Below are 61,123 nucleotides of genomic sequence, written 5' to 3'. Positions count from 1 at the left end.
ATCCTCCTCACTGCTTGTTGCCAATGAGCCCTGTTTATACCAGGTGCCAACATGTGTTCCATGTCCTGATCTTGTCCACATTTTGATATACATTTTGTATACAGGGAAATCTGGTGACAATGCGGACACATTTTAATACCACGTGTAGATGCAGCGGCTAATATGTGGACGCAATCAGAATGTGGACAAGATCAGGACAAAGGACGTAAATTCATTCAGCTAACCAGGCACAAACTGGGCTATGAAAGCACCCCGATAAGCCTAGCCTGTTAGATCAAGTCAGGTGTCTGAGATATTGAGATGTCTGTTGTGTGATTCTAGCATTATGTTATCAATGCAACATACCCGATATCTTCGCTTTACAAGATTCCTACAGGTCACCTACACAATTCTGTCACAAAGGCAAAAAAAAAAATCCTGTTGGACTATTTAGTAAAGGTGGTCTCATGCTCAAATGGGAGCAATCCCTTCATACTCATAACAAAATACAGAGGATAATGTCAGAGTGTACAACTCCACAGAAGGAAACCTGAAAGATACCTGTGAACAACTAAATGACTATCAAAATGCACAACCAGCTACCATGCTTGTCCTAGTAAGTATATTTGGCTCAAAGTGACTTGATCGGCTTTGATGACATCTAGAGGATGATAACTGTTATTGCAGCCAGGCGTTTCTCCTGCTCACAGAGATACAATATAATGTGTGTTATTTGAAAAAATAAGCCATGGAAAGGTTCAGCTATTACAAGCATTAGCGCACACGGTAGAATATAACGGAATGTAACGACAGTCAGCGAGTGACAGGAAGAGCAGAGACACAGCAAGCGCCTCTCTTCCTTCTTTATTACGTAATTCATTCAATCATTCCTCACCGCAGCCTCAACAGTCAACAACACATCACTCTTTCGTCATGTATCCCAGAACGTCACGGATTGAGACAGGTCGAAGACAACCTCCCATCCATACTCTACATGAACGTCAGTCTGTAGTTTGCTTGGTTTTCCTTGGTTGGTCTGTGTTATATTAACAAATATATATATATATATTCCGGGACAGAGAATCATAATGACAATAATGAATCATTATTTCAATTATAACAATCATTTTAATAAATACTCTGAGCGTTCTTAACCACACAAGGAGAATAAGGATGAGTTTTGCTCACCCCTCTACCTATGGGATTGACATCATCCCATACAAATAATAACACTAAAATACACACGCACACACACACACTCCCATATACACATAGCCAAGTAAATACTTGTATGTAGCCTTGACTAGCTGTGCCATTAAAAAGTGGTATTCATCTTCTTTCAGCAACCAGACAGTACAGGTGCACTCATGGGCCTGCGAGAGAATCCAGAGGTCTCTCGATTCGCCATCCACATCCCAAGCACCTTGTGTCAAGTCCTTCACAGTCTGTACTCTTGTGACACGGACATGTCAATGTCAATATCATGGCTCTTTAACCAAAGATTGGGCCCTTTTTTCCCTTCAATGATGCTGTATCACTATCCAGTAGGTGAGGAAAAGGAAGTCAGGGGTACGGAATGTGGGAATTCGTTTTTTTGTTGTTGTAGAAAACAGGTAGTATTCATTAACCATGTATTGCAAGTGGGTTAACCCTCATTTTCCATGGTCCTCCTCTGCTCTCAGAGGACTTTTGTTAAAAATGAACTGTCCATATAACCGAGCGTATAAGGGGCTCTTTACAGAGCAGTGATGAAGGTGAGAGAGAGGACGTTTGCTGAGAAACTCCAGCTTATGAGTTTCACACTTTCCCTAAATTCCCTGGTTTTCCAGAAATAGTGGTTCAACAATTCCCGTATTTCCTGCTTCTTCCAGGAATCTTTCAACCAGGATTTCTGGTAAACCAGGGGATTTTGGGGAAAAAATATTGGACATTTTGCATCCCTATGTGGACGTAAGGTAAAGAATGAGGGAGAAAAGCGTCCTGTTTCGGCTCCCTCACAACAGATTTGCTAGTTCTACAGTACATCCTTCACACAAAATAACATGCGGTACCAAAACACAAGCACACATGGGTGCGCACATGCGCACCCACACAGACACACAGTGTACACCCACACAGACACACAATTCGCCAAACCAATAGAAAATGCTGTGCTAAACAGGTTATGGCTGGAATGGTTCAAGCATTGAGAAAAATAAAATGAATTTGCTGTACAGAGCTGAGGAAATAAAGTCCTGTCAATTGTGCTGTGGGGCTTAAAATGGCTTCCCTGTTCCTGTTGCAGTCTTTGGGAGAGGGGGAGGACAGAGACCATCCCTATACAGGAAGATGCTATGTGGAGGTGAGGGAGGTGGAAATGAGTTCTATAGAAGGTGATGCACAATAAGAGGGCAACTTACGCACTGATTTGGAAGTCCCTCAGGATTTGAGAGTCTACCTACCATGACTACATGTAAATATGAAGGAGGGGCAGCAGGGCCCACATGATGGGACACCCAGAGGTGCTCTCATAACAAATCAGGGCACCCTCACAAAACAACTATTAACATGGACACTTCAAGGGCACTCCCAAGAGAATAATTCCAACCCTGTTGAGATGTGAATGTGTCTACGGCTGGCAAAGCTTCAGCCCAAGTCTTTGGGGAAGGAGCGAGCAGAGACAGACACGACACCTGTGTAGAGAGAGGCAGAGAGTCAACGGGGTGGTTTAGCAGAACGAGTCCTACTGCAGCACATGTAAATCGGGATGAGCACTTGGAAGTGTCTGTCTGGAAGTGGAATGGCTTACACTTTCCTTCCTTTTAGAGGACAGGTAATATGCGGAAGGTTAGCAGGGCACACTGGTCACTAGGGCACTAAAGGTTTGGACTCTAGGGGTTGCGGAGTGGTCACTTAGAGGAATGTTGTCCAACACTGGGCGGCTTTGGAAGGGACACTAAGACGTGTGCTGTCCCGGATGCTGGGCACTATGAGACTAGGGGGCACAAGGCTTAGGAGTGACCACCAGGAGAGAGGTACAGCCCGCACAAGTGGGCTTCAGAGTGGACACTAGTAGAAGTACTGTTCGCAAAGGGATTGGGTACCAGGAATAAAGTGAGCACACTAGGAGTCTTTGAAGTGTGCACTAGGAGCCGTGTTGCCCATATACAGTAATGTGTGACTTAGCCGTAGTTCTGTCCACAGAGCTGTGCAGCCTGGTGCTGTTCACACAGGGGCACGGTGCCGTCCAGATCCTGTCCATCCACGTCCATGTCCATGAGGTTGGGCCTGGCAGCGCCGGTGCTGGCACTGCTGTCCCCAGAGCCCAGGGGACTGTCACAGCTGCTGCCCGGGGACGAGCTCAGGGTTCTGGACAGGGAACCCAGCTTCCATGGGTCCGGTCGCACCCTGGCTGGTGTGGGCCGAGGCCGGGGGGCGAACTCCAAGGTCTTGGGCCTCTCCAAGGGACTGATGATGGTCAGGGGCTCCAGGACCGGGACAGGGACAGGCGGAGCAGGGGCCTTGCGGCGGAGGACCCTTGGGAAGAGGCTGGAAGGGTCAGGGAGACGGGGGATATCTAGGGTCTCCTTGTAACCTGAGAGAAGAGAGAGAAATACAGTGACCAGAGGGAGAGAATAGATGGATGGGAGAACAACATGAACACTTTGTTGACATGGATGGGCCATGCCAGAGCCATGTGTTTTTTAAAGTTCAGGTGTAACTGAAATATACGCTGAGTGTACAACCCACCCCAGTTGTGTCAAGTTGGCTGGATGTCCTTTGGGAGGGTGGACCATTCTTGATACACACAGGAAACTGTTGAGTGTGAAAACCCCCGCAGCGTTGCAGTTCTTGACACACTCAAACCAGTGCATCTGGCACCTACTACCATACCCTGTTCAAAGGCACTTAAATCTTTTGTCTTGCCCATCTGAATGGCACACATACACAATCCATGTCTCAATTGTCTCAAGGCTTTAAAATCCTTCTTTAACCTGTCTCCTTCCCTTCATCTACACCAATTTGAAGGGGATTTAAATAGTTACATCAATAAGGGATCGTAGCATTCACCTGGATTCACCTGGATTCACCTGGATTCACCTGGATTCTGGGCTCCCGGATTAGCTGCATTGACTACGGCACCCATTTTTACGCTGACGTTACTCCCTGTTTATTATCTATGCATAGTCACTTTACTCTACCTACAGTTGAAGTCAGAAGTTTACATACACTTAGGTTGGAGTCATTAAATCTCGTTTTTCAACCAATCCACAAATTTCTTGTTAACAAACTAGAGTTTTGGCAAGTCGGTTAGGACATCTACTTTGTGCATGACACAAGTCATTTTTCCAACAATTATTTACAGACAGATTATTTCACTTATAATTCACTGTATCACAATTCTAGTGGGTCAGAAGTTTACATACACTAAGTTGACTGTGCCTTTAAACAGCTTGGAAAATTCCAGAAAATGATGTCATGGCTTTAGAAGCTTCTGATAGGCTAATTAACATCATTTGAGTCAATTGGAGGTGTACCTGTGGATGTATTTCAAGGCCTACTTTCAAACTCAGTGCCTCTTTGCTTGACATCATAGGGAAGAAAAAAAAATCAAGCAAGACCTCCACAAGTCTGGTTCATCCTTGGGAGCAATTTCCAAACGCCTGAAGGTACCACGTTCATCTGTACAACAATAGTATGCAAGTATAAACACCATGGGACCACACAGCCGTCATACCGCTCAGGAAGGAGACGCGTTCTGTCTCCTAGAGATGAACGTACTTTGGTGCAAAAAGTGCAAATCAATCCCAGAACAACAGCAAAGGACCTTTTGAAAATGCTAGAGGAAACAGGTACGAAAGTATCTATATCCACAGTAAAACTAGTCCTATATCAACATAACCTGAAAAGCCGCTCAGCAAGGAAGAAGCCACTGCTCAAAAACCGCCATAAAATAAGCCAGACTACGGTTTGCAACTGCACATGGGGACTAAGATCGTACTCTTTGGAGATTTTAGTAAATACTTTCTTAACACTTCTTTTTCTGAACTCAATAGTTGGTTAAGGGCTTTTCACTGTAAGGTCTACACCTGTTGTATTCGGCACATGTGACAAATGCAATTTGATTTGATTTGATTCACCCGGTCAGTCTATGTCATGGAAAGAGCAGATGTCCTTAATGTTTTGTACACATTTCATTGCTTCCTGTTCTTCAATCAAAAGCTCATAGTGACATCATGCTTTCCCAACATACTCACCTGCATGTAGGGGGAGGATGCGGGGCCCTGGTGGGGGCGGCATGGGCATGCTGCCGTCCGAGGGGGTCCTGCGGTGCCCTAGGGTTTGGGCGCGGGGGCGTATCGCCCCATCAGAGGGGGTGCGTCTGTGCCCCCTGTTCATGGTTGCAGACACATGGGTGGGCGTGAGGGACTGGTTGGGCTCCCTCTTGAAGCTCTCTGCCCTCAGATCCAGGAGGGGGTTAAGGGCAGGGACAGGGGTCGCCATGGTGAGGGAGGCGCCCACTCCGGGGGTCAACGCCAAGTCCTCAAGGTCCGAGGGAAGGAGGGATTTGGTGGAGTTGCAGTCTGAGAGGGAGGAGAGGGAGAGGAGGGTGACGGAGGGAGAGGGGTCCGTGCAGGGGAGAGTAGAGTCGCGGCGGCGGGACAGCGAGAGGGACAGGGCGCGGCTCGGGGGAGAGGTGCTGCGGCGGAAACGACCCGTTCGCTGGAAAATGCTGTCCTTTTTCTTGCGCTGCTCCTCTCTAAGGTCCTGCTCGTCCTGTTGGACCTAGACACACACACACATGGAAACTGGTCAGTTCTTCTACTGTACAATCTACGGTTGTATAATGTCAACTGACACGCATACCAGACCTTGTCAACTCCCAGGTGTAGAGTATAAACCATTATTCCATGTATTAAGAGAGTCTCTACAGCAGGTGGCGGGATTGACTTGTTTTTTTGCCATGGTTTGGGTCATTTTGTCCCTCAATTACCTGTAGTTTCCCCAGCTGTAGCAGGTCCAGCCCCAGACCTACAGAGGCCAGTATTGAGGCACAGCCCAGTAGCAGCAGGTCGCTCTTCTTCCTCTGGCTGCAGCGCCGCAGAGAGTCCTGGTAGCCCATCCCGCTCCCTAGCCCAGCAGGCCCCAGCCCGGGCCCCAGCCCGCCACATGGGGGGCCTCCCTCCTCCACAGACCCGTTACTGCTGGTCTCTGGGGGCATCAGAGACCCGGGCGACTCCTCCAACTCACAGTGCTCCTCTGTCAGAGAGAGAGCGAGGGAGAAAGAGAGAGAAAGAGAGAGATAAGAAAGTGTGAGAGGGAGAACAAGGCGTTTCAATCAATCAAGAGTCTAACTGATTTTGTATCCATAGTATGTTTTACAATCTCTTTTCTGTTGCAGAAATAGTGATAAACACAGAGACTCACCCATTTCATTGAGGCTGGAGAAGCCGGCGGTCATGGGGGCGTGTTTTGGAGACTTGCCCAGATTCGGGGCACTAGAGGACCACACCTTGCATCCGTCGCCTAGCGATTTCAACCTGCAAGACGAAAGAAGATTGGGTCAATTCTGTTTACTGATACCATACACCAAACACTTGCCAGAATAATGTTCAGAGATTATTCGAATACGCAAATGCAAAAATCATAAAGGTTAGCAGGCAAGTAGGAGAATGGGGCTAACAAGGGGCTGTTTTTGGACCATGACTGTTACCTGTCCTCTCCGCCCAGTCTCTCTCTCTGGAGGGTGGAGCTGGGGCCCCAGGTGCGTCCCTTCTTTTTGCTAGCTGCCAGGTCCTCCTTCTTACACACGGCACTGCGGCCCCATGTCTTATTGCCATCGCTGGGCGTCACTGAGGGCCACAGTGACACAGGTGTTGTCGTTATAACACAGCAAATCAAATTCCTGATGTGCAGTGAGCGTAACAAAATGTAGTCACTTGCACACAAGATCCAGGGAGGGAATCCCCAATTTGGGATTATGTTGACACAATACCGTCCCTCACAATTGAATAACTGGTATTAACTTTTGGTGTGTCCTCTGTCCTCCAGTCCCCCTCAACCCCTGTCCCTGTCTCCCCCCCCCCCACAGATCAACTCACGTCGTATGGCCCTGAGGCGGGGTATGACCCTGGGCTGGCTGGAGGTGTGGTGCTCTCACTGCCCTGGGGCTTCCTCTTATCCACGCTCGGAGACGCCTGCACGGTGATCTTATGCTCGAAACCTGTGTGCGTCCAAAACAGGGAGGAATTAGAGTCAAAGTTCCAAAAATGCTTTGGTTTTAACAGAAATCCTGGTTGGAAGATTCCCGGAATCAGGAGGGAATAAGCTAAAAAAAAAAGCTGGGAATCCTCCAACTGGTATTTCTTGAAAACCTGTGGATTTTGGAAAAGTTACCAGAATTTTGCTATCCTAATAAGGATAGAAAGAAAAAATGATGATGCCCTATTCAAATAATAGGATAAATGTTTGGGTGCAATATCTGCCACCACCCACCAGAGGGCAGACTGATGCTGTTGCTGTCTCGGCCCAGTTTGAGTAGTCTGCTCTTTTTGAAGTGGCCCTTGCGCTTCTTGACCCTGGGCTTCTCCTGGTACATCTGGTGGATGATGATGTTGAGTTCACGCTCCACGATATCGATCTCTCTCTCAGCCAGCTCCTGCTCCCTCCTCTTCAGCTGCTCCTCCTGCTCCCTCTGCTCCTCGGCCGCACGAGCCAACGCCTCCTCCCAGGAACGCAACTCCTACAGGAGAGAAGAGGGGCATGTCAAGGAAAATGGGAGCATTTGGAACAAAAATGTAGATGTAATGTTACAGCAACATTAACACCCTGTCGAAGATCATCACATTGCCAAGGCAACAGCACTTTGCAACCTGCACTTTTGAGGGTGATAGTGACAACATGCCCACGTGACCGTGTGGGCTCCTCTCACCTTCTCCTTGGCCCTGAGCTCATCAAACATCTGCTGGATCTCCAGCCTCCAGTCCTCCTGCAGAGAGTGGAAGGACTCCAGGGGCATCTGAAACATGGCCGACTGTTCGATGGCCAGCAGTCGCATCAGGATATTAGTGAAGGACGGGCGACTGTGGGGGTTAGGGCTCCAGGACTCTGAGGATGTGGAGAGGAGGTTGAGTAAAAATTACTTTCATGTAAATTCCCAAACAACAAAGTACAGCGGTTGTCTTTTAGTTGTGCACGTCTCCCCTCCACCTCCACCACTGAACAGACCCCAGTGCTCTGTAGCACCACTTGCTATCAGATCCCAGATAGACAGACAGATAATATTTCAAGTCGTTGGAATGGGCAGAGGAAAAAGAAAGGAGAGAGGAGAGACAGGAGTAAACAGAGAGCGGACACAGTAGAGAGGGGTGACAAAGGAGAGATTAAAGGATGAACAGGGATAAGACGGAGGAGAGGGAGAGAGGGATGAAGAGAGAAAGAGCATTAGGGATGCATGGAAATAGTGGAGAACGAAGTGGAGCAAGAGACTATAAAATCACCAGTTTGCTGACTGGGAGGTGAACCTACTCTCACTCTGACCTCCAACAATAATAGACGTGAAACTGGGCTGACAGGAAGCCATCTTGGCTCTCATCAATAAGTGAAACTGGGCTGACAGGCGACCATCTTGGTTCTAATCAATAAGTGAAACTGGGTTGACAGGCAATCATCTTTGCACGCGAACCTGGCCTGACAGGCAGCCATTTTGGTTCCTACCTGCCAGCAGGAGTGCGAAGGGCTCGGGACAGGTGGACGGTACAGGCAGGGTCAGTTTGTTCATGGCCACTCCGTACGCCACGGCCAGAGCATCTATCTCACGGTACGGAACCTCTCCTGTCAGCAGTTCCCATAGCAACACCCCGAAACTGAGGAGAGAGAGACAGGGGGGGGGGGCACTTGTCACAGGCACTTGTCATGATTGTACAGGCTATTCATATATTAACTTAACACACCCTTTATGCTACCTACTATACATGGCGGATGTAAATTGCCTCTGAGGGTATGAATAGTGGAAGTATTGAAAGAACAAGGACACTAGCTACTGACTGTGGGTGTTGCATCTGCACCATGCTGTGTGTACTACATGTCCCACAGTAACAAACAAAAAACAGTACAGTTTACATGACAGAGTGTTGTACCTCCAGACATCGCTGCTCTTGGAGAACAGGGAGAGTTTGATGACCTCGGGGGCCATCCAGGCATAGGTGCCCGCTGCGCTCATCTTGGTGGTCTGGTGCCACTCCCGTGCCAGGCCAAAATCTGTGATCTTCAGGGTCCTGCCACCCAGATCCTCCCTCTCAATGGGCTCCAGGATCAGGACTGAGGAGAAAGGGGGAAGGAGAGGGGGTGGGGGAGGGGGGGAAGAGCGAAGAGCGACGGACAGAAGGGGGGGGGGGGGATAGGTGGAGAGAGGGGAGAGATAGTTTGAGTTTGTCATGCATACCACTAACTCTACTACTCTCCATCCTCCAACAGAGGCCCTTATCCAAAGCATAGCACACAGCGCACAGCACACAGCACACAGCACACAGCACACACCCCACCATCACATACATCGATAGTAGGTGTGGTTATTGACAAAAGCAATTCAGGTTAAGTGTGTGATTCAGGGGCAGTGCAACCTGGGGATTATCAGCCAGTATATGACCCTAGTCATCTGGCCATATTGCTCTAATAGGCTATAGGCCACATCTGTCATCAACCTGTATTTTCCTCGGGTCTACACTCAACATGTAGCCCCATTGCCAAAAGGTTTGGTCAGAGCAGTGTTCAGGTCTCTGCCTCACCGACATTATGCACTGTGCCCAGCACGTCCGTTCTGAGAATTTCCATACGATGTTGCAACCGTTTCAAAGTCTCTGGGTGACATAGGTGAGTTGGCTTTTCCTGTTGAACTCCCAGCATTGGCCTTTCTGCTCTCTCCTGTCCTCTCCTCTCCATGCACTTCCTCCTTCATTTCCGCATGAGGGCTGGCTATGGAAATATTTGGTGTACACAGTCCACAGTGCTGGGAGAGAGGAGGGGATTGTACTTGCTTATCTACAGGCGTATGCAAAGGGAGGCGGGGAGAGGCACAGCACACAGCTGAGTCTTTGTTTAAGCACACGCACACTCTCACACACACACACAGACCTGGCTCACGTGAAACAGGTGTGCCTCTGAGACTCATTATATGCCGACAGGCAGCTAATGTCCAAGCACACGCAATCAAAAGGTAATGTCAAGCACACGCAATCAAAAGGTAATGTCAAGCACACGCAATCAAAAGGTCATGTCAAGCACACGCAATCAAAAGGTCATGTCAAGCACAGTACATGTAGTATATGTTGAGTCTTGAATTGATGAAGATTTCACCATATCATGGGCTTTTCTTAATCTCCCGATGCCGACCACTGTTCATCAAACAGCATTCGGACATTTCCTTTGAGGTCAATCAACAACGTGCTGGGTTCAATGGCATGATAACATACTGTATACTTTATACATACTGTACTTTATTTCTCACCCAAATACACACAATATCCCATAATGGCAAAGTAAAAACATGTTTTTATAGACATTTTTGCACATTTATTGAAAATGAAATATAGAAATATCTCTTTTACATAAGTATTCACACCCTTGAGTCAACACTTTGCAGAAGCATCTTGGCAGCGATTACAGCTGTGAGTCTTTCTGGGTAAGTCTCAAAGAGCTTTCCACACGTGGAGTACGTAACATTGGCCCATGTTCTTTTCAAAAACCTTCAAGCTCTGTCAAATTGGTTGCTGCTCATTGCTAGACAACCATTTTTAGGTCTTGCCATAGATTTTCGAGTAGATTTAAGTCAAAACTGTAACCCGGGAACATTCACTGTCTTCTTGGTAGCAACTCCAGTGTAGATTTGGCCTTGTGTTTTAAGTTATTGTCCTGCTGAAAGGTGAATTAATCTCCTAGTGAAAATCAGACTGAAGTTTTCCTCTATAATTTTTGCCTGTGCTTAGCTCCATTCTGTTTATTTTTTATCCTGAAAAAGTCCTTAACGATTACAAGCATACCCATAACATGACGCAGCCAACACCATGCTTTAAAGATATGGAGAGTGGTACTCAGCAATGTGTTGTTTTGGATTTGCCCTAAACATTGTATTCAGGACAAAAAGTTTATTGATTTGCTACATTTTTTGCAGCATTACTTTAGTGCCTTGTTGCAAACAGGATGCATGTTTTGGAATATTTTTTTAATTATGCACAGGCTTCCTTCTTTTCACTGTTAATTAGGTTAGTATTGTGGATAGTTTTCTCCTATCACAGCTATTAAACTCTGTAACTGTTTTAAAGTCACCATTGGCCTCATGGTGAAATCCCTGAGCGGTTTCCTTCCTCTCCGGCAACACTGAGTTAGTAAGGACGCCTGTATCTTTGTGGTGACTGGGTGTATTGATACACCATCCAAAGTGTATTTAATAACTTAAACAATATTATTGCGCACAGAGTGAGCACATGCAACTTATTATGTGACTTGTTAAGCACATTTTTAATCCTGAACTTATATAAACTTGCCAAAACAAAGACGTTGAATACTTATTGACTTAAGAAATATCGGCTTTTCATTTTTCATTAACTAGAATAAACTTCTAAAATCATAATTCCACTTTGACCCTTATGGGGTATGTGTGTATAGGCCAGGGACAAAAAAATATATATATTACAATTCAGACTGTAACACAACAAAATGTGGAAAGGTCAAAGGGTGTGAATACTTTCGGAAGGCACTGTACAGTATGTCAAAAAAGGACTTGGGCAATAGTTGGCGGCTCATTTGGGAGAGCATTGCACTTGTAACGCCAGGGTTGTGGGTTTGATTCCCACAGGGGACCAGTAGGGGAAAATGTACGAACTCACTACTTTTAAGTTGCAAGAGATAAGAGAGTCTTCTAAAATGGTAAATATCGCCTGTCTATTCGTCAACATGCACATTTGTGTTTGTGTGTGCATGTGTCTGTATGTTTCACATGTGTGTGTGTGTGTGTATAGCTTCCACCCAAGTCTAATCTGAGGGACAGGGAATAAGGGACGGCTGATGACAATGATAATAAGCCATTGTCGTCCCCCAGCTCTCTTTTTCTATTTCAATACCACTGTCTCTCTCTCTGTGAGGGACAGCTGTCTCCCCAGGGCTGGCTGGGCTCTCTCTGTGTGTGTGTGTGTGTGTGTGTGTGTGTGTGTGTGTGTGTGTGTGTGTGTGTGTGTGTGTGTGTGTGTGTGTGTGTGTGCGTGTGCGCGTGCGCGTCGGTGAGTGCCTGTGAAAGATGGAGAGAGAAAAAGAGGCAGAGAGAGAGGGAGGCAGAGAGAGGCAGCGAGTGTGAGAGAGGCGTGAATGTTGTGCGTCTGTTTGCATGTGAAACTGAGGGTGTCTGTGTCCGTCAGAGTCCATGTGTGTGTTTGAGTTGACACTACTTTGATTTTGGTGTTCGACTACAGTATGTGCGCTCCACATAGCAGTGTGTGAATATGTGAGCGAGAGAGGGAGAATGTGTCCAGATATCTGTGATCAAAGCAGAGCCACCTGCTCTCCACTAGCTCTCATGTTGTCACCATGTTTTCAGCTCCAGCGCAGCATTTCACAGTGTAACCACACTAATAACTTATACAAAATATTGAAATATTTACACATCTACTGTTGCTAAGCTTGAAAAACAACACATACATATTATTCACAAAGAGGTCAAGTATTCCCGTGCTGCATGGCATTAATGTTGACGTCAGTTACTGGCACTCAAAAAAACACGAAGTGCCATCAACATCAACGAAGTGCCATCGAGTTTCCATTACCTTCCTCCGCCACAACCCAGACATAACCTCCCCCTCGTTCTTTCCTTCGATCCCTCCATCCCCAGCCACTGGACCCTGACCCTCAAAGGAGAGCAGAGGAATGTTGTGAGTCACTCTTTACACAGAGGACAGATAAAGACTAACCGTGGAGACTTAACCTCAGGGACTAGTCGTTAAAGAGGCAATCTGCAATTTCTACATCCATTTTGCAATTTGCCACATCCATAATTTTGATTATTTTTATCCATAGCTCGGCCTATGATTTTGAGAGCGGTTACATTTCTCCAGCCCCATCCCTCAAATGTTTACCAAAACGGGGTGTCCGCTTTGTTAAGGCTAGTCAACAGGTTATGTTAAGTACAGGTGGCCGGTTCCCCTTTGGGATGGTGGAGGGGAGGGAGACAAGACTAAAACGCTTATTACGGTATATAATGCAGCGATCATATACATTTATATATGAGTAACTATTACTATTAAATGGGAAGTACCTTGGTGTCCACATCACCAACAAACTATCATGGTCCAAACACACCAACACAGTCGTGAAGAGGGCGCAACAACACCTATTCTCCCGCAAGGAGACTGAAAAGATTTGGCATGGGTCATCAGATCCTCAGAAAGTTCTACAGCTGCACCATCTAGAGCATCCTGACTGGTTGCATCACCGCCTGGTATGGCAACTGCTCGGCCTCCGAGTGCAAGACGCTAACGAGGGTAGTGCGTACGGCCCAGTACATTACTGGGGCCAAGCTTCCTACCATCCAGGACTTCTATACCAGGCGGTGTCAGAGCCCTAAAAATTGCCCAAGACTCCAGCCACCCGAGTAATAGACTGTTGTCTCTGCTACAGCACAAAAAGCGATACCGGAGCGCCAAGTCTAGGTCCAAAAGGTTTCTTAACAGCTTCTTACCCCCAAGCCATAAGACTGCTGAACAGCGAATCAAATGGCTACCCGGACTATTAGCATTGATCTGCTACACAGCTTAACCAGTTAGTCTACTTTACTTTGGTGTGGGGTGACTTTAATGTGCAGGGTCATCAACCTCAGTTGTTATGGTAACCAGGACAGAGGTCGTGCTCTGTCAGACAGGAAGCTAAGGAGCTGAGACTGAGATGGAGAGATAAGCCTGGGAGAACTAGGTAGATTTGACAACACAATTAGTAAACAGTAGCCTCACTGACCTGGACCTCCCTATGCTCCTCTTCCCCCACCTACTCTGTCCTCATCCCTCCATTCCTCTCTCTCTATCTTTCCCTCCCCTCACTTTCTTTTCCTCCAACCTCTCTTTCACTTCTAACTTCCTCCCCATCCCTTCCTGTCCTTAATACTAAGAAGCACATGGCTGAGCTCTTTAATCACACCTTCATTAAGCCAAGATTCCTTGCCCGTCCAACACCTCCCAGCCCTTCTAATGCAACTAGCCCTGATGCTCCTCCCTCTTTTTCCCCTGCCCCGCTACAAAGTTTCTCCCTGCAGACGGTCACTGAGTCTGAGATGCTAAAGGAGCTCCTTAGACTTGACCCCCCAAAAAATATCTCTGTCAGATGGTTTAGATCCTTTCTTCTTTAAGGTTGCAGCCCCTATCATCTCCGAGCCTATCTCTCACCTTTGTAACCCATGGCTCCTCTCTGGGGAGGTTCCCAGTGCTTGGAAGGCATCCATGGTGCATCCTTTATTTAAAGGGTGAGCTCAAGCTGTTCCTAACTGTTATAGGCCAATTTATATCTTGCCCTGTTTATCAAAAGTGTTGGAAAAATCAACTGACTGGCTTTCTTGATGTTTATAGTATTCTCTCTGGTATGCAATTTGGTTTCCACTCAGGTTATTGTCACAATCTGTTTTTCAGGTCAACCAGCGTTTTGTTCTCAGCTCCTGCTTTTCCCAGTCTCTCTTTTTCTTGCCCTCCTGGTTTTGACCCTTGCCTGTCCTGACTCTGAGCCCACCTGCCTGACCACTCTGCCTGAGCCTGCCTGACGACCTGTACCTTTGCCCCACCTCTGGATTGTTGACCTCTGCCTACCCTGACCCTGACTGCCATCCGGTACAGTTGCCCCACCTCTGGTTTACTGACCCCTGCCTGCCTTGACCTGTCTATTGCCTGCCCCTGTTGGAATATTAAACCATTGTCAATTCGACGTGTCTGCATCTGGGTCTTATCTTGATTCCTGATAGTTATGGATGTGTCACTGCAACCTTAAATGTCCTAAATAATGTCACTATTGCCATTGATTCGAAGCAATATTGTGCTGCTATTTTTATTGACTTGGCCAAAGCTATTGACTTGGCCAAGACCATTCCATTCTTGTGGGTCGGCTAAGGAGTATTGGTATCTCTGAGGGTCTTTGGCCTGGTTTGCTAACTACCTCTCCCAAAGAGTGCAGTGTGTCAAGTCAGAACATCTGCTGTCTCAGCCACTGCCTGTCACCAAGGGAGTACGCCATGCTCTTCTCAATTTACATCAACAACATACACTAGATTACCAAAAATATGTGGAGACCTGCTCGTCGAACATCTCATTCCAAAATCATGGGAATTAGTATGGAGTTGGTTCCCCCTTGCTGCTTTAACAGCCTGCACTCTTCTGGGAAGGCTTTCCAAGAGATGTTGTAACATTGCTGCGGGGACTTGCTTCCATTTAGCCACAAGAGCAATAATGAGGTCGGGCACTGAGGTTGGGCGATTAGGCCTGGCTTGCAGTCGGCGTTCCAATTCATCCCAAGTTATTCTGATCTCGACAAACCATTTCTGTATGGACCTTGCTTTGTGCAAAGTTGGAAGCACATAATCTTCTAGACTGTCGTTGTATGCTGTAGGGTTAAGATTTCCCTTCACTGGAACTAAGGGGCCTAGCCCGAACCATGAAAAACAGACCCAGACCATTATTCCTCCTCCACCAAACTTTACAGCTGGCACTATGCATTTGGGCAGAGAGCGTTCTCCTGGCATCCGCCAAACCCAGATTTGTCGATCGGACTGCCAGATGGAGAAGCGTGACTCGTCACTCCAGAGAACGCAACTTAGACTTGTGTGCGGCTGCTCGGCCATGGACATTCGATTTTTACTCACTACGCTCTTCAGCACTCGGTGGTCCCGTTCTGTGAGCTTGTGTGGCCTACCACTACGCGGCTGAGCCGTTGTTGCTCCTAGATGTTTCCAATGCACAATAACAGAACTTAGAGTTGACCGGGGCAGCTCTAGCACGGTAGAAAATGGACAAACTGACTTGTTGGAAAGTTAGCATCCTGTGACGGTGCAGCATTGAAAGTCACTGAGCTCTGCTGTAAGGCCGTACTACTGCCAATGTTCGTCTATGGAGCTTGTATGGCTGTGTGCTCGATTTTTATACACCTGTCAGCAGCCGGTCTGGCTGGAATAGCCAAATCCACTAATTTGAAGGGGTGTCCACATACTTTTGTGTAGTATAGTGTAGTTCAGGAAGGACTCAACATTAGGACCCCCACCCCCACTCCCCCACCCCGACTGGTGTGATTAATACCTTGGAGGGTTTATAGCTTCAGGTAGTCACATCAAAGAAGTACTTGGGAGTATGGCTAGATGGTACACTGTCTTTCTCTCAGCACATATCCAAGCTGCAAGCTAAGGTGAAATCTAGACTTGGTTTCCTCTATCGTAATCTCTCCTCTTTCACCCCAGCTGCCACACTAACCCTGATTCAGATGACCATCCTACCCATGCTAGATTACGGAGACGTAATTTAGAGAGAAGGCAAGTAAGGGTGCTCTCAAGCGGCTAGATGTCCTTTACCATTCGGCCATCAGATTTGCCACCAATGCTCCTCATAGGACACACTGCACTCTATACTCCTCTGTAAACTGTCTATCTCTGTATACCTGACAATAGACCCACTGGTTGTTGCTTATTTACAAAACCCTCTTAGGCATCACTCCCCCCTATCTGAGATATCTACTGCAGCCCTCCTCCTCCACATACAACCCTCATCCTCCCGTTCTGCCAGTCACATTCTGTTAAAGGTCCCCAAAGCCCACACTTCCCTGGGTCGCTCCTCTTTTCAGTTCACTGCAGCTCGCGACTGGAACGAGCTGCAAAAAACACTCGAACTGGACACTTTTATCTCCATCTCTACATTCGAGGACTCAATCATGGACACTCTTACTGACACTTGTGACTGTTTAGCGTGATGTATTGTTGTCTCTACCTTTTTGCCCTTTGTGCTGTTGTCTGTGCCTAACAATGTTTGTACCATGTTGTGCCTCTGCCATGTTGTGTTGCTACTGTGTTGTTGTCATGTTGTGTTGCTACCATGCTGTGTTGTCATGTGCTGCTGCCACGTTGTGTTGTCGTCTTAGGTCTCTCTTTACGTAGTGTTGTGGTGTCTCTCTTGTCGTGATGTGTGTTTTGTCCTACATTTTTATTTGAATCCCAGCCCCTGTCCCCGCAGGATGCCTTTTGCCTCTTGGTAGGCCTTCATTGTAACTAAGAATTTGTTCCTTGTGGACTTTCCTAGTTAAATAACGGTTTAACAAAAACAAAACAAATTAAAGTATTTCTCTTAGTTAATCTCTCCCGCTCCCTCTTTCCTTCCTCTCAGTCTCCCACCTCTCTCCCTCCACCCCCCTCTCTCTCTCTCTCTCTCTCTCTACGCCTCTCACTCTCCCCTTCTCATCTCCCTCTCTCTGTTTCTGTCCACAGAGGAACAGGTGTAGCCTGCAGGGTGGAACAGCTGTTGCCTCCAACGAATCAACCCCCCCCGCTACACAAAGACCCCTGCACCCCGGCATCCCTCCCAGCCCTCCACACACACAGACACCACTCTGAAACCTGCTGGGTCTACTAGTCTAACAGGGCAGAGCACCATCCACCGCCGTCCTGCAGATTAGCTCATGCCACGCTGCAGCTCAGGCAGCGTGGCATGTTTAGACTGTCCTCCTCCTCCTCACTAGGGACATGACCTTATGACTGGAGTGTGTTCTGCCTGCAATTGCCCACCTCAGTTGAATTTCCAGACCGAAAAACATTCTTCAAGAAATAGGTTGCAAGATTTTCTCTACATGGTGGCAAGAGGGATTTCTGAGAAGAGGGTTTTGGGCTGGCTAAACGTTTAGGTGACAGACGTGGCCGTGAGCCAACCAGGTAGAATGATTGGCATGGCTGTGAGCCAATGTGAGAGTGCAAAGGGCTCTATTATCCTTCTACTCCAATAGAGGTCTTTGATACAGTCACTACCCCCGCCCCTCAGGGCCAGTCTGTGGGACTCCGTTTCCACTTCACTACAGATCACAGCCCTGCCGACAAAGCCACCCCCCATATACCCACCAAGCCATCCCCTACTCACCCCCTTATCTCCATCCCTCGCTCCCCCGTGCCCCCTCCCATGTCTGTCTGCCATTCCAGCTGTCGCCTGCCTAGGATCAACTCAGACTACCCACACTGGGGAGGTGAGATGGAAAGAAAGAAAGAAAGAAAGAGAGAGAGAGAGCAAGAGAGGGAGAGAAAGAGAGAGAGAGGGTATGGGTATGGGTATGGGTATAGGGGGGAGAGTAAAGGTGACCACATGCTTACCTTCTGAAACAGTTTGTGCATACAGTACCAGTCAAAAGTTTGGACACACCTACTCATTCAATGTTTTTATTTATTTGGACTATTTTCTACATTGTAGAATAATAGTGAAGACATCAAAACTATGAAATAACACATGTGGAATCACGTAGTAACCAAAAAAGGTGTTAAACAAATCAAACTATATTTTATATTTCAGATTCTTCAAAGTAGCCACCCTTTGCCTTGACGACAGCATTGCACACTCTTTGCATTCTCTCAACCATTGAAGAATCCCTACTGTTGACTAATCCCTGACGAAGGGGCGTAGACTTCGGCGACTAAACTTCGGCTTGAAAAAAAACACGGGAAAAAAACCTTGCCGGAAACCAAAACGGACAAAAATGTCCCAAAACGGTGTCATAAAACATGCACAAACGGTTTCGGGTGGGACGTAAGCAGATGCCTTTAAGGGAGAGGGACAGAAGGAAGGGACAGAGAGTCTGAGGAGAAATGGGGGAGGGGATGGAGATAAGAAGGAAGGGACAGAGAGTCTGAGGAGAAATGGGGGAGGGGGTGGAGATAAGAAGGAAGGGACAGAGAGTCTGAGGAGAAATGGGGGGGTGGAGATAAGAAGGAAGGGACAGAGAGTCTGAGGAGAAATGGGGAGGGGATGGAGATAAGAAGGAAGGGACAGAGAGTCTGAGGAGAAATGGGGGGGTGGAGATAAGAAGGAAGGGACAGAGAGTCTGAGGAGAAATGGGGGGTGGAGATAAGAAGGAAGGGACAGAGAGTCTGAGGAGAAATGGGGGGGTGGAGATAAGAAGGAAGGGACAGAGAGTCTGAGGAGAAATGGGGGGGGATAAGAAGGAAGGGACAGAGAGTCTGAGGAGAAATGGGGGGTGGAGATAAGAAGGAAGGGACAGAGAGTCTGAGGAGAAATGGGGGGTGGAGATAAGAAGGAAGGGACAGAGAGTCTGAGGAGAAATGGGGGGGTGGAGATAAGAAGGAAGGGACAGAGAGTCTGAGGAGAAATGGGGGGGTGGAGATAAGAAGGAAGGGACAGAGAGTCTGAGGAGAAATGGGGGGAGATAAGAAGGAAGGGACAGAGAGTCTGAGGAGAAATGGGAGGGGGGGATAAGAAGGAAGGGAGGAGACAAGGAAGAGAGAAAAATGACAAGAGAGAGACAGGAATGAGGGCAAGGGCAGAGGGATGAGGATAAACTGGCAGACAAGGTGGCGGAGAAAGGAGGGCAAGGGCAAGATGGAGAGGAAAATGGAGCGAGATTGGTAGAGGATTAGTGGCATGACAAATAGAGAAGTGGAGTCGATGAAAAAATGAAGGGTGAAGGAGTGAAAGAGATGACTACTTTTTTTTCCATCGTGCTGGTAGGATATCTGGTAGGATATTCTTCATGTCTTGATGTCCATCTAGGTCTTTCTTTCTTTCGCACGTTCCTGTTCTGACACTCACCAAAGAGAAACCATACACCAGTCAAGAACACTAACCCATCTCACAAAACACTACACAGGGATACAAGTACAGTATACAACACTGCTCTTAATTGTGCATGGCACCGTAGCCGGCGCGTCCATGAAGCTAAGGGCAGCTTTCCCTAAAGTAAATTGAAATATTATATAGCCTTATATAGCCTAAATCCCGTCTATACAGAAATCAATTAAATCATTCAAATAGGCTACTGAAGCATGATTTGGCCTCAGAGGATCATTAGCTTCTGTTGTGGATTGTTTTACATCTCATTGCCTACAGTCGGAAGGAAAGATAGCGTGCACAATTTGGGCAGCGTGCGAGAAAAATACAAAATCTATGATTGTTGAATTGCGACTGTCAGTGAAAAGTAGAGAGGCCCAGCCAAGCATATCGCAATGTTTCCAAATACAATGGCGGGAAACTATAGTTTGGAAAGGAAATGGCTGTTGCTGTAAAGAAGACAATGCAAAATACTCGAATCTGTGTTATAGTTGATCAAAATTCAACAGTATATTATGTTATTGGTACCAGCGGAGAGCATCGGCCTTATCCCGGGTGAGTACACTGCGCATATTCATTCTTTATCATTGTTGGGTCGGTGTCAGGTTTGTTTTTGGACAATACTTTTTCTCCGGGCAGGAGACAATACTTGTCTCCCATTCTCATAGGCCTATTATATTGATCTGTTTGTCAGTGTCAACAGAGTAGCGTGGGCTACCATGTCATTTATCGTATTTAAGAAAAGGTTCTGCTAATGGCTCCAGTTTTATAACGTGAAATGTGTTTATAAAATAACATTTAAAAAAAAGTCCTGTGCAAAGAAAGAAGAAACATATCTCATATAGCATATAGCCTTAGCCTACTCTATGCAATACTCTCTCAGGCATACACCGACTGGTCTTTTTTTTGCGAACAGTGAGAGTTATATTATTAGCCTTGAATGATGATTATCGAATCTACTCATTACATTGCGAATAGTAGGCTATCTTACGTAAGTGTTTAAATGCGATGACGCGTGGAATGCTTCATTGTAAAGGTGCATTTCTATGGTGAACATTTGCTTCCCCAAACTGGAAACACAAACGCCGGCCTATGTTTGATACTTTACAGGAAGCCAATAAATAACATCAGCATAATGGATGCTGCACCCACAGTATCGCAGCCAGCATTGCTGCACTTTGCCTGCTTGGATATGGAGGTTGTACTGAATCTGCTCGCATGTCATCGATACCCCTGGTTGGCTCCATTCGTATTAACCAGAGGCCATTTGGGCTCTAATCCTGAGCCGTGCAGTTGCACAGTTTCACCCTGGAGGCATTCACTTTGTCTCCACACAAATGCAGCTGCCAAATTCATGTGACCAGGCAGCCTGGTTCTCATAAAGGGTTGAGGTATTAAGTGAGACTGCTTTCCCCCCAGTATGTGGAGCAGGACTGCAGGTTCACTATCGAGATTTGTAAAACTGGGTATTTGAATTCGAGACATATTTCACTCCCCACCTCAAACATTTGGGAGTGAAATTGACATGGTTTTACCGACGAAAAGACATCTCTTAGCATTTGGCCGATCCATTTGACCCTTTTTGTTCTGTCTATTTGAGACACAAACCATCGACACCAGGGAATCCATCTAAATATTGCTGGACTGGGAGGCTAGTCTTAGATCCACCAGGCTCTGTAAAGCGAGCAGGTTCAACACACAAACACAGTCCAATGTTCATTTCACACAGTGACATTAGCCTTGATTTCTATAACAGCCCGTCTTTTTTTATACCTATTGTAGGTCGGCACGTAGTTCTAGTTGTAGTTCTTTATCGTACCGTAGTTTATCCCTGTGAAGCCGTGTATAACTGCATCATGGAGTCAGTGCAGCAGTCGTACCCTGCTTATGACCCCATGACCTTTCCGCAAACATGCACACGGACACATTTCCGGGCCGCTAATACTATGTGATGTCCAGGGAAATCATAACACCTAGGATGTTAGCATTCTCCCTTGTTTTCAAAGAGCACGCCACAGTATAGCTCTCAGTGTCTCCTCTACTCTTCTGTGGTTGGTCAAGGAACCTGGCTCAGGGGGACACCCTGTGTGTCGCGCTGGTATAAAGGATTTGGAGACAGGCGCAGGAGTACACAATCGTGTTTTATTTATTTAAATACAGCCAAAAACAAACACGTATACAAAAACCCTGGGCCGTACCCAAACAAAAGAGCGAGGGTAAACCTCGCTGAACGCCACGGGGGCGATATATAAAGCCCGCAGCATAACAGCTGCACCAACGCGTAGGTGCTCACACCACCAACGGACATGGGAACGATAACCGACAAAAGACCGAGGGAACAGAGGGCACCTATATAACATACTAATCAGGAGAAATGGGAACCAGGAGTGTGCAATCAGACAAGAGAGTCCGGGGTTGATGATAATGAATCCCGTTCAGGGAAGCCTAGAAAGTCGGTGACGTAGACCTCCAGGAACTGGTGAACAGAATGAGCAGCAGTACCGGGGGGGGATCCGTGACACAGTGCAAGGCCCCCTGTGTTGGGCCTCCCTTCTCTCAGTCTCCCCCAGTCCCCTGGAGCCCTAGGCCCAGTGCAAGCCTGGCCAGCAACAATGCCCTTCTAACAGCAGTCGCCACACACAGCCTGGCCAATGTGCCTTGTGCCAGCTTCGTCTGTATGTGTGTGCATGCACGCGTCTGTGTGCAGCGTGTGCTCTCTGTGGCTGTTGTCACGTGAGGCTGGCAGAGGTAGGCTGGGTGCCAATGTTGCCCTGTTAACTGGGTTCTGTACAGTATGTACAGTATGTCACCATTCTGGGAATGTCAGGAATGCAGGGAAATTAGTCACTAGGATGAACCGGAATACATGTCAAATTCCTCAAATCAGTGAATAAGTGGAAACTAGAGAAGTTCATGGGGTTGGGATACTGTGTAGTGTGACCTGTGTCCTCATTAGTTTACTGGTAGCCATTGGCCTCATCTCTTATCTGTTCATTGACTTGTGTAGACAGTACCAGTGTGTGTGTGTGTGTGTGTGTGTGTGTGTGTGTGTGTGTGTGTGTGTGTGTGTGTGTGTGTGTGTGTGTGTGTGTGTGTGTGTGTGTGTGCGCGTGCGTTTCTGCAATCTGACTGACCATTGATCGGTGTCATTTCAGACACACTGAGCTATTCTGCTTTCCCCTGCTATCCCTCTCCCCCTCTCTATCTCTCTCCCTCTTTCTATCCTCTCTCCCTCTTTCTATCCCCCTCTCCCTCTATATCCCTCTTTATCCTCTCCCCCTCTCTATGCCTCTATCCCTCTCTCTATTATCCCTCTTTCCCCCTCTACCTCTCTATCCCTCTCTTCCCCTCCATCCCTCTCCCCCTTTCTCACTGTGGGCACTTTCATCATGTTTATCAACTCAGGGGGTCTAACTGAGCTTAACAGACAGGGAATACAAACATCTGTTTGCAGTGTGCCCCTGTTCTCACGGTGCCTCTGCTGAGTCCAAGGCCTTTCTGAGAGCCAAACACAGAAGTAAGACAGACAATACTGACACTACTACTCACAGGATTGGCCTCATTTGACCTGATTGGAGACAATTCGTTTGTTCTCTTTGCGACCAATTACTATGTTAAACGAATTAGTCCACCACCATTGGTTGATTGGTGAGGTGTTTTGGTTGGGAACATACAGATGTGTGGAGTAGGAAGAGCGGCACAAGAGGAACTGTATGATGTTGAGTCCTCTTAGTCTGTGGAACACTCTGACCGTGTCTCCAACTGAGCCCATCCCCACCACTTTCCCCATCCCTCTACCGCTCCCTCCCTCCACCACCCCCTCCTCCAACCTAGCCCGCAGGGCCCACTCTGCAGCAAACGCATTCCTTCTCCTTTTCTCTACCCATCCATCCCTCCGTTCTGTCATTCAAGGTCTACAGTCGACCTCACTCCCTCCGTCTCTCTGTGTCGTCCGTCCTCTCCGCGCCCCCTCCCCCCGCGGTGACTCCTGTCATTGTGAGCCCAGCTCTGTCTTGGCTTGTTGTGTGAGAATGGGGTCATTGTTGCTGCACTACCAGTGAGTATTTCCTGCCCTAGCTAGCTAGCACCACCGTGTCCCTCTGTCCCACATCCATACACACACATATATAGCGCATTCGGGAAACTATTCAGAATCCTTGACTTTTTCCACATTTTATTACGTGACAGCCTTATTCTAAAATGGATTAAATATTTAAATGCCCAATAATGAAAACAGGTTTTTAGACATTTTGGGGAAATTAAAAAAAAAAGAAAAGCAAAACAGATACCTTATTTATATAAGCATTCAGAACCTTTGCTATGAGACTCAAAATTTAGCTCAGGTGCATCCTGTTTCCATTGATCATCCTTGAAATGTTTCTACAAACTGATTAGAGTCCACCTGTGGTAAATTCTATTGATTGAACATGATTTGGAAAGGCACACACAGTTGACGGTGCATGTCGAGGCACAGATCTGGGGAAGGGTACCCAAACAATCATGCAGCATTGAAGGTCCCCAAGAACACAGAGGCCTCCATCATTGTTAAATGGAAGAAGTTTGAAACAACCAAGACTCTTCCAAGAGCTGGCCGCCCAGCCAAACTGAACAATCGGGGGGAAAGGGCCTTAGTCAGGGAAGTGACCAAGAACCCAATGGTCACTCTGACAGAGCTCCAGAGTTCCTCTTTGGAGATGGTAGAGCCTTCCAGAAGGACAACCATCTCTGCAACACTCCACCAATCAGGCCTTTATGGTAGAGTGGCCAGACGGAAGACACTCCTCAGCAAAAGGCACATGACAGCCCGCTTGGAGTTTGCCAAAAGCCACCTAAAGAACTCTCAGATCATGAGAAACAAGATTGTCTGGTCTGATGAAAACAAGATTGAACTCTTTAGCCTGAACGCAAAACATCACGCCTGGAGGAAACCAGGCATCGCTCATCACCCGGCCAATACCATCCCTGTGGGGATGTTTTTCAGTGGCAGGGACTGGGAGACTAGTCAGGATCGAGGGAAAGATGAAAGAAGGAAAGTACAGAGAGATCCTTGATGAAAACCTTCTTCAGAGCGCTCAGGACCTCAGACTGGGGCAAAGGTTCACCTTCCAACAGGACATCGACCCTAAGCACACAGCCAAGACAACGCAAGAGTGGCTTTGGGACACGTCTCTGAATGTCCTTGAGTGGCCCAGCCAGAGCCCGGACTTGAACCCGATTGAACATCTCTGGAAAGACCTGAAAATAGCTATGCAGCGACGCTCCCCATCCAACCTGACAGAGCTTGAGAGAATTTGCACAGAAGAATGAGAGAAACTCCCCAAATACAAGTGTGCCAAGCTTGTAGCGTCATACCCAATAAGACTCAAGGCTGTAATCGCTGCCAAAGGTGCTTCAACAAAGTACAGAGTAAAGGGTCTGAATGCTTATGTAATGTGATATTTCCATTTTTGCTTTGTCATTACGGGATATTGTGTGTAGATTGATGAGGATGTAAAAAAAAAACTCAATTTTAGAAGAAGGCTGTAACAATAACAAAATGTAACAATAACAAACAACAATAACAAAATGTGGGAAAAGTGAACGGGTCTGAGTAATTCCCGAATGCACTGCACATGCAATTGCGTACACACACGCACGCATGTAACACATACAAAGACGTGCATGCACTAACACACTACTCTCAGTGATAAATTCAAGGAGGGGAGGATGCATTGCCGAAAGCATTCAAACAGGGCCCTTGATTGATTAATTCATTGATTGAATCAGGTGCCGTAGTGCTGGCCAGTATTTTCCTACTGCTGCCACGAAGAGGAATCAAGTCGTTCTGTGACGGCTCTTCTAGCAGCAACATCCCTCTTTCGGAGTGTGGGAAAGAAGCCAGACAGACAGGCTACTCCGAGCGCTAATCCTTTTCTAAACAGACACACATTTCAACTCTTTTCAATGGCATGCTATGCACTAATCCGATAAATAGCAATTATGGAACGTGTATTCATATCATAATTGAAGGATACCTATATGTAAGATGAGGATGCTCAATATTTCAGTCCAACTCACACCATCTAACCGAATAATATCCAAGTTACTAGTTCCTGTAATTAATGCTGAATTATCCCGTGGTTGGAAAAAGAATATTACAGACTGGACAGGACAGCTTGCAGACACAAGGCCCCACTATTCAGATGAATGTTAACTTGCTTTCCATTTGAAGTGACGGCCCTCAAAAGAGCAGCAGGTAACGTCAACACCCCCCCCCGCCCCCATCTTTTTGAAGCCTATATGCAGCATAATAGCCTATTGTTCAGTATCTTGATGCTCAAACAGCTGTCACAGAAACTCCCAACCAAGGCTACAAATGTGGTTTTTAATGGTATTTTCTTGGTTCCTTTCCTTCATATCGACTCGTCCATAAAAGGACTTGATGGGTGAATCCTCGGAGATGGATATCAAATCCAGTCCTTTTACCTATCAGTGGTCATCTAGGAAACGGGGTCATGGGACAGTAAGACCATTGGGACACAGTCATGTAGGTTATATAACATATTTTTTTAAATTTATTTTATTTTACCTTTATTTTACTAGGCAAGTCAGTTAAGAACAAATTCTTATTTTCAATGACAGCCTAGGAACAGTGGGTTAACTGCCTGTTCAAGGGCAGAACGACAGATTTTGTACCTTGTCAGCTCGGGGATTTGAACTTGCAACCTTTCGGTTTACTAGTCCAATGTTCTAATCACTAGGCTACCCTGCCGCCCCATATATATACCTCTACAGTATATAGAGGGGTCGATCTGACTCATGGGTGTCCATAGAACTAGAATCTATAAAAAGGACTTGGAACCTCTAACTCTAAGTTTACATACACCTTAGCCAAATACATTTAAACTCAACTTTTCACAATTCCTGACTTTTATTCCAAGTTAAAATTCCCTGTCTTAGGCCAGTTAGAATCACCACGTTATTTTAAGAATGTGAAATGTCAAAATAATAGTAGAGAGAATGATTTATTTCAGCTTTTATTTATTTCATCACATTCCCAGTGGGTCAGAAGTTTACATACACTCAATTAGCATTTATTAGCATTGCCTTTAAATTGTTTAACATGGGTCAAACGTTTCAGGTAGCCTTCTGCAAGCTTCCCACAATAAATTGGGTGAATTGTGGTCCATTCCTCCTGACAGAGCTGGTGTAACTGAGTCAGGTTTGTAGGCCTTCTTGCTCGCACACGCTTTTTCAGTTATTTTCTATTGGATTGAGGTTAGGGTTTTGTGATGTCCACTCCAATACCTTGACTTTGTTGTCCTTAAGCCATTTTGTCACAACTTTGGAAGTATGCTTGGCGTCATTGTCCATTTGGAAGACCCATTCGCGACCAAGCTTTAACTTCCTGATTGATGTCTCGAGATGTTGCTTCAATTTATCCAAATAATATTCCTGTCTCATGATGCCATCTATTTTGTGAAGTGCACCAGTCCCTCCTGCAGCAAAGCACCCCCACAACATGATGCTGCCACTACCTTGCTTCACCGTTGGAATGGTGTTCTTCGGCTTGCAAGCCTCCTCCTTTTTCCTCCAAACATATCGATGGTCATTATGGCCAAACAGTTCTATTTTTGTTTCATCAGACCAGAGGACATTTCTCCAAAAAGTATGATCTTTGTCCCCATGTGCAGTTGCAAACCGTAGTCTAACTTTTTTTATGGCGGTTTTTGAGCAGTGGCTTCTTCCTTGCAGAGCGGCCTTTCAGGTTATGTCAATATAGGACTAGTTTTACTGTGGATATAGATAATTTTCTACCTGTTTCCTCCAGCATCTTCACAAGGTCCTTTGCTGTTGTTCTGGGATTGATTTGCACTTTTCACAACAAAGTACATTCATCTCTAGGAGACAGAACGCGTCTCCTTCCTAAGCGGTATGACGGCTGCGTGGTCCCATGGTGTTTATACTCGCGTACTATTGTTTGTACAGATGAACCAGACATGTGGAGGTCTACAATTGTTTTTCTGAGGTCTTGGCTGATTTCTTTTGATTTTCCCATGATGTCAAACAAAGAGGCCCTGAGTTTAAAGGTAGGCCTTAAAATACATCCACAGGTACACCTCCAATTGACTCAAATTATGTTAATTAGTCTATCAGAAGCTTCTAAAGCCATGACATATTTTCTGGAATTTTCCAAGCTGTTTTAAGGCACAGTCAACTTAGTGTATGTAAACTTCTGACCCACTGGAATTGTGATACAGTGACTTATAAGTGAAATAATCTGTCTGTAAACAATTGTTGGAAAAATGACTTGTGTCATGCACAAAGTAGATGTCCTAACCGACTTGCCAAAACTATAGTTTGTTAACAAGAAATGTGTGGAGTGGTTGAAAATGGAGTTTTAATGACTCCAACCTAAGTCTATGTGAACTTCCGACTTCAACAGTAGATTCTGTTTCTATGTGTGATACAGTAGACAGGTGATCAGTGGAAAAGTATTTTGGTACCTTATGCTGAGTCATGTCCATATAATGTACAACTCTGCAGACACGTTAGCCATCACGGGGTAGAGTTTTCAAGACCTCTTTCTGAAGACCCATTATCTAGGGTGGGTTGGATTTCAACTTGATCAAATCACCTGATCAATAAGGTTTTGAATTGAATGGCTATCAACTAGAGCCATGTTTTTGAGAAATGTGTTGTTAATGACACGACTGTTCACATGACCATATTCTTAGGGCTTCTCTGAGTCAGCCTACTATATGTGCTTATAAAACTGTTGTAACAATTATATTCCGATTTATTTTTTTATTTTTATTTTGCTGCTAAATAATATGGCCCAAGGAGGATTGGGCACCACTGAGAGAGTGGGCTGTTTCTGGATCGGTGTGACAGGTATGGCTAAATGGAACAAGGGACAGAGACCTGCCAACCCACAAACACCGCTGTCACATCACTCTAAGGAGGTCACCGTAATCAGATTATCCCAGTTAGACAGTCAGGCTCACTACTCCAGCCTCAGCCAGGCAAACAACAACACAGAGAGAAAGGCAGAAGCACACACACTACAAATACAGTGAGTGTGTAGAGGAGAGGTTGGCAGGCCAGCGAGGGTGGTGGAGAAGAAACAGAGGAGAAGCTGCGGTTGCCTAAAGCTTCTCCGTAAACCGCAGTGATGCCAAACGGGCGGCGGTTTGAAGAGGATATCTGAGACCTGTACACTTGGACAATGAGCTGAGGTGTAACCCTAAACTAAGACGAACCTCTGTTTATCCCCCTCACTCTCTATCCCTCTCCTTCTACCTCCCCAATCTCTCTCACCTTCTATCTCTCTATATTTCTTCTCCCTCTCTGTCCCTCTCTTTCCTCCCTCGTCTTTGTGACCTTTCCTCTCTCCCCATCTCTTTTGCTTCCTCCTCTCCCTTCATCTCTCTCTCCCTCCCTCCGGGCTTCAATATAAGCATTCCTCTTTAAGTCATCGGCTGATCACATACTTGAATACTTTGTTTGTTTTCAATGGGAACGTTTTCAATGGGAACGTTTTCAATTGTTTTCAGTGGGACGCGTCATCCATAGAGGAAGGAGACGGCTTGACAGATTGAGACACTCCTTTGAAATCATCTTTTCACACGGAAGAATTGTAAGTGAAGGAATTGACATTTGTGCAGAGAGGCTGACAGCTGGATGACTCAACACAGCCCAGTGTCGTGAAGGAAGTTCTGCGCGGTTGTTCAAGGCTTCACCGTCCAATCTGATCCCTATCGTTACGGTTACTGAGGGCGAGGCGGCCTCTGATATGGCGGCTCTTGCTACATCGCAGCTTCACAAACCAGAGAGCGATTAGGAACATTTTGTAAGATCTGTGAGCAGGGTGTCTTTAAGCTACAGATACTCCAGATCGCTCTGCCTCTCTCCTTCAAAAAGCCCTGTACTCAGCATCCTGTACCCTCAACTCGTATCTCTACACCCCATCCCCCATGCTCACGTCCCACACAGACAGACACACTCTCACACACACACAAACACAGTGTATACCCCCCCCCCCATACACCAACATCTGCAACTGCGTCTTTAAACAGTAAGTAGCACAAAGGACCAGAAATAGCTTGGCGAGCTGCAGAGCAGAACTGCTCTCCTTGAGGGGTGGTAGAAAGAGGAGGATGAGAAGAGAGGATCGGAGGAGGAGGGGAGAAGGGAAAGATGGCAGAGAGAGAGCCAGCTCTCCAGAGCTGATCTTACCCTGTCATTCTCAACTCAACTGCCTGTGTGTCAACCAGAAAACTCCTATTTCATTTCATCCACACGACACTTGAATGAACCCATCAACACACGGGTTCACAGTACGTACAGTACTGCACATTCTGTAAGTGTCCACTCATCCATCCTCTGTTAAATGGATTTCGTATACTATACCTCCCTTAACTGGAGACTGGGACTAAAACAGGCTTGAATACAGTCCGTCTACGACCTATATGTATGTGTCTTTGACCAATCAAATGTGTATGCATGGCTGATTCAACATGCAAATAAACCAAAGGAAAGAATGAATGTATTCCCATTCTGAGTGTGATTTGCCCCCAAATGTTTTATATTTGACATGAAATAGGAAAGGACTCATTTGGAGCGAATGGGTCAGAAATGAAATCTTTGAGATGGCAGCAGACACACTGTGGTATGAGTGGAGTGGGAGACGAGTGTTGGCATACTCACTGTTGCTAGACTTGAGGTCTCTGTGTATAACCGGTACAAAGGTCTGATTGTGCAGGTAGTCCATCCCTGTGGCGATCTGCACGGCCCAGTTCACCAGCACCCTGGGGGGTACCTTCTTCCCAGCTAGGGCTCTGTTCAGAGCCCCCCCGCGGGCGTACTCCATCACCAGGCAGAGGTTGGGCTCTCGCAGGCACACCCCTATCAGGTTGATGATGTTGGGGTGTCTGAGCATCCAGAAAAGCCTGGCCTCTTGTCGTACGCTTTCAGCTGTGGCGCTGATGTCCTCGTCCGGGTCCTGCCTGGCAGCTTTAACTGCCACCTCCTCCCCTTGCCACATCCCCCTATACACCTTCCCAAACCCCCCTGCCCCAATCACCTCCTCCAGCACCAGCTCCGTGAAGTCGATCTCCAGGGGGCACCCCTCAGGCACCCCACCTGCCACCAGCCCTCCTGGGGTTAGCTGCGGGTAGCTGCCAGCGTCCCTCCGAGTAACGTAGTTGCATGGGAAGATGCCCACCTTGTCCTGGATCTTGCCTGTCCACCAGCCCTCGTCCCCAGACACTTTGGAGTCCTTGGAGAGGACCTCAAGAAGGTCCCCGCGCCGCAGGGTCAGCTCCTCGTCTGCAGTGGCCTCGTAGTCAAACACGGCCGTCCAGTAGGTGGGGGAGGTGGTAGAGCCGCCCTGGTGGCCAGGGTGGGAGTCTGAAGAACCAGAGGAGGAGTTCCAGCTGCTGCCATTCTCAGCCTGGACAGCTGTAGCAGCACACACCGGGGGAGCAGGGGTCATATGTGGGGGCATGGAGGAGAGAGGGGGGCCATAAGGGGGGCCAAGGGGACCAACGAGCATGAGGCCAGGGGGAGGAGGGTCGCAGCAGCCCCCACAGCTGGTGCAGGGCAGTGGGGCTGCTGTGCTGCTCGCTCTGGCATATGGGTCCATGGCTGCTCGGCTGCTGGTCAGCGGTGTGGGCCTGCCCTCTGTCAACTCACGCACAAAATCCATGCAGGGCCCATCAGCCGAATCCAGGCCTCCTTAACCAGAGGAGAGACAGATCAGTGGACAGGCAGGCCAAAGCTCCACTGTCCCATCACTGTCCCCGTTTACTGGGGTAGTTCCAGTTCCTGTCACCAATCATGTGTGTGTAGCAGTCTGTACTACCATGTATAATGCAGTGTGTATTTAACATGTATTTCTACAATAGGTTCTCTCTGGGGTGTGTTTCTAAAGGGGAAAAAAGCAATCAGGGCAGAACCATGGTCATCCCTGAGAGAGGCTACTGTTTATTCTTCAATGGTATGGTCTAGAAAGCTACCAGATAGTCAAGGCTGGCCTGGGAAACCCCCAAAGTGGACCCTCTTCATTACTGTGAGATGAGGTCCTTGTGGGTGGTATAGCTTTGCGCTGCTCGGGAAAGCATGGTCGGGATCTGAACACGGGTCTCTGTAACGTTGCACACTGCTTTTACAACTAGGGTATCTCTGAGCATCTATTGCTATTTCATATTAGACTACTGATTGTATTTACTGTCTCCCTCTCAAGATTCAGCAAGCGCCTGATGGTCTGAGTGGGCCACAACAGTTGTGTTTATTATGGCGTCTTACCATTTTTAGTTCCTTACATTTTTTTGCCCTGATGAGTAACAAGACACAGCCAATGCTGCACTTCATGTCGCCTCATTGAGGACAGATCCTGACTCAGCGATTTAAAGAGGCTAGCTCCTCTCCTTGAAGATTATAAGAGGCCAACGACAGCGAGGAAGCTACACGACAACTGAAGGAGATCGCACATCTGAAGCGGCTATTGGTGGATCCATTTGCACCACATGTAACAAAACATTCTGATTCTAAATAGTGTCATCTGTATAGTTTAACATCCTCTGAGCAAGGATCGTTGTTGTTTCCAAACAAGCACAGAGCAGAAGAATATCGCTTGTCTGACATCTCGTTATTACATGGTCATTGGCTTTTTGACAGCGATGAATTACAGCAATTTGTCTTGACTTCGCATTTTGTTGAAATATCGATTGAAATATTTCCCTACTTTGATGCTGCCTCTTCTAGATCACGTAGGCCTACACCGATAAACGTATAAGCCAGTTTAATGTCCTTAAATAGCGTACTCGTCCATTTTTAGATGGGGAATTACGGCGGACAGCAGTCAGGCAAAGACAATTGAGTGCCTGTACATTTAGCATCTTTGTAGTCAGCGCACATCAATGATTGATCGTTCGTCTTGTTACATTGTCCGGCCCAAGTTCTGCGCACGGTAATGTTTCAATAAACGCGATACACTGAGCCGACACGAACGCGCAGAGAGTCCAGAGACACAGACACCATTGGTACAGCACGGTCTGTTTTTGCCATTATTATCTAACCTTTATTTTGTAGACTACAAGACGATGCCCATTCAAAACATCTGATACATTTGTAACCATAAGCAATAGCCTTGTCTACTTATATGGATACGATGTTTGCACATTTCAGTTATTTGTGATCAAAGATCCCGCACCTGCTGGCTCTACGGAATATGTTTCAGTGCTTCTCGACACCTTCACACGCTAGGTTAGAGAACGAAATAGCCTACCATAACAATAAATGATGGGTTTTGTGAAGGCATCACGCTGTAATTCCAATTGCAAATAGTTGTGTATCTGTTGACGTGATTCAAATAAGGCGATTAATCCTCTACGGTAACGTGTTTTCTTTGACTATGATAGACAGATGCACCATCTTCGAGGCATTTATAATAATAACAATAATAATGTAACAGGCCTAATAAAAGCCTAATCCTCCCTTTTAGTGCCAAATATAATGAGAATCCAGTCTTTATGTGTATATTGCATCTTGTCTTCTGGTTCAAATAAACAAAATATTAAATATTCAAATATTTACGGGAAAAAAGCCTGGACACCGTGCATCACAACATCCATTGACATTGTCGCATGGGCGTGTGATCGCATCCAAATATCCACCATCAGATTCCATAATCCAATTCCACAAAATGAATAGTCTTGGAGTCCTTACTCATCTGAGTCAGTCGGGTGGCCAGTTGTCCTTCACAATCAAATAGCTTTTTTCTCCAAAAGACGTGCCATTTCTAGACGCAGCTGTCAGTATCTAGGCTGACTTTGTGTCCAAATACACCGGCTGGACTGGGTGGAATACGCCGTTGTATTCTGGGAAGTGTAGTTTATTGAGTAGCCTACGTCCACATATCCCTTAATATGTCATAGTTTGGACATAGCTTGGATGAACAAATTAACCTTTGCTTCAATTTGATTATGACAAAATAGGGTTTTAAAATATTATATCTGTTAGACTTTTATTTTTATGGGTAGCCTTTAATTATAGTCAAGGCATTGCTGCACAATAAGCAGCCTATACTGGTCATTGTCAAGTAGTCTAGGTCAGTAGGCGGATGCTTTGTGGATCAGTTGAATTAGATATTTTTTAATGGTGTGTGCATAAAATTGTGTAGCCTGGGTTTGTCATGTGCACATGTGTTTGTGTGAGAGAGCATGCATGTGTGTGTCTCCAATTATCACACAACATACTCTCTAGGAAAGTATACAGATATATTTTATTGTAACTTACAACAACAAACTTAATGCATTACAATTCCATCACAATTTGGGGGATGTTTATCAAGCAGATATCTGGAGACAATATAACGCTGCCTAAATGAAACCGAAGCCCCACACTGCCCCCTGGTGATTAGGATGGATGACACCTAGACATTATCGGGGGCAGCTTCACTTTCTGCATCTTCCCTCTCTGTGGCTCCATTGGCTCCCTCACCCAGTCCACCTCCAGCCTCCCATACATACTTTCTCCAGAGGGGTCCATGGTGTGGCTGTTGAGCTGCCAGGGCAGGGGCAGCCTATGGTGGAACTGGGAGGCGGGCCTCTCAAATGACGCCTCCCTTAACTGGATTTTCCGCACCACCCTCTGGCCCAGGGACACCTGGCTGGCCTTCCTGGTCTGAAAAGGGGACAGGGTGCAGGAGTTGCGCTGTGCAGCCCCTGGGACATCCAGGGGGCCAAGAGTGGTCAGTCTGGCCCTTGGGGAGCGGAAGCCATATTGGGATACAAGCTTGTACAGGCTTTCCCTCCAGTTGGGGTCTCCCTTACCCTTGACGGGCTTCAGCCTGAGGTGTTGTGGGCTGTCTGGAAGTTGCACCAGACTAGCCTCCTTGCTCAACCCCATGGAGCTCACCCCAGAGTCACTGGGGGCCTTGGTGGTGGGGAGCTGGCTGCACAACTGCTTATGGGGCTTGGATTTCTTGTAGAGTTCTATGATGGTGGGGTCATATACCTGTACGTGCCCTTCCTCCGGGATCGCCACAATGCTGTCCCACTTGGCTGTGGACAGAGAGAATTTGCGGAATTTCTTTGGTGAGCGGTGGGGGCGCATGAAGTCGTCCCCTGGTGGGCTAAGTCCCGGCTCCTCTTTCAGGGTAGAAGATTCATGGTTACACCCAAGGGACCTAATGAGAGGGAGGTCAGGAGTCCGCATGTGATCTGTTTACAGAGAGTGAGAGACAGAAATAGACAGTGAAATATAAAAAAAGAGAGGAGAGTGAAAGGAAAGGGAGAAATAGGGGAGAGACTGATAATGATTAAGCTAAAAAATAATATATTAAATAAATATACATAAATAAAAAATTATTTGATGAATCATGTCTTGCCACACCATCACCCATGAACCATCACATCGAAAGACTTCCAGGGTTTCTCTCCATGAAACACCACGATTACTAATTAGGGCAGAAAATCAGCATTTGCCTCCCCCTGATTAAAATCAAAAGTGTTCCATCGGCAGACACTGCCTGTTTAATAAGCACCAGCAGTACTGCCCTGGAGAGCAGAGGCCTGATTGGGTACTGAGCGATGAGAGTGGTAGCTAAGCGCCCTGGGTACAAGAAGAGAAGGACCAATGATGCTTGGGAACCAGTCAGTCACTACTTTGAAAGGGACTGCTCATTCGCTAGTAATATACATAGCAAAAAGAGCCAAAAGAGACTGGCATCAATGCTAGGTTGTTTTTACAGATTGGCATTCACAATATCAAGTATATCCAACGATCACATAATGTCAACACATGATATATTCGCTTGCAGAGCATATTGAGGAAAAAGTTTGAAAATAATATTGTATGTTTGTAATGTAAGTGCCTTAATGTGTTTGGACCCCAGGAAGGAGAGCTTATGGGGATCGCTATATATTTTTTAAAAGTACTAAGCCATCACGTAAAATTATGAACATTGACATTGTGCACTGGAAGCAACATGTTGACAATCGTATACGCAATCAAACAAATGCACTGGTCATGACAGTCATATTGGGCCTTATAGATCCACAAATTGTACCTTGCTCTGAGCTTGGAGTGCCATTGTCCTCTGCTGTGCACTCCAAGAAGGGCCCTGAGAAGAGAGAGGAGAAAAGTGGGGGGTAATTCAAATTGGATGTCAAATACATTTCCTGTATTGAAATGAATTGAAAGAGAGTATAACCCAAATGTTTAGTTTCAAAATGACACTAATCTGGGAAACAAAGCAAACCGTACTGGAGTCCCTGTGGACATATGGCCTGGACAGCCTTCCGCCGATGGGTTTGGCGGGAGCATCTGTGGATTTTTTGTGTTCCAGATCATCAGAAAGTGTTCTTTCTAGATGTTTATAGAGCCTGTGGTTGTGGGAAGGAGTGGTGAGGGGAAGTAAATAAACAAATAATAAACGCATAAATATGACCTGCTAACAAAAGTGGTTGATTTCTGACCGATTTGTTTGAATGGAAATGTCAACCACCCTCCGTTCCAGTGATTTGAGCACTACTCACATCTTGGGTACGTCTTCATTGGCCTGCATTCTATTCAGCAGGCTGGTCTTGTTGTCAATGCCGTAGACCCGGCTGAGGATGTTCTTGGCCATCTCCCGCAATTCCATTGCTGGGTCTAGGAGAACCTCCGCCAGCAAGTACAGGTGTTTGTCCTGGAAGTGATCTATCTGATCTAAGTTCTTCATGGCCTCCAAGCGTTTCCAGTGGGGGTTCCCCTTCTGGATATGTTTTAGGAGGCAGAAGGTGAGGTTATTTATGATCTCCGGAGGGATGTCGTAGGTCTGGAACATGCTGAACAGGGCCTCTGTGCAGTTCCCATAGACATCACTGTCCATACCCTCCATGGTCAACATCAGGGATTTCATGACCTCCACCAAATCCACATCAGGTCTAGAGACCAGCCATATGCTCTCGGAGATATGCTTCAGAAGCTCATTTCCGTTACCAGTATCATCTTCGGGTGGGGATTCATACTCGGTTGGGGTGTCAAACAGCTTAGGCATGGGGATTGGTTTGTTGAGTCTTGCTTCTTTGGCCTTAGCAAGGATGGCGGTGACTACTGGTGAGTGCTCTGGTTCATCCTCTGACTGTGACAATGTTCTGCAAAGGGCTTTGGCCTCCTTTGGCAAAATTGCCTTGGGTGGCTCCTGCTTCAGATTCCAGTTACGCAGCACTGAGTTGGGGAGGAAGCCGTCTGGAGCCACGGGCCAGTCCAGAAGAAGTGTGTCTGGGGGGAGAGGCTCGAATGGTGTTTGAGACTTGTCCCGGTCTTCTGACCCTTCCATTGGCTCGTCCTCCATATTCAATTCTTCCTCCAAAGTTTTAACCAATTGGAGAGCACAAGACCAGGAACCTGTGAGAAAGGAAATGACTGCTTTAACTATAATTTATAACATGTAAACCTGACTATTTTATAAAACATGTAATTACACCCTAATACTTTAAGTGTGGTCACTTTGCTTAACATAATAAGTGAGGCTGATCCACTCACCTGGCTGATCCCCTTTTACAATTGGTGGAGTTGGTGCCCGAATCATCAGAGGGTTCTTCTTCCTGTCCCTGTTCAGCACGTCCAGTACATTCTTACATTCTGTGCTTTCTGGCCTCACAACATCAAGTACCGCTGGGGTCTCATTCAACTCTGGGGTGGCCTGCCCAGGCTTCAGGAACAGCCGTGGCACCAAATAAATATCATAGCAGCTCTGGGAGCGAGGTAGAAACGGGATGGGATCCTCTAGGATGTAATCCGCGGGGGCCAGGTCCAGTACCTGCTGCAGCAGCCTGGCAGGCAGGTAGCGTAGGCCGGAGATGATGCAGATGGTGCCTCCAAAGCAGGCCAGAAGGTCCCCACGGGTGTTAGCGAAGCACAACTGACTAACCGGCATACCTAGGTGTATCTCGGCTAACTGCACACCCCGAGTCTCCCACACTTCCAAAGTGCCCTCAGGTCCCGACACAACCACCAACCCCAGAGCAGCGCAGTAATCCAGGCAAGAGATGGAGGTCGGGGGGTTCCTCTCCATCCACAAACACCCTCCACTAGGCAAGGAGAAGAAGAGAAGACTATAGTTGGGGGAAACAGCAAATACCTGACCAGAGAGGAGTCGGGAGAGAACCAGGTCAGAGGAGCAACTCACCCTGGCCAGAGGTGCGACCTCCACATGGACTTCCCCCATCTCTACCTCCCATATGCTGAACTGCTTGTCTGAGCCGTAGCAGCAGAGCTGGGGCCTGGGCCCGGCCAGGCTGCTCATCTGTAAGATAGCACCATCATGGGCCTTCCTGGCGGGGCATCCCAGTCGGTGGGGGGAGAGCAGCTGGAGCTTCCCGTTGCGGTGGCCACTGAACACCAGGCAGGGTAGGGGGCTGACCCCGGCCCACTCCGCCCCACCCACCATCACCGCCTCCAGGCACATCACGCTGTCATCCAGGTCCTGGTCCCTGGAGGTCTGGATAATCCGCTTAGCTGTGCAAGGGCACAAAGCCATGTCTAGCACCAGGACCTCTGGACTACCACTGGCCACAAACAACTCCTTCCGACTAGGGTTGTAGGCAAATCCCAGGGCTTGGTCCAGGAGGAGGAAGGGCCAGGAGAGAAGTAGCAACTCCCCGCTGACGGGAGAGATCAGTCTGGCGATACTATCCTGCGACACAGCCAGGAGCTGTGCCTGTCCCCGACTGCTCTCGACCCGCCTCAGGAGCTGCATCCCACAGCCTGGGTCATTAAACAGCCTGTACAGGTTCTGGAGCCTCCAGATGGAGAATGACGACGGGGAGTGGCAGAGGATACGGTGCTCGCCCAGCGGCCACAGGTTGCGTACCCCCCCAGGGTCATCCAGGAAGAGCTTGAGGAGGAGGTCCCCACTACAGCTCCACTCCTTCACCCAGCCATCCGTGGAGGAGGTGAGCAGCGTGTGGGTGCTGGGCCTCATGAGAACCGTGGACACGGAGCGGGCGTGGGCCCTGAACTCCTGCAGCAGACTCCTAGTATCCCAGCTCCACACCTGAAGGGAGAGGAGATTAATGACACACAATCCAAGCATCTCAGTGTATTTCAGAACGTTTACTCTTTAGGAACATTACAGTACGGAATCCTTTCTGCGTAAGACATTGTTGACATTTTTATTTTGAGCTCCTCTTTATTCTCTTCCCTTCATACCTGTACAAATCCAATCATGTCGCCCGTACAGAGGTACCTCTGCACCCAGTCAGGCGACACACAGCGCAGAGTACCCTGACCGTGTCCTCTGAGAGCCCTGTACTCTTTCTTCTCCACAAAGTCAAAGCACTTGATGCCGCGGTTGCAGAGCGCGTAAAGCATGGACGCTTGTCTCTCCGTCACCAGGCCACTAATGGTAGTGTCCCTCCTCAAGGAAGTGCAGTGCCAGTCCAGCACCTTGATTATCCCCAGGTGGGTCTGCGCAGAGGTCAGATGTCAGGGAAAACAAAGCTACTTATCAGTCCAACCAAGGTGCGGGAATTGAGTAAAAAAAAGGATGCGTCAGAGAAGTTGGAAGAGAAAATGCTTTTCATCTTAAAAAACAAGAAGGCTGTAGTGCTTCCTATCAAGGATGTTTGAACATCCCACCCACCTGCAGATTAGTCCAGAAGCCCCAGAAGGTGATGATGCCCATGCTGCCAGTCAGCAGCTCCTCGGTCTCCTTGCAGTAGTGCATACAGAGCACAGAGCCCAGGCAATTGGCCCGGTACAGCACCGCCATGCCCTGCGTTGGGTCAGAGAACACGCGCAGAGAGAGGTCATCGCAGGCCCCAACGAAGACCCGCTGGCTGGGCACAGAGACCAGGTGCTCCACCCGGTAGCCCCTGTCCAGGGGCAGGCTCAGGTTGTGCTTTAGATCCCCTCGCAGGTTCTCTGTCCACACCTCCATCTGACAGAGGGAGGTAAGGGTTCATGGATCTGCAGTTTTGAGGTTTTTGCTAATTCTATTTGAGCATCATGCAATGGCATACCACCCTGGAACGAATTGGCCTGGCCTAACAGGATGAATAACATGTTATTGCATAGCATTACTTTTGATTATACACAGTATTATCTTTTAATTCACATCTGTAAATCCCCATTTAATGCCCCATTTTCACCCGATGTGAGGTCATGGTGTGTCCCCATTGGAAGCCCACCACCACAGTGCCACTGTGGCTTGAGTTGGTGGTGAGGCACTGTAAGTAGTTCTGTGCACCACGAGTATTGGAACTGCATTGCGGGAGTGGCATCCAGAGACAGGGCTGTCTCTTCCTCCACCTCATCTTCATCAGGATCACTCACTTCCTATAAATATGAATGGGAAATGGTCAAGTTATTGTAATGACGATGATTAAGATGATGATAATGAGATCATGATCATAAATTAGATTTGAATTAAGATGATGAAGAAGAATGGGAGTTCGAATTCGTTTCCTATGGAATAGTAAAATCATTCCTATGACGTCAGAACTATTCAGGTATGATAAACGACAAAATGTCAAAACATTTTTACTTAACTAGGCAAGTCAGTTAAGAACACAGTCTCATTTACAATGACCACCGTACACCGGCCAAACCAGGACGACGCTGGGCCTATGGGACTCCCAATCACGGCCGGTTGTGACACAGCCTAGAACTGAACCAGTGTGTCTGTTGTGACGCCTCAAGCACTGAGATGCTGTGCCTTAGACCGCGGTGCCACTCGGGACCATAAAGTTATACCATACCTTTATAGTTTGTTTCAGCTGCGGAAGAAAATATTTCCATTCCGGAACAATCCTTCTCATTGACGTCATGTTGCACTTTATCCCTTATTCATTTAGACTACATTATTTTCTTTCCTTGAAAAACTGGCCTTATATATATTTATTCCTGCACGACTTTGATGACGTGGCAATAATGTCTTGCAGTTTAATAGTAAAACGAGGCCTTTGCGTCATAGTGGCAGGCATTATTGTAAGGCGCAGATGGGATTTATGTTTTCATTACCGTCCGAAAGAAAATGATCAAACACTGTATGCACATTTTTGTATTGACGTGTAAAAATGCTTTGATTTACAATTCACTACCACAAGGTTGCGCTATTTACTAATAACTTAGCTCCAACTCTATGACCACAACCGAAAATAGACAATTAACGTGGTGCAAAAATCATTTACAGGCACTGTGTAGTTAGCAACTTTTATATTCCAAACATGTAACTGTGTATTTCGGAATAGCGCTGTTGTTTTTTCCGAGACATTATTGCAACATATTTTTTTGCAATGGCCATACTAACACGTCTATCTGTGTTCAATGCAATGAATGTATGGTTGTAGAATAACTGCCCTCATAAATTTACTATCGGTACTACAACAAGCATGCTCGCACAGGCGCAGTGCGGCGTGAGATCGAGTGCTAAGCGCAGCACTGTGGTTTCGGCTGGCTTGTGTGATCCGACTCCGGGAGAGCATTCCTGACAACGTCGTGAGCGGGGACAGAAACAAGCTGTCGACTACTGGTCAGTGAATGTTTCTTCTATGAGATGGGGATTTCTAAAGGGATATAAGTTCGTCGAACGTCGATAGGTAAGAAACACTCCCAAGTAGTATTTCCAAAGTAGTTTTAGTAATAGTTAGGTTGCTCAACAACATTAAAGTGGCGAGTCAACTAGCTAGCATTACTCAGTAACGTTACTTGCAACCGGCCATCGCGAGCTAACTTCACAAGCCTGCTTTGCAGTCAACCGCTTGCATACTACTAGGTTGTTTTTAATCGTTGTTGCACCTATCTAAACATGTAGTGGATATACGTCTCACCTAGACGTATATTATACAGTTAACTAGTTAAAAACATTGTATATCAATTAGTCTCCGAAATAATGTTTTATGAACTAAAATATGCCCGATCCTTCCTGGTCCGCCGTGTTTCAGTACGCATGCGCGTAGTATTTAGAATTACTCCGGGTTTGTAGTTTTTTTCTACCTGAGTTAATCACACCTGTAAAGGCCACGCGACAATGGTAAAACTACAAGTTCCAGACAATGGCACCATTGTCTCGTTAAGTGAAACACAGCAGCAGTTGGGAATGTAACCAAGTCAACTAGCTTGAACGAGCTTTGCATTTTGAAAAGTGCTGCAGTAGGAAGTTGCTAATGTGAGTTTGTTTAGTTTTGACTGAATTGCTCATAAAAGGTTTTATGTAAACACACTGCGTTTTCTTTAGGGGATTTGTGTTGGGCAACGTACCACCATGTTTTGGTGTTGAGTGATTCATGGGTAAAATGTTACAAACAAGCAAGTTAACTAACTAGGTAACTGAAAATGGGTGATCCTAGTATTGGGTGACTGGCTAGCTAGCTAGCTAGATAATTGTACTAACTAAAGCCCTCATAAGTGGTCTTACAGAATTCAATCAATCATCTTATATTCAATTATAAAAATGTAAACTGTAAAGAAGTGTATGACCATTTAACAGAATGCTAGTTAAGCAGACCATGCAGACCCTGTTTGTACACATTAGTGTCAATGTTGATCAGCTGTCATTGTGACATGTTAAGGTCAGTTGTCAGCCACATGACACCATCTTATCTGCTAGGCATTTGTAAGTTACCAATATCCATGGAATGGAGCTTGTGTGTGTGTGTGATGTTAAAATATCCTCCTGATTCAAAGTCACCTGCCTTGTTCAAAGTGATCTGGTTGGATGGGTGTGTGTGCGTGCGTTGCAGTGGGAAAGGGGGGTTAAGAGTCTGTGTCATCATATATTAGTCCAAATGTAGCTGGATGCCGCAGGAAATAACACGTCAAATATTAGAATAGACCTTTCATCCAGGGGGCAGCATAGATATGACGGCGCATAACCATTTATTTTGGTTGCTTACTCCCTGTAACTAATAGAATGACGATAAGGCCAGAACTGGTGAGGAAAAGGTCTAGGCCACTAACTTCCCTGCTTCTGAGAAAGAGGGTGTTTCAGATCAGCTCACTGACGTTACACTCATCACGTCTGTAGTTTCCTCAGGGATAAAAATAGGGGCTTCTTCGTTTAATTTGAAGGAAATTACATTAGAAAGACTGTGCATACTTGTGAAGTTCTGAATACCACAGTTAATGTTGAATAATCACGACCAGGTGTCTCAGATTACAACTTCAGATCCCCCTCATTCATCCGTCAATGAAAGATAGAAGTGCTTATTTGAAACACTTAGTTTTGGATCATTTCCATCAGGGAATTTTTGTCACTGTCTCATGTTTGATCAAAATATTTGACAAATGTTCTCGAATCAAAACCAGAACTAAGACGCGTTATGTTTGGTAAACCGAGAAGCAAAGTCTTTGAAACAGTAGGGCAGGCTATTTATTACCTGGTTGATACGGCTATTTCTCAGGTCATCAGTGGTTTCACCGTTTGGTGACCTGCTGGAGGGTTGATCATGCTTAGGTCATAGGGTAGGCTGCTGTTTGGGCCAACAAGTGAAGTTATGCACTGCAGTCAAATGCACCAAGGATTTTACTCCCTAAAATGTGACTTTGTTATTTACATGTTTTTGGATATTTATTGACATGACTACTTATTGTTGCTTAATTTTGTAAGTATTTATTTAGCTTTAGCCAGTTTCATAAAGGCTTCACTTGGGGCTCCTGGGTGGCGCAGCGGTCTAAGGCACTGCAGTCCCTGGTTCGAATCCAGATCACCCGGCTGTGATTGGGAGTCCCATAGGGCGGCACACAATTGGCCCAGCGTCGTCGGGGTAGGCTGTTATTGTAAAGAAGAATTGGTTCTTAACTGACTTACCTAGTTAAATAAAAGAAAAATATACAATGCTGCCATTATTGCCTTTCAAAGTTAACATTTCTATGCTGTGCATCATTAAAATAATTAGTGACTGAAAGCCCCTTTGTAAATAATGTAAAAGCAGCATGTTTTGGTTGAACAAAATGTCACGTTAATCCTCTGGTTTATGCTTGGGACACCGTAGTAGTGCTTCTCGTTGTAGTTCCATAGGGAACAGTTCTAAATAACCTTGAGGAATATGCCATAGTTTCTTGCTGCTTCTATGAGTAGGCCTACATTATAAACAAAGTACAATACAAAGGGAATTGTATCTGGGCCACCTGAGTTGCATTCTCCTTGTGAGCTTTGTGATTCACGCCTCTCATCGATGACTCATCGAACTCTGTGGTTTTTGAAGATAAAGACCTATGATTCAAAGGAACTGGTTCTCAAGGGTACATTCTTACTCAGCTGTTAAGTTAATGAAACAATTTTCATAAAATGTCTCAAACATGGACTGAGTATCAGGTGTCTTAGAAATAAAAGCCTGGACTATACAAATCCTATAGATTACTTATTTATTTTTCAGTTTCAGCTCTTCCATCAGCACAGTTTGAGTCCTAACCACCACACTGGCAGTCCTCCCTCTGTTTGTAATTTTCTTGCCAGGTTTCTCCCTGACTCCTGGGGACTTCCTGGTTAAACAAAGGTTAATAGAAATAAACAGTATAATGCACGGCTCGTCATAAGATGCGGCAGACAGACTGATCCATCATGCTTATTAGTGTAGCATCACAGCTCAGAGAGGAGGATGCAGCCTCAGGTGCTGGATACTGTCTGGTCCTTGTCATGCTGGAGAGCGCATCATACATTTGTGCATTGTTTTTAATTTGAGCACATACCTCTCATCCTGAGTACATTTAAAAAATATATATATCTCTGCTATTGATGTTGTACTCTTACAATGTAAATACATGGCACGCACATGTAATTGAACACTGCAGGTGTTGGATTGAATGGCATTAGCCCACCTGCACCAGTGTTGCTCACAGAATCTCTTTTGAAGTATTGGCCTCCCTTGAAGCCTGTCTGTGACTCAGCGTGTATGGCAGTTTCAACAGTTTGAGTTATAGAAAAAGGAGCAGGATGTTCGTTAAAAGTAGGATCTACTTTATGGCTTCCGCACTGTCATAAAACATCATCCCCCTCTCCTCACTCCCTCAGGCATGAACCCCCTAGGTGTTTATAAAGCTATCAGTTTCGCTTTTCAGCTGGGAGGATGAAGAGTGATCTGGAGGAAGAGCGAGCACATGTCCCAGACCCAGTGATTCTTCCCCTGCAGGCTTCCCCAGGCCTGTTTGACTGGGGTAAATATAGCCGGTTGGTTTTGGCCTTTCTCGCCACAGACCAGCGTCCTCCCTGCACTGAGAGAGGGAGAAATTGCCCCACTGTCCGCAAAGCTTTTAAACAGGGTTATAGGACTTAGTAAGGTTGCTGTTTGTCTTAATACAACAGGAGTTTTCCTGCATAAAAAAGGGGCTTAGCTGGTGGGCGTGGCAGGGGATGTGGCAATGGGTGTGGTCGGCGTGGCTGAATTTTGAGAATTTTTTTAGAGCCCCCGATCTTGGCGGTGTAGAGTTTTCTTTATTTATATATATATATATATATATATATATATTTTTCTGCAATTCTACCAATTTCTTAAAGTCCAGGTAGCAGATAATTTACCCTGACAGATATTTATGTATACTGGCCGATGCTTCGCATTTCAATTTAGCTCACACTTGGCAGGCCTTATAGAAAACTCCCCGGAGCCACAGAACGTCCGAATTACCACAACGCGCAGCCCCCACATTCCATATTCCTTTCCTAAAATCTGCCATCAGTCCAGTGTATGGAATGTCTTCGAGATGCCATAGCAGATATCAGAATAAAATTCTTCTGGAGGTGTCGTCTCAATCCATCCGACTAGCCATCCACACACAGTTTTGTCCCTAGCCATAAGGCTATATACAGTAACGGTGACCTCCGTCACGGCCAAAACGACTCTTTTCCCATAGGTTTATACTCTCTCTATAGTATGACAGCACCAGCAATTAGCTACCAACTGCTGGCAGACATGTTTACATTTGGTTAGTTTTATGGGTGTTATTTAGATTGAAGATGTCAGCTAAATGTGGTACCTGTGTTGCTAGCTAAGGTTAGCATAGAGGTAGCAAGCGGGCTCTTTCACTTACCTGGCTCTCTCTGCTGGTGTTGCTGGCTGTTTGAGATGCTTTAGAAGCCACGTTGATGGTAGGGACAGCTTTAACTCCCATGGCTATTAACAATGGAAGTAATCACAAATTCAGCCCACCCTTTACCAAGTTTTTCATTCATGGCGTTGTGGGGTTGTTTCCAAAGTTGGAGCTGATTTGGGAAAACCTCAAACCCAACTTTAGAACAACATTATACAATTATAGCAATTGATTTAAGAGTTTGTAATTTGGGAATGTGTTTTCTTTGGGTGCTCCAAGTTACTATTTGTATGCGTTTCTGGCATTGAGAAATAGGTTCTACACCCCTTTTAATGGAGCTGATAGAAATGTTTGAAGTGTTAAAGCTAATTTCCTGCAATACTACACACGTTGTCATACAGTTTAGAGAAAATGTTGCAGATTAAAGCACATTTCCATTAATTCTACATATACTGCCATGGAGCGGAGAGAACATTTTGCAGTCTTAAAGTTTAGGCTATTTCCTGCAATCTATGCATTTTCAATGGCAAATGCTGTGTTTTGCACAGATATAATAACAAAAATCTATATGGCTAAATTCATAGTTTTTTACATTTTATTTTCAATTATCCCTGACTGTCTAGCTCTTATTTTGGTGATTGTTAGGTCTCAAAGATATTATATATATTTTTAAAGTATATAGGTTCATGATATTTTGTACATTATCTAGTTTAAGATTACACTGAAAGCATTTTTCTATCCCGTAAATGTATTTAAAAAAACAAGGATTTCAATAGCAGAAAAATCCCCGCACAAAGCATTTAGACACTGCTATACAAAGGACTTGTACACAGTTTGATTTAAACAGGACTGTTTCATATGTCCGTCCATTTAATAATTTTCAGATGGCATAGCACTGAAATGCCAAGGCAATGGAAAACATTATGTACACAAGTCATGTTAGAGATCAGAAATCTGCATTTTCAAAATGGAGAGCATAAAAAATATCTGTGTTTTTAAAAAAAATTTTGCCAGCGTTTTATTTTGAAAGGCAAAGTGTGTTTTTTTTGTGTGTTATTTTATCAGGGGCGTGCAACTACATTTTTCTCTTCACAGAAAATATATTAGTACAACACGTTCATTCATCAGATGTTTGGCTAGCAGCCACACAAGTAAATTAGCTTACAATGAAAAAGTAAGGTATTTTTGTCAAACTATTCATGGCCATCATATTTCTGTTTATCATAGAGTAGCCAGCAACATTTCCTAATGTTTTTCTTGATGTTAAAGGGGAAATTTTCTTCATCTCCAGCATCACTCCAACGTCAACATATGTGAAAAGGGTGCGTTTCTATGTTTTGTAGTAAAAATATAGAGGATGTTTCCATTTTGACCAATTGTGAGTAGGCATTACCTACTAACTGCCTAATTAGTTGATGACATCATTGGAAACACTTATCTTTCTATGTTTTGTAGTAGAAAAAACATATAGAAATGTGCCATTTTCACTACACTGCACTGTTTCTCAAACTAGACACTAATGTACTTGTCCTCTTGCTCCCACTCCTCTTTCTATTCTGGTTAGAGCCAGTTTGCGCTGTTCTGTGAAGGGAGTATTACACAGCGTTGTATGAGATTTTTTGTTTCTTGGCAATTTCTCGCATGGAATAGCTTTAATTTCTCAGAACAAGAATAGACTGACGAGTTTCAGAAAAAAGAAAAGTATTTTGTTTCTGGCCATTTTGAGTTTGTAATCGAACCCTCATGCTGATGCTCCAGATACTCAACTAGTCTAAAGGGCAGTTTTATTGCTTCTTTAATCAGAAGAACAGTTTTCATCTGGGCTAACATAATTGCAAAAGGCTTTTGATCAATTAGCCTTTTTAAAATGATCAACTTGGATTAGCTAACACAATGTGCCATTAGAACACAGAAGTGATGGTTGCTGATTATGGGCCTCTGTACGCCTATGTAGATATTCCATAAATCAGCCGTTTCCAGCTACAATAGTCATTTACAACAATAATAATGTCTACACTGTATTTCAGTTAAATTTTATGTTATTTTAATGGACAAAGAAATGTGATTTTCTTTAAAAAAACAAGGACATTTCTAAGTGACACAACTTTTGAACGCGTGTGTGTACACACACAGCACCAGTCAAAAATGTGTACACACATGTGCCTTTGTTTCAAGATACCTTTCTTGCCTAAACTCTAACACGTTCTAATGGCCTAAACTCTAACACGTTCTAAAGTGAATACTGGAACAATATTTATAACCTGGACCATTCCCCACATTCTGAGGCGATTGAAAGTAAATTGTTTGTTATTTTGTGATATCATTAAAAATGTGAAAAGAAATACTGGAACTTGGAAAGTATACCCACTACATGTACAAAGTTTCCATCTGATGCATGGAATATGAATAACTATCAGTGTTTTTGTTAAGAGATGGATATGTTTTTAGCAGCCATTAGAAATCATTGTTTTAGAATTTTTTCACAGTGACAATTGAGGTCAGGGAGCGTGTCAGCCTTATGGAACCGCCCTTTTGAACAATCTGTATAAAATTGTTGGTTAAGAATGAATATATCAGACCAGAGCGATGTTAAGCCTCATCTTGCGTTTAAAGTGGCCTGAGCTCTGAATCTCAACATAAGGTAGGGACGATAAACTCACTTCCCGGATAATTACTGGTACGGCTGATTAGCTGTCCGAAGTAAAGTATCTAGAAAGTGAATTGATGTGGAACCCGTCTACTACTCTTCTCAAATCACCGTGGTACACTACTCTCATCGCCCCACTGGGAATCATCGACACTGTTGGCTAGCCTATCTTCAAAAAGGCATATTTTAGAGCAAATGGAAGGAAAATCAACTCTGTAGTTCTGTTCAGGACTACACGACAAGTCATCGGATACCGGACAACTGCAAAGAAGAGCAGCAGTAGAAGATTTGTTAGAACCATTTTTGAACAATCAGAGCCTTACAAGCCTACGGCGAAAAGGCCCAACCCCTTTTCCAAGGCAGCTCGGTTCCGAGAGGGATACACGGCGAACCAAGGAATTGCACGCAAATGCATTCATGATTTCTTATTCCAAGCGGGCGGAGGTTCGTGTGCAAAGTATAGGAGTACGATAAGTGAGTAGTTTCTAAGTGTACCAATGTAAAGTGTCTGTCCCTCTCTCTCTCGCCCTCTTCATGTCTTTTATAACAAGCAGCCGTATTGTTGTCAGTCCGCTAGGGACTTGTTTTTAACATATTAAGTGTGTACGTTTGTCCTGTGTTAACATTTTAATTAGCTAGTAAATAAATCATTTAACCAATTGGTGTAGTACTGAATCATAAGTAAGGCTCGGGTTTTTGCAGGTGCAAGCAAGTTGACTGTTAAGAATGATGATACGATGTTATGATTAATAAGTTGAGTTTAATTCGGGAGATGGTAACTCTTTTTAAAGAACCTCTCTCATGGTGCCTCAGATCCTAATGAGTTAATTGTTACGTGATTAATTTAATCGGTTAACAAACATATATTTAGGTTATTAGATAAGTCTTCAGATTAATGGTCACGACAATGAATATGAACTAGAAAAATGTGACATTTCCTATTAATCTTGCATTTTATAGAGATAAATAGGCTAAACAGAAGTACCAGAGAAAAGTAGCTACACATCATTCGATCAGCATACAGTGCTCTATCATGAATTCTCAGCATGCAGGGACAAATGTCTGAGCAGATATTACAAAAATAAGCGGTTTTAGATCTGCATTTACAAAACGCAGCAAGATATTCTGCGTTAGTGGTTATATACAATAAGACTGGGGGAAACATCTTCACACACCGAGAGCCATATGAAAGGATATGTCTGCCTCTTGAGGTTCTCGGTGTTCTTACGCTGTAGTCAAGGCTGAACATGTAGGAGTGACTGTCAGCTATATAGCCTACGCCTGGAACAACTGTCAAGCTAAAATGTCCTAAGCCCTTACTGGTGTGCTGATTTTAACATGAGCGGATTTCTGCCCCCTTTATATCCTCCTTGGTTCTAATTAGGTAATTACATTTCCAAACTGATGCTATGCTAAATCAATAGAAGAGGGAGGTGTACAAATCAGATCTCCAGGGAACACATTTTCCCAATCCCTTAGGATATGTTGTGCAGCTGAGGCACCTTGCTTTGTTATTCTTCTCTTATTTTCTTCAGTATTTGCCTTTTTTTTAAACCTTTATTTAACTAGGGAAGTCAGTTAAGAACAAATTCTTATTTTCAATAACGGCCTACCAGGGAACGACAGATTTTCACCTTGTCAGCTCGGGGATTCGATCTTACAACCTTTCGGTTACGAGTCCAATGCTCTAACCACTAGGCTACCCTGCCACCCTTTTGAATGGGTTCCTCTGCTCTTTCCAAGGAAAAGAGCTAGCAAGCCTGTTAGTTCACTGGTTTCATGTTTTTCTCAAACTGTGTTTTCACATGTGGAGCCTTTATCAGACAGGCAGTGTGTGTGTGAGTTAAGATGTAAGGGGACTTACACAAAGGGCCCTGTCATGCAGATAGAGAAATGTTGGAGAGAGGAGGAAATCCTAGATGAAGTCAAAAGGAAACAGCTGATTCACTCTATTTTATTGGGGTGAGGAGGGGTCGGAATTCGACTTGTACAGCCAACACTTGGTCAGGATCATCATGTGGTCATTTATTGGTAGAGCTTCGAAGTGCGAAGCTGCTTCGACCGGGTTACTTGATTGAGTGACTGCCAACGTATGGGGATTGTGTTCTGAAGCGTTGAAGTGACACGTGTGTGTCTGTGCTTGCATGCTGTTTTGCTTACTGAATAGGGAGGATCTTTGCCTGGTTACATCTGTGTTTCATTGGGAGATGAGTTGTTGGGATCTTGCTTACCCTCACCCTGGCCCTTCCCGTTGCGTGAGTAGAGGTCCGGATTTAGGACAGGAAGTAGTGAGTGTGATCAGGGTGCTGACTGTCTCTGTGAGTCAGACAGCAGGCATGACTAGAATCCACCTGGTCAGGATATAATGAAAGACAACCTCAACTATTCCAGTTATGGTTCAAGCTCTGTTTTTGGAATGGATGAATGTGTACAACCCAACAGCAACAGGAAACCTGTGGTCATTTGCGTGATTCCACTTCCTCTGTCTCTAAGGATGTTTCCATTTGGGAGCTGGCCAGTCAAACCCATGTCTGTCTGTCTGCTTTTCTTTATTTTCCCTCTTTCTTTTGCTCTGGAATGTGTCTAGAGACATGCGAAGGTCCCTCCCACCCTGTATGCGTTTGTGCAGTCCAGTCCACCTCCCCATAACTCAGATCCTGTCTCAACAGTAGTCATTGTTTTAATGCTAATTGAGTGTAGTACTTGGCCATTCCATGAATGCCATTTGGCCTGATTCTACTGTACTGTATCACTATTAGCATTTTTCTTCCCCATTTCTAAATCTGATTTTGTGGGATGGAGTGCTGCAATAGCTATGGATATAAGACCATTGTGTGTTAAGGAGACAGAAGGGGGTTTCTGAGAGAGACGTAGGCTATAAGTTGTTATTTTGGTGGGTAGAGCTGTTCTCCTAATGATGTGTGTTTTGCATGTCTCCCTGGACCAATGGTGCTACACTAATGATAACAAATGTCTAGGTGTGTGTGTGAGAAATAAGTGTGCACTGTTGACAACTTTGTTCCTGGCCCACAGGAGTGGGCCTGGGAGTGATGGCGAGAGAGGGAAGTTGTGTTTTCTCTCTAGAACAGTAGGCCTTGTTATAAAGGGAGAGATGGATTGACTGATAGCCCCAGACTGAGAGAGAGATGGGTGGGCGGAGAGGGGCGGGGGATGAAAGGAGGTGAAAAGGTTGTCTGTAGCCAGCCCAGAGACCAAACTGCCTCCTACTGTAGGGGTTTAATGGTACACGTATTCCTACCGAATTGTTCGGCACAGGGATCTCGGTTCGGTCTACACTGTGGACCCGAATGAATACATAAAATAAAAATGTTATAATATATATATATAACAACAACACTAGGGCTGTAGGCTATGCCTACGCTGTATTGTATGCCATTGCCTAAATCTCATCTGAAAAACATTGTAGGCTATTCCGTTAAAACAGCTACATACGCACGTTGTAATCAAAATTCTAATCTTAACTGGCACATTTCAAACTATCCTTTGGTGAGACACACCCGGGAACTAGTTCTGTTCGATTTTACGATGGTGAGTGGTTAGGTTGATCAATTCTGGTTTGAGGATCCCCCATCATCGTTTAAATTTCCAGTTTTGGATCATTTAGGCTTCACAGTAGATTGCAATGACGATAGACAGACAGAGTTGTCGATAAAACATTAACTATGTTGGCAATGACAGAGGTCAAACGTTTTCTGTAAGTCTTTACAAGGTTTTCACACACTGTTGCTGGTATTTTGGCCCATTCCTCCATGCAGATCTCCTCTAGAGCAGTGATGTTTTGGGGCTGTTGCTGGGCAACACGGACTTTCAACTCCCTCCAAAGATTTTCAATGGGGTTGAGATCTGGAGACTGGCTAGGCCACTCCAGGACCTTGATATGCTTCTTACGAAGCCACTCCTTCGTTGCCCGGGCGGTGTGTTTGGGATCATTGTCATGCTGAAAGACCCAGCCACGTTTCATCTTCAATGCCCTTGCTGATTGGAAGGAGGTTTTCACTCAAAATCTCACGATACATGGCCCCATTCATTCTTTCCTTTACACGGATCAGTCGTCCTGGTCCCTTTGCAGAAAAACAGCCCCAAAGCATGATGTTTCCACCCCCATGCTTCACAGTAGGTATGGTGTTCTTTGGATGCAACTCAGCATTCTTTGTCCTCCAAACACGACGAGTTGAGTTTTTACCAAAAAGTTCTATTTTGGTTTCATCTGACCATATGACATTCTCCCAATCTTCTGGATCATCCAAATGCTCTCTAGCAAACTTCAGATGTGCCTGGACATGTACTGGCTTAAGCAGGGGGACACGTCTGGCACTGCATGATTTGAGTCCCTGGCGGCGTAGTGTGTTACTGATGGTAGGCTTTGTTACTTTGGTCCTAGCTCTCTGCAGGTCATTCACTAGGTCCCCCCCGTGTGGTTCTTGGATTTTTGCTCACCATTCTTGTGATTATTTTGACCCCACGGGGTGAGATCTTGCGTGGAGCCCCAGATCGAGGGAGATTATCAGTGGTCTTGTATGTCTTCCATTTCCTAATAATTGCTCCCACAGTTGATTTCTTCAAACCATGATAACAAGTTCAAACAGGTACAATTTTGTTTTGGTGTCCTTTGACAGCTCTTTGGTGGCCATAGTGGAGTGACAAGTTGTGGACAGGTGTCTTTTAAATAACAAGTTCAAACAGGTCTGTAGAGTGGAGGAGACCCTCAGAAAGGTCCTGCTTGTTTGTAGGTGACCAAATACTTATTTTCCACCATAATTTGTAAATAAATTCATTAAAAATCCTACAATGTGATTTTCTGGATTTTTTTCTCTCATTTTGTCTGTCATAGTTGAAGTGTACCTATGATGAAAATTACAGGCCTCTCATTTTTTTAAGTGGGAGAACTTGAGAATTGGTGGCTGAATAAATACTTTTTTTGCCCCACTGTATTGGGGATACAACCATCCCAGCTCTGCAGATTTTGCTGCGATTAGACAGAATCATTTGATCGTTAGTTTTGGTACTGTCCATATATAGCTTGTTTTTGGTCGCAGGTCCAGGAATGGCTGAAGAATTGAAACATTTACCTGGTGCTAACTCTGCAAATAGCACTGCTGGGTGATTTTTGAAAAGTCAGTCAATCGTTCAATAATACTTTTAGCAAAAATGATTATCTTTTGATTTACAATCTGTAGAAACTATGAGATTAGGAAAGTTCCAAGACTTTTGAAAAATACATGGCAAATATAAATAAAAAATGGAGCTAGATGGGAGGGGTTGAGTGTAGCTGAAGGGTGGGACTTAAAAACAAACAAAATATACCTAACGTAAAATATACTGTCTGTAAAATGTATATAGGTTCAGAACTTTTGTGAAACAGCCCATTTAAAAAAATATATGCAAATTGCAATCCAACTGGATGGTCTTCAGAGAAAATGGCAGGGGTTGAGGGTAGCTGAAGGATGGGATTAAAATCAAAATATACAGTTGTATAAGTCGGTTTACATACACCTCTGCCAAATACATTTAAACTCAGTTTTTCACAATTCCTGACATGTAATCCTAGTAAAAATGTCCCTGTCTTAGGTCAGTTAGGATCGCCACATTATTTTAAGAACGTGAAATGTCAGAATAATAGTAGAGAGAATGATTTAAAATATATGGGGGATTGTAAATCAAGCAGACAATTACATTGATGGAAGCTACATTCTAAAAAAAGACCACTACTTCGTAGTCATATTGGATGATAAACAACCTAGCGTTGGCAAGCCAGAAGTTAGTCTATTGTTGGTTGCTGTCTCCCATGCTCCCTCCCCGTGTCACTCACTCACAGTACACACACTGCAAAGCTCCTCCTCCGCCTGCTAGAGCGTCTCTCTTGCGCTTTATCACCTCCGGTTAATAAAGTCGTTTACAAATTGACTGCTGCTGCTTCCCTCACTCGAACCGGGTCTGAATCCGACCAGATCTATTCAGAACTGATCTAGTTATCCTCGGGCCCGTTTAGAACGGGTCTTTAGATTAAAAAAACAAATGATACATATTGGGTCCGGGTGGGAAAGCCCCAAGTCCATTTCGGAATGGGTCCAACTTTGGACCCCTGAAAACCTTTACTTGAGAGGCCCAACATAGCATTGTCTGTTGTGACAGGAAATGTTGTCACAGAAGCTGGACTTGGGCCACAAATGGTTTGGGTTTGTGTCTTTTATTTGTTTTTATAATAAAATAAACAACTTTTACCCCTTTCTCTCACCAATTTCGTGGTATCCAATTGGTGGTTAGTCTTGTCACTGCAACTTCCGTACGGACTCGGGAGTGGTGAGGGTCGAGAGCGGTGCATCCTCCGAAACACAACACTACACCTGGCGACCGTGTCAGCGTGCATTGTGCCCGGCCCGACACAGGAGTCGCTAGAGCGCAATGGGACAACAACATCCCTGCCGGCCAAACCCTCCCCTAACCCGGACGATGCTGGGCCAATTGTGCGCCGCCCCATGGGTCACCCGGTAGTGGCTGGTTGCGACACAGCCTGGACTCGAACCAGGACCTGTAGTAACGCAGCGATGCAGTGCCTTAGACCACCACGCCACTCGGGAGGCTTGGTTTGTGTCTTTTGCCAAAGAAGCAAAAATGAATTGCAGTAACTGTTGCCATTTCATTTCCCCACCGAACTGTGACCCAAAAACCACAATACGTACTGAACGGTTACACCCCTACCCTGCAATATAAAAATGAAAAGATGGCCAGCAAAGCACTGTGTATCTCCTCCTTTCACTCTAGTCTAGTGCTCATCCATCTTTCCCCACTCTTTGGTTCAGCTCTAAAAGATTACCGGTCTGGTTCCGTAAACGTTGCCCATGTGGTGCCTCACCCTAGTGGGGAAACGAAGACAGTCTAGCCAGGAAAGACACCTTGGAGGAAGAGAGAGCAAGTGAATGTGTAAGAACCCCTAGGGAAAAATGTGAGGGACTTGCATGAGAGTGTGGAGGAGATGTGCTGTTACCCTCTCCCTCTCAGGAGACAACCAGGGAAAGGACATGTGCTTGGTTTAGCAGGGCAATTCAGTGAATCCCTTCCTATTTGGCTGAATGGGAGCACTCTGAAAAGGGTGAGGACAGGACACAGAGAAACAGACAATACATGCACTGTATCACAGTAACCAAGTGACACACTCTGTTGAAGGTCACTTCCATTACCCCACCCCTAAATGAAGCGGGCTTGACCCACTTACAGCAGCACAAATACTCAGCTCCCTCGCCACTTAGGCATCATCCACTCAGTTTTGCCCTCTCAAAGTTGCATGAATTCACTCTACACAAACACTTAACTCACACACTTGCGTGCATTCACATTTACTTTCATGCAGTTCTCTTTTACAACCCCTTTTGCACATTAAGGTCACTCCCTAACATACACACTAGGGTTGGGTGATATCCATACATCTGTACCTGCATATCGCTCCTGAGCCATCTCGGGATATACGGTATTACCTGTAGTGCACACAAGGGGGTGCTATTATTTTTATGTAAAAAAAAGAACCCCAACAAAAACTTAAATTACCAAAATGCTAACAAGTACTAAGGAATTCTCATAGCTGTTGCTCGGTAAATGTTAACAAGCGCATGCAAACATTTACCACTAGGACCGATAACCCAGCTCATAAAGTTATTCAAATATCTCAAAATGCAGTTTGCAGCAGGGATCTTAATCCAGGAGGGGATTGGCTCTGCTGCTGTTACCACGAAGGTTGATCTTGCAAGCTAATGTTAGCCACTTAGCATTTTTTCAACATTCTGCTAACAAGTTTCTAACAAGTACAAAGGAATCGTCAGAGAATGCTAACGAGCAGTAGTGGTGTTATGATAATCACGCTGTTTGCTCTATAACCTGTTAATTCAAATGCTTTGCGACCGGGATAAGTAAGGCTGAGACACTAAGACACAGTAGCAGAATAAATTCAACCACATATTTTGTTTTATCACAAAACCGGATAGCAACCGCTGTCCTTTTTTATTCCACAAAGCATATGGCATGTAACAAACAGCTACTTGACCTACAGCATGGTCAAGCATGTTATTGTGTCCAACATTTTCGGACCACTAAACAACTACTGATTTAGAACAACAGAGTTACCGCAAGTCACGAAGAAAACGGGAGCTGCCTCCACTATTCCAGCACCATTTCAACTTCAACATTTCAACATCATCTAATCACCTCTGCTTAGTCTAATACAGTGACAACTAAAAGATACCAAAAACAATTTTAGTCCAAACAACCATAAGCTAAATATGTGGCTGTCCATGGTTCTGATTTCGGTGTGTGTACAAGTAGAAAAATGTTTACTCACTCTACTTGTAGAAAAACTCCAATGCCATCCTCTTTCATGTTGACGAAACGTCTATCAGCCTGTCATGCAGTACACACTTTTATTTTTTGTTTTCCTAGACTACCTGGCAAAAAGTCTTGCTTGCTAGCCTAACTTCCATTCATGGGTAACGTTAGCTAGTTAACATTAGCCATCTACGTCTAGCTTCATATTGAACTTCCATCCTCGAAGGCCAGGAGCACTACCAATGTATGAATTAATGGTTGGATCAGAACTGCCATTATCATTAACCAGAATGAAGAGTTAAGTAAAAGCAAAAGTCCAAATCCCTATCTCCATCCATGGCTAATTTAGGAAAGGGACACTTTTAGCTAGCTAGCTAGCACACCTAAAGACAACACAATTAGATGCAACAATTCAAGTTGTTTCTGTCAATGACGTATGCTGTCAATGCGATTTGATAGGAGTGATGGCAAAATCCAAACTGGCTTCCATTGACACTTAAAAAAAAATAAAAAATGGTGCGCAAGGACCTTTCACAGTTGCGCTCGCTCAGTTTAGCTCAATGCCGAATCCTGAATTTTTTTTAATACTTAAAAAAATGTTGTTTTTTTTATCAAGGAAGGCCAAATGCTCACTGGCTTACCTGGCATTCCATTCAAAGCTACGTGCGGCAACAACGTCACTCGTTTGGACCAGACGGCATCAGATGGCCTGCACGTAGAGACGGGGGGCACTGTTTCGCTCGCTCGGATGCTTTCTAAGGTGAGGTACATTCAGAATTGAAGGAAAATGACGAAAGATAAATTGTATGTTTATAAAAACCAAATAATTTTTGAGGGCAAGCCTGGCTTCCCTTGGCATCCATGAATACACACCAATGCTAATGAGCACATTGCAAACATTTTGTTTCAGTTTCTGACCTAAAATATAAAAGTACATTTAAAAAAAATGCTACATCTGTTTGCTGCACGCACAACTCAAATATTAGCCAGCAAGGCTCTTGATCCAGGTGTGGATTATCTGTTAAGCGAATGCTTGGTTTTTGAAGAAGCTACCCACTTAGCTAGATGGCTAACTAGCTACTTTATTAGCAAACCAGATGCACAACTGCAGAGAATTTATCACATTTTAGAGAGTTAGCTTAATAGTTAGAAGATGTCTAGCTGGCAAACATTTAGTTGTGATTTCTATACTGTAAGTACATTGCCTGGCGCCTGCTGCACGACAGTGAGTGACTCACAAGGCTCCAGTCTCTGGATAATAATGTGACCGATGAAATGAAGAACGCAATGTTCTTTATCTCCTAATGTATTGCACATTGACTGCAGGTATTTACTTAAAGTAGCCACAAATATCCCAATGTATAAAAAAAAAAAAAAAAAAAAAGAATAAACTGTTTCAACGCTATTAATGGTATTGAAAAACCATCCCGTGGCTTTTTCCAAAATACCCCGCTATACGGTATATATTCACATTCACACCCTAGTGTGTTTTTCCAGTGGTTCCCAAGCCTGTCTTCTATTGGAATGTTGGCAGCCCCATGAAGAGCCTCCAGGCACTAGGCAGTGTCGCTCTTTTTCTTCTCCTTCTCTCTTTCCCTGACCCCCCCCCTCGCTTCTCTCTTTTCTCACTCATTAGTCATGGTTTCACAGAGGTCAGCCTACGTGCTGCTGTTCAGTGGGACGTGGACGTGTGTCTTTGCAAGAGCATCTCGTGTGGTGCCACCGCACCCGAGACTCACGCTATATTTTGCATGTTCTACATTGGTATTGGATAACTTGATGACTGTGAGCGTAGAGCTGAGGAGCATGCTCTGATAAATTAGTATGGTTCCCCACTGCATCTCTCTCCTGCCTGCCGGGAAAACCCTTGGTTAAAGACACGGTTTTATTGCATCAGTGACACATCTTTGCTGGGCTATTAATGACCGAATTCCGTTTTTAGAGATGCCTGAGAAAGCTCTAGGATTTCTATCAGGACATAGAACCTTCCCTTTGATTGATGCTGCAAGCAGACATCAATAATCATTAGAAACACACGCTGCAGAGATTAGTTTAATTTGAAGGGAAATCGACACTGAAGGGTAGGTGTTGACAGCTCTGGGTGGGAGTTCTGTCTCTACATTAGCCTGCCAGAGAAGGGCTTTGTGTAAGAGCATACAAGCTGGAAGTGTATACACACACACACACAATGCTGCACTGCATTGGAAAAATCCTGTGTATCTTTCACCAAAGACTGTATAACACCGTCTGAATAAACTGTGACCGTCCACCTGAGCTCAACACCTGCCTCTGTTCACTTGGCTAGGATAAGGGAGAGGTGTGTATCTTACTGCTTAAGCTGTGCTGTGCCAGGGGAGGGCTTTTAACACTGTTTGCTTGGTTTAATGCCTTGTTGCATTCTTCATCTCTCGCTATCATTTCCGTTTGCACTGTGCCTCTCTACTCCAGTGATTCAGTTCATTCTCAATAGTCCTGCTGTACTCAGTTTGCTTTGGCAGGCAAGCCCAGTCTGCTGCTCTGTGGCCAGATTTGTATTATTATTATTATTATTATTTTGTTTACATGTAACCAAGGCAGCTGTATAGCAGCACTATAGTTACAGTATATCCTCCGGTTACCAGGAGAGAGGTGTCTCGCTCTCTCGCTCTCTCGCTCTCTCTGTGTGTGTTGTGATTAGTCTCTCACGTATTTGTCTTCAAAGACTAAGTTGGGGTGTCTGTATATGTGTGTGTTTCAACTTGAGGGAGTAGCCTTCCTCAGCTCCCACATATTAGGCTAGGTGTGAGAGAGGAAGATTAGGCCATAGTAAAAACCCGTAAGCCCTCGGGGGCAAGGCGGTGTGTGCCCATGTTTCTCTGTGTGTGCTTGTCAAAGTGTGTATCTAGGTGTCTTTACACATAATTAATCGAATCCGGACCCCCTGTAGTGGACTCCTATTCTAGGTAAGTCGTGGCAGACACCGAGTAGAAGAAGAGATTAGGGATGTGCTTTAACCCACTTAGAACACCCTCAGGGACTCCTGCCAAAACGCCAAGCTTAGTGCTTTTAATCCTCTTCCCCAAGCCAATGTTTTTTCATTACCGATGCGTTCTTGTCTAACTTCCCTTTTTTTAGTTTGCTTGTGTGTGCACGGTTTGTGTGTGCGGTTTGTGTGTGTTCATAATATGTTATGTGCCCATGTTGTCTGGTTGTTTCCTGGTTGTAAACACACTAGTGACGAGCCCTGATGTGGTTTTGAAGTGAGCCTCCCCGTTGGTTCCTACACGCACGCACGCACGCACGCAGGCAGACAGGTTTATTTAGCCCCACTAGAGCGGACCCTGTGGGGTCGCATCGGCCCTGGGAGCCAGTATACAGCATGGAGCCCCAGCCTCATCGCGTCGCTGGTTTTCCTCGCCGTGACGGGCCCAAGGTTAATAAATACATTCGCATTCCACCACGTTGTTTGCATTCTTTTTGTTGTTGTTGTTGTATTTAGACCACTCCTTTTGTACGGTTGCCAGGGTAAAGCGTGGTAGTGCTGTACACAAACTGAACCGCGCACACATTAGGACTGCCTATGATTATTGCCAAAGAAGTTAGCATACCCAGCCCAACCCAGCATTGTTAGCCCAATCCGACATTGTGGGCATCTGATGGAAGGAGCAGAGGCTTGGAGGGTGATTCAGTAGCAGGGGTCTGTCACTGTGTGTTACGTCTGAGCGAGGCCTGGCAAGGCTTCTCTGCAGAGTCACGCCGGAATCCGGGTCAGCCTTGTGGCCCAGGACGTGCTTCACATCGCTCTCTTTCTTTCCCCAACATCTATCTCAGCTCCCTCTCTCCTCCACGCCAACCGATACTAATGAGGAGCATATAACAAGCCCAATGAGGGATAATCTGACAGGAGAGAGAGAGCGAGAGAATGGGGATGAGGAGAAAGAGGGAGAGACTGGGAACGGGGGAGAACGATTTACTGGCAGAAAGGGGTTGCCCTGCTTGAAAGTGGGGCTGCTTGCTTAGTCATGCCAAAACTCTGTTTTTGAAAGTGGGGCTGGGGAGAGAGAGTTGTGGACCGCCTAGAATTCCACAGACCCGGTAGGGTTGGGCAGGCACGAACATTCGTCAGCATCTATAGCATCTATGTCTCCTCAGATTTACTTCTGACACCAATTTCTAACATTGAGCAAGCAATTGAAGCCAAAGAGCTATACAAGTGAGTATTTATGGGCCAGGGTGTAAACCTCAGTTGGAGAGGAGTTCTAGTCATATTAGGACCTGGGTTCCCTGTCATTGCCTTGTCTGTTTCTCCAGTTTGGCATGGCACACCATGGCTCCGTTGGCCAGACAGATGGCCTGGTGCTGGGCTCCTCAGGGATGGACT

At 45.4% G+C, this 61,123-nt stretch overlaps 2 protein-coding genes across 5 annotated transcripts in view; one reads left to right on the top strand and one right to left on the bottom strand.

Moving 5' to 3' along the window:
* Window positions 1-1,079: 1,079 nt before the first annotated feature.
* Window positions 1,080-33,615, bottom strand: LOC115137098 (mitogen-activated protein kinase kinase kinase 10-like). Its single transcript, XM_029673150.2, is given in 12 exon segments — window positions 1,080-3,553; window positions 5,217-5,745; window positions 5,954-6,219; window positions 6,388-6,500; window positions 6,674-6,812; window positions 7,062-7,088; window positions 7,091-7,183; window positions 7,456-7,702; window positions 7,892-8,067; window positions 8,677-8,825; window positions 9,099-9,279; window positions 30,474-33,615. Coding segments are annotated over 12 exon segments (3,333 nt in total). The 5' UTR covers window positions 31,474-33,615; the 3' UTR covers window positions 1,080-3,140.
* Window positions 33,616-41,153: 7,538 nt separating this feature from the next.
* The window catches only part of LOC115137097 (signal-induced proliferation-associated 1-like protein 3), a 101,101-nt gene continuing 81,131 nt past the window's right edge, over window positions 41,154-61,123 (top strand). For 2 of the 4 annotated variants that reach the window (XM_029673148.2, XM_029673145.2), the window contains exons 1-2: window positions 41,154-41,356; window positions 57,380-57,523. The gene's annotated coding sequence lies outside the window, so the exon portion shown is untranslated. The remainder of the gene's footprint in view (window positions 41,357-57,379; window positions 57,524-61,123) is intronic. The other 2 variants (XM_065024634.1, XM_029673146.2) reach the window with 2 other exon arrangements.

This window comes from Oncorhynchus nerka, linkage group LG11, assembly GCF_034236695.1.
Source record: "Oncorhynchus nerka isolate Pitt River linkage group LG11, Oner_Uvic_2.0, whole genome shotgun sequence".
Lineage (NCBI taxonomy): Eukaryota > Metazoa > Chordata > Actinopteri > Salmoniformes > Salmonidae > Oncorhynchus > Oncorhynchus nerka.
Note: the sequence above shows the minus strand (reverse complement) of the source record. Positions and strands in the feature narration are given on the sequence as shown.